The sequence below is a fragment of the Tachypleus tridentatus genome, chromosome 12 (assembly GCF_004210375.1).
Source record: "Tachypleus tridentatus isolate NWPU-2018 chromosome 12, ASM421037v1, whole genome shotgun sequence".
In the NCBI taxonomy this organism is placed as follows: domain Eukaryota; kingdom Metazoa; phylum Arthropoda; class Merostomata; order Xiphosura; family Limulidae; genus Tachypleus; species Tachypleus tridentatus.
Genome location: NC_134836.1, coordinates 68,977,441 through 69,038,388, shown reverse-complemented (window position 1 = coordinate 69,038,388; position 60,948 = coordinate 68,977,441). Strand labels below are relative to the sequence as shown.

At 35.4% G+C, this 60,948-nt stretch overlaps 2 protein-coding genes across 3 annotated transcripts in view; both read right to left on the bottom strand.

Moving 5' to 3' along the window:
• Positions 1-498: 498 nt before the first annotated feature.
• On the bottom strand, positions 499-30,031 carry LOC143233508 (uncharacterized). The gene is made up of 4 exons (XM_076469803.1): positions 29,806-30,031; positions 8,242-8,445; positions 5,018-7,049; positions 499-1,508 (listed from the first exon to the last, which is right to left on the bottom strand). Exons 1-4 carry the CDS (start codon positions 29,852-29,854, stop codon positions 734-736), a joined length of 3,060 nt encoding a protein of 1,019 aa, XP_076325918.1. The 5' UTR covers positions 29,855-30,031; the 3' UTR covers positions 499-733.
• An 18,834-nt stretch (positions 30,032-48,865) lies between these two features.
• LOC143233506 (two pore potassium channel protein sup-9-like) overlaps positions 48,866-60,948 on the bottom strand; it is a 15,193-nt gene continuing 3,110 nt past the window's right edge. For both annotated transcript variants that reach the window (XM_076469799.1, XM_076469800.1), the window contains exon 3: positions 48,866-53,021. In XM_076469799.1, coding sequence (XP_076325914.1) covers positions 52,225-53,021 — 797 coding nt within the window. In that variant the 3' untranslated portion in view covers positions 48,866-52,224. The remainder of the gene's footprint in view (positions 53,022-60,948) is intronic.

Here is a 60,948-nt window from a genome sequence, read left to right as displayed (position 1 = left end):
TATAAACACCTGTATATCTACGTAGACGATGTAAAAACCTGTATTAAATATAAGATATAAACACCTGTATATCTACATATACGATGTAAAAACCTGTATATTTATATAAAAAATTTTTATATAAATAGAAGTGAACGCTTGTGTATTTATGTAGAAGGAGTGAACACCTGTGCATTTATGGAGAAGATGTATGTATTGTATGTATATATATTACCATTATCGCCAGAGCACTATAATCTAAGATTAAAGTGCTTGGAAACCCATGGGGGTGCAAACATTTATAATACACAAACCTAATGTGTGTGTTTTGTTTTTACTTTTACCCACCAAGGTAATCAAAAGTGAAACATAAAATAGGTATGTACCCTTTGGAGAATAGTTCTTTAGTTCGTTGTTTAGCGAAATTCTAGGTCTACAATAGGTGTCAGTTTCGGTTTTGTTTGTTATGATACTTGACCAAGAAGACGAACTAAGTTAAATTAAGTGACAATAAAAAAAGAAAATTTATTGTTTTATTAAATGATTCTGTCAATTCAATAATAACACGTTTATCACAGCAAGAATAGTTGAAAACGAAGATTAAAAACACACAAAAGACAGTTTCATAACGAGAGGTAAAATGTAACGGACAGAGGGCGATGAAGTGTCTAATGTACACACATCATTTGAGAATCTTCTAGTATGCTAATGTAACGGTATAAACTAAACCACTGATGTTTCGATACTGAATAGTTTAGTCCCCTTGTTTGTAACCCGTCTTCCCCACCCACGGGTAGTTCTTTGGACATTTCTGACAGGTTTTCATGTATCGTACGCCATTCTTACTTCCCACGTTACACACTTTTGGATTATGACACGGAGGGGGTCGTTCGTTCCGCTTACACTGCCAAGGTTCGAAACTGTTTAGTTTAGACTTGGGGGTAGGGTTTCTTATCCACTGGATAAGTTGCCAATTGGTGATTAACCAGACGTCGCCTTTGTTCATGATCTCATCTAGAAATTTTATGAACCCCTTTTTGTGATGGGGGGTTGTGAACCAGGCCGAGTGATAGAACAAACCTAGAGGGGCCCGGTTAGAGTTGTAATGGCGGTGAAAGTTCTTTCTGAAAAACTTTGTAATTCCTTCTTCGTCCTGGGCATTAAAACAGGCGTCTGCCATGGAGCAGCGGCCACCTCTTAGATCCACCCACATCACCATACCTACCTCCCAGAGCCCTGGAAAGGACTTTTTGGGGCAAGGAGTAATCATACACTCGTGGTTGATAGCGTAGTCTAGAGTGTAGGGCCAGAGTGGTGGGTTATTATCGAACACAGGCATGGAAGAATCGTAGGTGAAATTGGCTTCGTACAGCATCTCAAACATGTTGTTTCCACCAATCTGCAGAAACGGTGCTCTCATCCCTCGGACGTCCTCCATCTTAACTCCTCCATAAAGGTGGAGGATCTCTCGTTGGCCATGGACCTCCTTAAGCCATCTGTTTTTCGAGAACTTTTCACCAAAACTGTGACTGCATTAAAAAGAATAGCAATTAAAATAGTAAACAAACAATAGTAATCAAACGTAAAGCTTGTTTTAGTGGTACTTTAGGCAGGGCAGACATATTGGACTGATTTTAAACTTCACTGGACTGAAACTGTCTGTTGAAAGAAAAGGGAACAACATTTCAGTTTTTATAATGATGTCTTCTTCACGGTCAGACATGGTCCAGGCATCAACATTTCAATTTTTATAATGAGGCCTTCTTCACGGTCAGACATGGTCCAAGTCTCAACATTTCAGTTTTTATAATGAAGCTTTCTTCACAGTCAGACATGGTCAGACCTCAACATTTCAGTTTCTATGATGAAGCCTTCTTCACGGTCAGACATGGCCCAGGCCTCAACATTTCGGCTTTTGTAATGAGGTCTTCTTCACGGTCAAACATGGTCAAGGCCTCAACATTTCAGTTTCTATACTGAGGCCTTCTTCATGTTTAGATAAAGACCGCGGGAAAGAGCTGTATAGTTGAATTTCAGTAGGCAGTTACAGTCCAGTAATTTTTTTTAAAAATAAAGTTCCAATGTCTGTTAAAAGTTTCAGTTAATAATACAAATATACGAATTGCTGAAAGCTATAATTTTAATTGATTTGGTAGTCCAAAAATTAGTCCTAGAAAATCTGCACGTAAAGTATGTTTATAGCCTAGAAAACTGAAGAAACATCAGTTCCATTCACCAACTATAGAAGTACAATTAGCGGTAGAAACATAGATAACCCACATATGTTGCTTAAAATACGTGTTTTATGTGTGTGTGTGTTTTCATTCAGCAAAGCCACATCGGGCTATCTGCTGAGCCCACCGAGGGGATCCGAACCCTACGTGTTTTATAAGCTTGTTGTTACACATTAAACTTGTGTAATCTATGAGTTAGCGTGGCAGACTGCGCATCAGAAGATCCAAAGTTCGAACAAATATACTTTTCAAAAAAAGAAACGCAAAGGGCAAAATTTGAGACATATTGTTAACAAGTTTATTCCGGGTAGTTCTGTATGACATGTGTGAAACTTTGCACATTCACTGCTGAACATCCAAAGTCTGCAAAGGCGAAATCCACGCTCACTAGGTGAAGTTTAACGTCACTCAACGTCAATAACGAGTATGCCCCCCCGTGAGCATTAATAACTGCTTGGCATCTCCTGCCCATTGAAGCGATGAGATGACGAATCACATCCTGTGGAATGGCTGTCCACTCAGCCTGCAAAGCTGCTGCAAGCTGAGGTAGAGTCTGCGGTTGAGGTTGTTGCCGTCGCAGACATCGGTCCAACTCGTCCCAAAGATGTTCGATGGGGTTTAAATCTGGTGATCTGGAGGGCCAGGGAAGAACGTTGATGTCGTGGTGTCTCAAGAAGACAATGGTGAGTCGGGCTGTTTGAGGACGGGCGTTGTCATGTTGATAAACGTCGTTGACGTTCACCATGATGGGTTGCACATGGGGCCTAAGAATCTCGTAGGTGGTTGCGTACGGTCTGATCGGAAATCCTACGCAGCCCTGGTATGGTTGAGGCAGTAGACGTCGCAGGGGTGGTCCTATCCCGAAGGTGACGTATCCGGATGTTGCAATCTTGTGCGGGCGTGGCCACACGAGGTCTGCCAGATCGTGGACGGTCACAAGTTGATCCATGTTGTTGGTGACGATTCTATAGCCTTGTGATGGTGCTTGGGTGGACATTCACAACTCGCAACATCTGATCGAGATTCGCCTGCTTCCAAGCCACCAATGGCGTTGTTGCGTTGTGCTTCAATCAGTCTTGGCGTAACTGTATTGCGTATCGGTGGCTTAACACTGAGCTATGGAAACCGAGAACCCGTCACTTTTATAGGGATTTTGCACATGTTGCACTTGCAGAACTTGCAGATCTCTCAAACAAATTTATTGGACACGCATGCGTTTTGGCGAAAAATCCGATGTTTTCCTCCGTTTTCAAAGTGCACAACTTTTATTGTCATTTTAGTCTGACAATCAGTGCCTTAACACGTGTAACATCACATACTCTGAGCTTGTAACGTTATTACATATATTTCTCTTTAAAATAACAGAAATATCCCTTTTGCGTTTCTTTTTTTGAAGAGTATATATACCGATGAATATGCATTTACTTTAAGGTACGTGAGCGTTATAAATGTGACAACCAGTCATGTTACTGCATTAAGAAGCACCATGTAGGCGACAGGTACTGACGACTGGTTTCCCTCGCTTAATCAGCAGAATTAGGTTACAAATAGTAAAGTTCTTATTTAAAGCTACCTAAACTGTTGAGCTGTGATTGACTTTAGTTCTCTGTCTGTAGCACCTGAACGGTTGAGCTCTGATTGGCTTTAGTCTTCTGTCTGTTGCATCTAAACAGTTGAGCTCTGATTGAACTTAGTCCTCTGTTTTTACTACCGAAACAGTTGAGCTCTAATTGAACTTAGTCCTCTGTCTTTAGCACCAAAACAGTTGAGCTATGATTGACTCTAGTCCTCTGTCTTTAGCACCTAAACAGTTGAGCTCTGATTGACTCTAGTCTTCTGTCTGTAGCACCTAAACAGTTGAGCTCTGATTGAATTTAGTCTTCTGTCTGTAGCACGTAAATGGTTGAGCTGTGATTGGCTTTAGTCCTTTGTTTATAGCACACAAACAGTTGAGCCCTAACTGACTTTAGTCTTCTGTCTGTAGCACCTAAACAGTTGAGTCATGATTTAATTTAGTCTTCTGTTCAGGTGCTACAGACATAGGATTAAGTTCATTCAGAGCTCAACTGTGATTGACTTTAGTCTTCTGTCTGCAGCACCCAAACAGTGAACTTTGACTGATTTTAGTCTTCTGTCTGTTGCACCTAAACAGTTGAGCTGTGATTGGCTTTAGTCCTTTGTTTGTAGCACCCAAAGAGTTGAGCTCTGATTGAATTTAGTCCTCTGTCTGTAGCACATAAATAGTTGAGCTGTGATTGACTTTAGTCCTCTGTCTGTAACATGTTATTAGGTATAACCGTTTACTTAGTGAAATGCGTGAAATGACTCGGATACTGAAAATATCTGATTATCCTTTGTTCCATCGTACACTACACCTAGGCTTCTAGTGTATTAGTTTTTGGTTCGCTACTTTGTTTATTAGTTATCATGAAACTACAGAAATAATCATTTTCGATCATCGCAGGTATCTAAATTGGGTTTTTAGCGTTATGTACCCTCAGACTTGTCGCAGAGCTACCGCGGATTGTTATTCCGCGACATTTTGTTTTTTCGTACTGATTCAAGGTTTTATTGCTGTATTACGAAAACAATAACTACGTTAGGTTACCTCGTGGGAGGTAAGATACATATGTGTAAGATACGCAGCTAAAATCAGTATCTGAGTACAAACAGTAAAGTAACATAATCTACTAGCAACCTGACTGACACATGTGGTACCTGACTTCAAACATTAAAGTAAAACACCTGATTACTGGTCTGAATGCTACAATTAGTACGTTAATACGTATACTAAAGTAACATACCTGATTGTATGAGACGCCATCTCGTGCCCTTCAGAGTAAAGAGTTTGAACTTGTGAGTAATCTGTCCATTCGTGCGATACATAAAAAGTCCCCAAAATAGGACAGCCATTAGGGTTTTTTCGTCCTGTGAATATTTCTTGGTATAAGTCGTAGTTCAAAGCATTTACGGCGTCATCAAAAGTAAGAAGCACCACTTGTGGAACTTCGCTGACTGGAAGATCTCCTGGAATATTAGTTCCTCCGCAACGGCAGTCTGGAAGACGGCACTTGTTGGGTCTACATGTGTCAGCTGGTTCTAAGGGAACTGGAGTGGAGTACACAGGTGGAGGTCGTACAGCTAGTTTAGAGTAAGAATCCCTCTTTGATGATTGAGAAGCAGCAGGGATTATTTTGTTGGATGTTGCGGTGGTTTCTGTATGAACAGTTCTTGGTTTACCAGATCTCGTGTCATAAGTTGTACTTCTATTTGTTGCACCATAGTTAGAAAGTGAAGAAGGATCGTTGTTAACATTTGAATGGCTAACGTTTCTAGTGACTGGTGGTTTGCTGTTCATAGGTTGGTTATATTTAGGGGTATCTGGTACACTTACTATGATAGGATTAGTACCAAACTGAGCGTCCAAGTTGTCTGAGTCCTGTAAAGACTGCTTTGGGTCGCTATGAAGAGGACGATGGTTCGAAGATGGTTGGCTATATAGTTTATAAGACCTGTTTGGGATTAGTGTTGGTCCTGGAGTCAGCGGTTTGATATCAGGATCTTTAGAATAATCATTATTTTGCAATAAAGAAGACGAGATAGATGATTCTTTTGAATGTTCATTGTTTTTTAATAGGGAAGGTATAATATCTGGATCTTTCGAATGTCCATTATTTTGTGACAGAGAAGACAGGATAGCTGATTGTTTGGAAGGATCGTTGTTTCGAGATAGGGAAGACAAAGTACTTGATTGTTTGGAATGTCCATTGTTTGGTGATAGGGAAGACAAAGTATTTGATTGTTTCGAATATCCATTGTTTGGTGATAGAGAAGACAAAGTATTTGATTGTTTGGAATAACCATTGTTTGGTGATATGGAAGATAAAGTATCTCTTTCTTTGGCAGGATTGTTATTTCGAGGTAGGGAAGACAAGGTCTCTGATTTCTTAGAATGGCCACTGTTTGGTAACTGGTAAGATACAGTATCAAGATCCTTATAGTGACCATTATTTGTAGACACAGTCATATCTGAATTATCATATTGGCTGTTATTTCTTTTCAAAGACAATATGCCATCTTTATTGACAAGAGACCCAGATTTACCATTGTAACTGGTGCGTTCTTTTGGCTCACTTGGAAAAGATCTGTTGTAATTTGATTGAGAAGCTCCACCGGATGCCTCATTACCGTCATCATCTTTACTACCATAGACGGAGATGGCATCTGGACCTTTGGGTTTTCCATTGTTTGTACTGATGTCTACTTCTTTCTTTGGGTTCTCATAATCAGTATTTTTATCCTCTAATGCAAGATGTGACCCTCCATCTGCACTTTGGGAAGCAACTATTTGAGATATTTTTTGTTTGTCTTTGTTGTAATTCTGAGTTTCTGTGTCAACATTTTTATCAGAGATTGGTCTTACAAACACTTTACCACCAGATACAAAGGAAGGTCGATCGCTTCTCAAGTTTACGCTAGGTGTCTCTGTTTTATGTGTACCTTCTTCATATTGGAGCTGGCTACCCTGATTGTGGGAGTTAAGGTAAACTCCATGATTAACCTCTCTCTGGCTGCCTGGGTTAACACGTTCATGTTTCTTCTGATAGGGTGATTTTAATGGTGTCGTCAAGGGAAAGTCGGGTGGCGGGGGAGAAGTGGAACTGATAGACAACCGTAACTCGGATCTTTCATTAACTTCCCCCTTATTCCTAAACTTTGACCTGTAGTTGTAGCTAGATGACCTACCGGGAGATGAACCCTGCTTACGTCTTACACTTGAGAAAAAGTCTCCATTATTAGGGAAATTCTCGTAGTTTTCGTCACTGGTCTGTGAACCTATAAATCAAAATCTGTTTTAATGTTCATCTTTCAAAATGGTCTTTATTAAATACACTGGTTTCAGCTTAGTATGGGGACATTAGGGTTACCTTTATATTAACTACCCTGGTTTCAGCTTAGTATGGGGACATTAGGGTTACCTTTATATTAACTATCCTGGTTTCAGTTTAGTATATGGACGTTAGGGTTGACTTTGTATTAGTTAGTATTTATTACTAATAAGTAAAGAATTTTATAACGCTATTTTTGCTTTAGAGAATATCGTTTGAATTTTAAATTTGTGATACGAAAATAATAACATGCTTGTAGTGACTTTAACAATCATTAAATTATTAATTAGCTTTATTGTGGTTTGGTTATTGTTAAGTACAAGGCTACACAATCAGATATCTGTGTTCTGCCCCATCATGGGTGTCGAAACCCGCTTTTTAGCGTCGTCAGAATATAGACTTACCGCTGATTGAAAGCTGAGCCCCCTGCTAGTACAGCGGTAAGTCTACGGATTTACAACGCTAAAATCAGGGGTTAGATTCCCCCCGGTGTGCTCAGCAGATAGCCCGATGTGACTTTGCTATAATAAAAACACACACACACTTGAACGTTAAATTTATAGCGCTCCCATGGATGAAAGGGCGAGTACGTTTAGTGATAGGACTCCAGCCCGCGAACCCCATAATGCTCTAACCACCAGGCTCATGCTAATGCTAATTGGGAACGGCACAACCATAACATTCCGAAACATTAGCATCATTATTAGTACTTATGAAAAAACGTTTGAACTTGTATTTGGAAGCGCTGTGGTCTAATACAATCGTTAATTGACAAACAACGATCTGTAAACACAATGACGTGATTTTATTTTGGGAAAGAAGACAGTTTAATGTCCTATCAAAACAAAATCACGTCATTGTATTTATAAATGTCGTTTGCCAATTTACTATAAAACATTCTAAAGGACGAGTAACATCCCATCATCAGATGTAACATCTGCTATAATGTGACGGTCAATCCCACTATTCGTTGGTAAACGAGTAGCCCAAGAGTTGGCGGTTGGTGGTGATTACTTAACTGCCTTCCCTCTAGTCTTACACTACTGAATTAGGGATGGCTAGCCCAGATAGCCCTCCAGTAGCTTTGCGCGAAATTAAAAAAAAACAAACAAAAAAAAACAAGAAAACAAACTGCTAACCAACTCCGCAGTTTGTATTTATCGGCCAATCACACGTCTGTAGGCGAGTGTTGAAGTACAGGCCGCCTATACAAGTTTCGTGAAGAGCATCTCCAAACACACACACGTAGTACTTGGTGCAGTCAGTCGGGTCTGGGTAGGAACCAAACTGGTCACTGCACGAGAAAGATGGGTCAGGTGTGCCGGTGTGTCCCACGGCTAAACCTGGAATACATGGAATACTAGTAACTGGTTAGTCATTACATTCAATAATTCATGATATATTACTATGTTACTTATAACTGGTTCATCACTACATTCAATAATCTAAGATATATTACCATGTTACTAGTAACTGATTCATCAATACATGCAATAATTCACGATATACATTACCATATGCTGGTAATAGGTTCATTACTCGATGTACTATTTATTTATTTAACTGAGTATTACATAAAATACGTTAAAGATGGACTAAGAAGTCATCGTGTCAGGCTGCAGACTCATACCTAAGGTCCACACTACAATGCCACTGAATGTATTTTATAGTTTTAGCTGTATGTTTTAAGGGTGAAAGTCATTATTGTTAATGGTTGAAAACAGTTAACACTGACTGCCTGCTTTCCCTCTAGTAAGTAGTTCGAATTTAGGAAGTTAAAGCTAACTGTTTAGCCAAGTATCACTACTCACGTTGAAAGTACCACCTAGCAGCTGTAATTTCAAGACTACAAATTATCAGTTATTACTGTACAAGGTTTAAAATTTAGAAAAAACAGTGATGTTAGTTGTGAGATAAAATATCATGTAACTTTTAATCTTACCTAACACACGATAAGCTTGTAATCAATCAATTACACACATCATGACTTCCTCAGTAATTTGTTCCTTAGTGGAGTTAATGGCTGTTTTTCAGTGATTAAAAAACCAGGATTAACACTATTCTTACATGGAGTTACTTCTTGTTTTTAAGTGATTAAACCTGAATTCACATTATTTTATGTACAGTTAGTCCACGTTTCTTAATGATTAGAGTTGGATCAACACCACATTAAAAGTATATTAATTCATTGTTAGAAAACAAAAGGAAAGATTATTTGATAACCAAAATATATGAAGTCACGGGTCATACAGCCTTATTATATATTTAATAATAAACTTCTAATGATTTATTTTCATCTCTAGGACATACAGAGCGCAGGCTTGTTTGTTTGGAATTAAGCACAAAATTACACCCGGGCTATCTGTGCTTTGCCCACCACGGGTATCGAAACCAGGTTTTTAACATTGCAAGTCTGCAGACTGGTGGTCACAGAGCTTCAGAAGAAATTTTTCTAAGATTTGTTTGTTTGTACGTGAGCACAACGCTACAGATTGGACTACATGTGCTGTGCTCACCATCGGTATCGAGACCGTAATTTTAGTCTTATAAGTACGTACTCGTAGACTTATAGCCAAGCCACTGTTTTTTATTCTAACCAAAAACTAAAAAAATACTTTATGAATAAACTCTTCTTACTGAGCAACACAATAATGGTGAAGTAAAGTTCATAATTAGTTTAAATGTTCATATCCTACAAAATACATTACGTTTCAAAATGGGTTCTTCGTGGGTTTTATACGGAAAAAATCGTAACGATTTGTTGGTCTGTTTGTTTTTTAATTTTCCGCAAAGCTACACGAGGACTATCTGCATTAGCCATCCCTAATTTAGCAGTGTAATACTAGAGGGAAGGCAGCTAGTCATTACCACCCACCGCCAACTCTTGGGCTACTCTTTTACCAACGAATAGTGGGATTGACCGTAACATTATAACGCCCCCACGGCTGAAAGGACGAACATGTTTGGTGCGACGGGAATCCGAACAAATCTTAACGAATTACTTTCAAACATTGGTGAAATTAGATACTTTAATATGTTCTCTGTGTAACATTTTCCCTTCTACACTAGTTATTGAAAATTAAACAATCACTGTTGGAATATTGACAGCATTTTAATAAGCATCGTAAGAATTACGATAAAAGTGCTGTTAATATTCCAGCAGTGATTGTTTAATTTTCACTCTTAATGAATGAAGTGAAGATAGTTTCTGAAATATCGTGATAGGTTTCCTTTTGTCATGACGACAGTGTCATTGCCAGCTAGCCATATGAATAATCAGAAAGTTCTTATGACGACAGCGTTATTATTAGCTAGAGGAATATACCAGTAGTTCTCGTGACGAATATGTAGCTATTGTTAACCATATGATTAATTAAAACAATTCTTTCTCACGGTGGATTTGAAAGGTTAACTCTGCCAAAGTACGTTCTCGTTTAGGGTTAAGACTCCATTCTAGCATCTAAACATACCACAGGGGTATGTTTTCATGTAGACCTTGTTGTCCGGCTCATCTCATGTAATGACTCTTATCAGGACTGACCTAATTAAACTTTGAAAACCCTAGCCACACGTGAATGTCGTGACGATAATTTGTTTTCATTCCATTGTTATTTCTCGGGCAGTATTGTTATCTTAACATTTAGACCAAGTACTGCCGCTTAGCCTCGAACCAGGCAACTATTGTGCCTCTCAACACATTATTTTTACTAGTCGATTACCCGTGGCGCCAAGTGCTCACTTGGGGTGCCAGCAGTTGGTCGAGATGACAGTGCATGGTGGCTATGAGCGATTTGCAGCCTTGTATAGTAATCTCCATTGAATTCTCAAACACTCCGTAAACTGTAAACCTGTAAACGTAAGATCTGCGTGTGACCTTTTCATCTTTGTTTTGTTCTAGTGGGTGCAGCAAATTATTTTCTTCTGTAGATTCGAATGGAAAAAAATAAAGTTTTCCATGATGAGAAACGGAGGCGAAACAGGAAAATAGTGACCTCTATTGCAACTCTACATGCTCACAGGATAAAAATTTCTCAAAGTTGGGGATTGAACTTCGCGAAGTAAAAAAGAGTTTTCAGTGTCATATATGTCGGCAAGAGTTTCATTATTGTTTGATGATATGACCTCTAGTAATCAATGACCTTAAATCAAACGACCCTGTAAGGACAGGTGACCTACTCATTCGTTATTGTCACTTAGGCTTAATACCTAGAGCGCCATTCTACCTTCATTAGCCACAGTTAAGATATTTGTAAGTTTCACATCTTCAGAGTGTTTACCCTAAAACTCCTCGCTTTCTTCTTTCACTGATATATAGCTAGCCATAAGAGTGACAGTCAAACATCACTATTCAAGTTGATGGTGGGAGGTGGTGGTGTTGCCTAGCAACCTTTACACCAAGTTATTACTTCAAAGTTAGGGAAGGCTGGCTCAGATTACCCTCCAGTAGCTTTGTTGTTGCCTAGCAACCTTTCTACCAAGTTATCGCTTCAAAGGTAGGGAGGCTTGGCTCAGATAACAATTGAGCAGCTGTGTGCGAAAATCAACGAACAGCAATATCTGTTTTATTTCTAGTGTTTTAGAGTCTATGAAACTGAAAGTCTTTCTTAGCCTAACTGGTCAACATTAATGTCGGGTACATAATATCATTTTAAAATAAATTATAACTTGATTATTTGTAAGCACATAGCTACACAGCTGGATATCTGTACTCTGAACACCATGTACATCAAAACCCGGTTTATAGCGCAGTGAGTACACAGACATAACACTTGGGAGAGGAGCTAACTTTTGAGAAGGATTTGTACTTGATCATGTAATTAATTCTCATGATTTATTTTACATGATTGATTTTATTCAGTAACACAATATAAATCTCTCCCATTTCAAACATTTTTGTGAAACTAATTTTCTGTTTAACTGATTTATCAAACAAGAAATATGTTTTCACCATGAAGTTACAAAGTTTGTTATTGGAAGATTGTAAAATTTATCCAATATATTGCTTATTCTTCATGAACTACACAAGTGACAGAGCTATGTGTAGTACAAAACGTCTACAAAAGTGATACACCTATATGTAGTACAAAACATATTATACGATAGTGGCACAGCTCTATGTGGTACAAAACATATTCTATCATAGTGACACAGCTATATGTAATACAGAACATATTCTACCGTAGTGACACAGATATATGTAGTACAAAACATATTCTACAATAGTGACACAGGTATATGTAGTACAAAACATATTCTACCGTAGTGACACAGCTATACGTAGTACAAAACATACTATACCATAGTGACACAGATATATGTAGTACAAAACATATTCTACAATAGTGACACAGGTATATGTAGTACAAAACATATTCTACCATAGTGACAGCTGAATGTAGCACAAAACATATTCTACAATAGTGACACAGGTATATGTAGTACAAAACATATTCTACCGTAGTGACACAGCTATACGTAGTACAAAACATACTATACCATAGTGACACAGATATATGTAGTACAAAACATATTCTACAATAGTGACACAGGTATATGTAGTACAAAACATATTCTACCATAGTGACAGCTGAATGTAGCACAAAACATACTCTACCATAGTGACACAGCTATATGTAGTACAAACGATATTCTAAGATAGTGACATAGCTATATGTAGTATGTCGATAATAGAATTATAAACTTTGGTGACAAAGAAATAAAAAAAAATTATTTAGTACTTATTATATAATGAAACACAAACCATACTGCCATATGATAAAGAAAGAAAGAATAAACGCGATATTCATTAATAGAACTGTTTTTTAACAGATGACAAAACTATAATCTTATTAACCAGGTGACAAAACTATAATCTTATTAACCAGGTGACAGAACTACAATCTTATTAACCAGGTGACAGAACTATAAACATATTAACCAGGTGACAGAACTACAATCTTATTAACCAGGTGACAGAACTATAAACATATTAACCAGGTGACAGAACTATAAACATATTAACCAGGTGACAGAACTACAATCTTATTAACCAGGTGACAGAACTATAATCTTATTAACCATGTGACAGAACTATAATCTTATTAACCAGGTGACAGAACTATAAATATATTAACCAGGTGACAGAATTATAATCTTATTAACCAGGTGACAGAACTATAAACATATTAACCAGGTGACAGAACTATAAACATATTAACCAGGTGACAGAACTATAATCGTATTAACCAGGTGACAGAACTATAAACATATTAACCAGGTGACAGAACTACAATCTCATTAACCAGGTGACAGAACTATAAACATATTAACCAGGTGACAGAACTACAATCTTATTAACCAGGTGACAGAACTATAATCTTATTAACCAGGTGACAGAACTATAATCTTATTAACCAGGTGACAGAACTATAAATATATTAACCAGGTGACAGAACTATAATCTTATTAACCAGGTGACAGAACTATAAACATATTAACCAGGTGACAGAACTATAAACATATTAACCAGGTGACAGAACTATAATCGTATTAACCAGGTGACAGAACTATAAACATATTAACCAGGTGACAGAACTACAATCTCATTAACCAGGTGACAGAACTATAAACATATTAACCAGGTGACAGAACTATAAACATATTAACAAGGTGACAGAACTATAATCTTCTTAACTAGATGAACGTTAAATTTACTGATTATTTTGTGTACTTATTTAATAAGTATTATTGTATTACGATTGAGAACATTTTACTGTAAAGTCGTAACTTGTAATAAAATAAAAACTTATTGTGTTATCGTTAACAACGACAGATGCTGTACAACGAAATAGCTCATGTCGATTACTAATTAGCCGATGCGTGTTATTAGGTTTAATATCAGTATAAACAGTCGCCACTAGCAGCTACAATGTCGTTGTGTGAGTGCGGTAATGACTTCGTCTACAACTGTACTCATCATCACGAGACAATGTATAAAGAACGAGGAAAAACGTTATATTTAGACAATAATCGCTGGTTGTTTATTTTACTGTCAGATAGTATGTTCTCATGCATGAAAGAGTTTGCTTTCTTTCACCAGAAAATGAAAGTGTTATAGCCTCTTTTATCATCTTTTTTAACCCCCTTTATCCTTGAGTTTCATTTTTAACGAAGCAATGAGTAGTGATACAGGTAAACCGGGATGGAAGAAAGTAGGCCTAGCATTCATGAACGTCGTCAGGTGCAGCTCGCGTTAAATTCAAGTGGGTCACCATTTAACGTTACGTTTGGCCAAGTCTTTCGTTAACACTTCCGGATACGTTTCGTCGCCACATCTCAAAGTTTCACTTTAAACTTAATTTACAGAATCACTGATTGTTTACACACCGAACTTTTTCTTAATGCATGTTTATTATCCGTTTTTTCTCATTTTATTTAATTCCAAAAGATTCTATTATCTCACGGTGCTGCACCCTAGTGGCCCAGCGAAAATACTGATGGAATATATATAATAGAAGGGCCGATGCTTGTGGTGAGTATTGCTTAACCCATTACGAAACTCCGTACTTGGCAACAAACAACTCATCGACTTTAGGAAAGTCGCACCCAGTGGCACAGCGGAACCTCTGCGAACATACATTGCTACAAATCGGCTTTCAATACCCGTGATGGGCAGAGCAGAGATAGCTCATCGTGTAACTGTGTTTTTAGTTTCAAACAAATAAGTGTCGACAGGAATCTCCTAGATGGTTGGAATATTCCTATGGCTGTAGTAAAACTAAGAGATAAAAACTCGTTGTTTTCACTTGTAAATGGACGGGACTTAGGATTTGGGTAGTTTTATTTTATTATCTTGTTCTCTTACACAAGATGATCATGGTGAGAAAGTAATATATAGAAAATTAAACGTAGACTATATCCATGGTGAGAAGGTAATAGATAGAAAACTAAACGTAGACTATATCCATGGTGAGAAGGTAATAGATAGAAAACTAAACGAAGACTACATCCATGGTGAGAAGGTAATAGAAAACTAAACGTCGAATATATTCATGGTGAGAAGCTAACATATAGAAAACTAAGCGTAGACAACATTTATGACTAGAAGGTAATAGATAAACAGCTAAACGTAGACTATATCCATGGTGAGAAGTAATAGATAAACAACTAAACGTAGACTATATCCATGGTGAGAACGTAATAGATAGAAAACTAAACGTAGACTACATCCATGGTGAGAAGGTAATAGATAGAAAATAAACGTAGACTATATCCATGGTGAGAAGGTAATAGAAAACTAAACGTAGACTATATCCATGGTGAGAAGGTAATAGATAGAAAACTAAACGTCATAATAGAAAACTAAACGTCGAATATATTCATAGGTGAGAAGCTAATAGATAGAAAACTAAGCGTGGACAACATTCATGACTAGAAGGTAATAGATAAACAGCTAAACGTAGACTATATCCATGGTGAGAAGGTAATAGATAGAAAACTAAACGTAGACTACATCCAGGGTAAGAAGGTAATAGGTAGAAAAGTAAACGTAGACTCTATCCATGGTGAGAAGGTAATAGGTAGAAAACTAAACGTAGACTACATCCATGGTGAGAAGGTAATAGAAAACTAAACGTCGAATATATTCATGGTGAGAAGCTAATAGATAGAAAACTAAGCGTGGACAACATTCATGACTAGAAGGTAATAGATAAACAGCTAAACGTAGACTATATCCATGGTGAGAAGGTAATAGACAGAAAACTAAACATAGACTACATCCATGGTGAGAAGGTAATAGAAAACTAAACGTGGAATATATTCATGGTGAGAAGCTAATAGATAGAAAACTAAGCGTGGACAACATTCATGACCAGAAGGTAATAGATAAACAGCTAAACGTAAACTATATCCATGGTGAGAAGGTAATAGGTAAACGTAGACTACATCCATGGTGAAAGGTAACTAAACGTAGACTACATCCATGGTGAGAAGGTAATAGATAGAAAATAACTATATCCATGTGAGACTAGAAAACTATCCATGGTGAGAAGGTAATAGGTAGAAAACTAAACGTAGACTACATCCATGGTGAGAAGGTAATAGAAAACTAAACGTCGAATATATTCATGGTGAGAAGCTAATAGATAGAAAACTAAGCATAGACAACATTCATAACTAGAAGGTAATAGATAAACCGCTAAACGTAGACTATATCCATGGTGAGAAGGTAATAGACAGAAAACTAAACGTAGACTACATCCATGGTGAGAAGGTAATAGAAAACTAAACGTCGAATATATTCATGGTGAGAAGCTAATAGATAGAAAACTAAGCGTGGACAACATTCATGACCAGAAGGTAATAGATAAACAGGTAAACGTAGACTATATCCATGGTGAGAAGGTAATAGGTAGAAAACTAAACGTAGACTACATCCATGGTGAGAAGGCAATAGATAGAAAATAAACGTAGACTCTATCCATGGTGAGAAGGTAATAGGTAGAAAACTAAACGTAGAATACATCCATGGTGAGAAGGTAATAGAAAACTAAACGTCTAATGTATTCATGGTGAGAAGCTAATAGATAGAAAACTAAGCATAGACAACATTCATAACTAGAAGGTAATAGATAAACCGCTAAACGTAGACTATATCCATGGTGAGAAGGTAATAGATAGAAAACTAAACGTAGACTACATCCATGGTGAGAAGGTAATAGAAAACTAAACGTCGAATATATTCATGGTGAGAAGCTAATAGATAGAAAACTAAGCGTGGACAACATTCATGACCAGAAGGTAATAGATAAACAGCTAAACGTAGACTATATCCATGGTGAGAAGTAATAGATAAACAATTAAACGTATACTATATCCATGGTGAGAAGGTAATAGATAGAAAACTAAACGTAGACTACATTCATGGTGAGAAGGTAATAGAAAACTAAACGTCGAATATATTCATGGTGAGAAGCTAATAGATAGAAAACTAAGCGTAGACAACATTCATGACTAGAAGGTAACATATAAACAGCTAAACGTAGACTATATCCATGGTGAGAAGGTAATAGGTAGAAAACTAAACGTAGACTACATCCAGGGTGAGAAGGTAATAGGTAGAAAACTAAACGTAGACTATATCCATGGTGAGAAGTAATAGATAAACAACTAAACGTAGACTATATCCATGGTGAGAAGGTAATAGATAGAAAACTAAACGTAGACTACATCCATGGTGAGAAGGTAATAGAAAACTAAACGTCGAATATATTCATGGTGAGAAGCTAATAGATAGAAAACTAAGCGTGGACAACATTCATGACCAGAAGGTAATAGATAAACAGCTAAACGTAGACTATATCCATGGTGAGAAGGTAATAGATAGAAAACTAAACGTAGACTACATCCATGGTGAGAAGGTAATAGATAGAAAAATAAACGTAGACTACATCCATGGTGAGAAGGTAATAGGTAGAAAACTAAACGTAGACTACATCCATGGTGAGAAGGTAATAGAAAACTAAACGTCTAATCCATGGTGAGAAGGCAATAGATAGAAAATAAACGTAGACTATATTCATGGTGAGAAGCTAATAGATAGAAAACTAAGCATAGACAACATTCATAACTAGAAGGTAATAGATAAACCGCTAAACGTAGACTATATCCATGGTGAGAAGGTAATAGACAGAAAACTAAACGTAGACTACATCCATGGTGAGAAGGTAATAGAAAACTAAACGTCGAATATATTCATGGTGAGAAGCTAATAGATAGAAAACTAAGCGTGGACAACATTCATGACCAGAAGGTAATAGATAATCAGGTAAACGTAGACTATATCCATGGTGAGAAGTAATAGATAAACAATTAAACGTAGACTATATCCATGGTGAGAAGGTAATAGATAGAAAACTAAACGTAGACTACATCCATGGTGAGAAGGTAATAGAAAACTAAACGTCGAATATATTCATGGTGAGAAGCTAATAGATAGAAAACTAAGCGTAGACAACATTCATGACTAGAAGGTAACATATAAACAGCTAAACGTAGACTATATCCATGGTGAGAAGGTAATAGGTAGAAAACTAAACGTAGACTACATCCATGGTGAGAAGGTAATAGGTAGAAAACTAAACGTAGACTATATCCATGGTGAGAAGTAATAGATAAACAACTAAACGTAGACTATATCCATGGTGAGAAGGTAATAGATAGAAAACTAAACGTAGACTACATCCATGGTGAGAAGGTAATAGAAAACTAAACGTCGAATATATCCATGGTGAGAAGCTAATAGATAGAAAACTAAACGTAGACTACATCCATGGTGAGAAGGTAATAGATAGAATATAAACGTAGACTATATCCATGGTGAGAAGGTAATAGATAGAAAATTAATTTTTAAAGTTTGTGTGAATGTGACAAACCGTTACGTCTTAATTTGTGTGAATGTAACAGACCATTACGTGTTAGTGTATAATGTGTGATGTGTGTTGATGGGTAGACTGGACGGTATCATATGTGGTATGTGTTAATGTGTAGTATTAATGGTGTAATATGAAAGTATTTGTAAATGTGTGGACTGGACGGTATAATATGTGGTTTGTGTTGATGTGTAGACTGGACGGTATAATATATGGTGTGTGTTGATGTGTAGACTGGACGGTATAATATATGTTGTGTGTTGATTGTAGAATGAACGGTTTTAATTATATTTTCAAACAATTTTCAGGTCGTCTTAATACACTATTTTTAAAAATATTTTATATAATCAAACAACTTTCAAGTTGTTTGCTACTACAATTATACATATAAAATGTTTTTATTTCCAAAACATTCGACGATATGCTTGATAGAAATCCCAGGACCCCTGGTGTTGAATGCTTGAAACAATTTTGAGTAGCTACTTACAACATTAAGTCATAAACTGGTTTTATGTAGAAATCTAGGATATCGTCCACCTACCCAAGCTCACAAACTTTAATATTTGTGTTTGCCAAGTAAAGTAACTTTTGGTTCCTGGTAGAAGAAAGGTTAGCAATTCAGTGTTGTGCGAAATAGGTAATCACGTATCCCTTGAGGTGGCAGAGAAAACTGGTAAAACCAAAAGTGGGACAAAGGTTGTATATATATATATGAACCAGGAATCAAGTAAAAGTTTCCCAACAAGATATGTTCAGTGTTCAGTGTTTTATTTCCACGGATATCTCGTCAGTTAAACAATAACGATTAATTTGTCTTACATAACTGAAGTAAGAATGAAACTATTAAAACACATCTGTTGACGTTTTCTTCAAAGATTTTGACAGGGTTCGGTTTTATGGGACTGCAGATTGGGTCATCTTTGTAAGATATTAAACAACTATTTTGAATATATAACTTACTACTGTTTGTTTGTTAATTTTATGTCAGAACTATTAACAAGTAGAGAACTTACTTTTTATTTAATCTGAGAGACAACAATAACATTCTAAACCTTCCAATCAACCTCTGAAACATACAAGCATTTGATGAAACTGAGAAAGATGTATATCACAACAATATCAAAGTGTTATATCACAACAATATCAGTGTTATATCACAACAATATCGAAGTGTTATGTCACAACAATATCAGTGTTATATCACAACAATATCGAAGTGTTTCTTCCTCCATTCATGATGAAGAACGTATCAGAAGATCCGAAGCTCACAATAACAGTATATCATTATACTAGTTATACTTCACAATAACAGTATGTCATTATACTAGTTATACTTCACAATAACAGTATATCATTATACTAGTTATACTTCACAATAACAGTATATCATTATACTAGTTATATTTCACAATAACAGTATGTCATTATACTAGTTATATTTCACAATAACAGTATGTCATTATACTAGTTATATTTCACAATAACAGTATGTCATTATACTAGTTATACTTCACAATAACAGTATATCGTTATACTAGTTATACTTCACGATAACAGTATATCGTTATACTAGTTATACTTCACGATAACAGTATATCGTTATACTAGTTATACTTCACGATAACAGTATATCGTTATACTAGTTATACTTCACGATAACAGTATATCATTATACTAGTTATACTTCACGATAACAGTATATCATTATACTAGTTATACTTCACGATAACAGTATATCGGTTTCTTTGGAATTTCGCACAAAGCTACCCGAGGGCTATCTGTGCTAGCCTAATTTAGCAGTGTAAGACTAGAGGGAAGGCAGCTAGTCATCACCACCCACCGCCAACTCTTGGGCTACTCTTTTACCAACGAAAAGTGGGATTGAGCGTCACATTATAACGCCCCCACGGCTGGGAGGGCGAGCATGTTTGGCGCGACTCGGGCGCGAACCCGCGACCCTCAGATTACGAAGCGCACGCCTTAACGCGCTAGACCATGCCAGGCCCAACAATATATCATCATACTAGTTATACTTCACAATAACAGTATATCATTGTACTAGATATACTTCACAATAATAGTATGTCATTGTACTAGATATACTTCATAATAATAGTGTGTCATTATACAAGTTATGCTTCACAATAGTAGTATATTATTGTGTTAGATATACTAGATATAACTGTCAACTTTAAGCGTCCTTTATGTGACGTGATTTTTATGTCTACTGACTGACACCGACAGACAATACACTATATATTTCATGAAAGAGCCACAATGAGTTATCATAAGAGTGACATTGCTATATTTCATGACAGAGAAATGCAGACGTCGTATATGTCAGAGTACCGTTGTAGTTGTTTTTTTTTTTTTGATCAACTAGCAAAACTCAATTAAAAACTGGACTTTTAAAATGTATGACGTGTGGAAGTTTGTAAGAATATCTATGGGTAATGCACTTCAATAGGTTAGGTTTAACCGGTTACTCGAAACACGTCTAAAGATGTGTAAGGGTAGCTACAGGCTTGGTTGATTTGATCTTTGCTCAACGTATATGACCTTGAAGTAATTCTCAAATGTATGAATCAAAAAGTTCCACAGTAGTAACAATACACAGGAATATGGCCACAGAATAACACACCCTGAACTATAATATACAGGAATGTGATCACAGAATAACACACCCTGAACTATAATATACAGGAATGTGACCACAGACTAACACATCTTGAGCTACAACATACAAGAATGTGACTACAGAATAATGCATCTTTAGCTACAATATACAGGAATGTGACCACAGACTAACACATCTTGAGCTACAACATACAGGAACGTGACCACAGAATAACACACCTTGACCTAAAACATACATGAGTATGATCACACATTAACACACCTTAAGCCACAATATACAGGAATGTGATCACAAGATAGCAAACTTTCCTTTAACATGTTAACGTTGTTGGTTACACGCTTCCTGGTTCTGATATGTTAACATGTTAGAAGATGGTAATATATTAATATTGTGGGTTACAAACTTACTGTTAATGATGTGTTCTTCTGGGACAATACTGATACACACATATTGGTTCTGTCCATACGTGTTCAAAATACATCTTTATTTAAATATATTCAGGAATTTTTCTTGTGTTGCCTAAAATTATATTAATGTATTAAACATTTTTGCAGTTAACCGAATGTATGGATATCATAATCACACACTGATCCTCTTGCTAAGTTAAAGGTCACATGCCACAAACTCTACTTCATAAAGACTTGTAACAGGTTTCACGTGTACCTAACCTAAGGAATGGATTAAGTCTGTTTGGAAGGGGGTGGTATATATTCCTACATATTACTAGGACCGGGACAGGGGAAGCTCTACATTTTTATACATGTTACTACGGGTCCGGGTTTTCCATCAACACATGTATTTGTTTCAAATGTTTATTGTTGTGGATAACCTAAGGATTGTGGGATACCACACTCTGACCATCATCTTGCTTCAAAGTGTTGTAATTCGCTGTACTCTTTAGACTTTCCGCTCTAGCAACTTGTATCAGTAAGATGTGTAATGCAATGGAATTTTCAAAGTTTTTACGAGTGTGTGTTGTCTTATAGCAAAGCCACATCAGGCTATCTGCTGAGCCCACGGAAGGGAATCGAACCTCTGATTTTAGCGTTGTAAATCCGTAGAGCTACCGCTGTACTAGCGAGGGGCTCAAAGTTTTCCCGAATATAAAATATGGGTCTGGAAATAAAAAAAAACATCTCATAAACATTTTCTTACAGACAGACAGGCTTATAAAGCTGTGGAAGGAGAGAATCTCTCTCTCTCCTTTACGACTGGTGATAGAAAGTATTGAAGGAAACTAGTCTACCATTTGTAAACGGGAATCATCGTTTTCCCACCCAGTGAGAATTATTGTACTTGATATGTTGATTAAACACCAGTGTCAAATGTAGTTTAAACGTTTTCCACTTTCAACTGCTTTTTCGTAAGAATATGTGAGAGTTTAAACAAACATTTCACTAAAATAAATATATATATTGAATTGATGACCAAAAGTGTTTGGAATAGCGATGTTATACAAGCACTCAATATCGTGACTCTTTAAAATTTGTAGAGGGCGTTGGCTCTTACCAAAAGTATTGCTTATCAGCCATAACATGACAAAAAGTATGGGATATAATGTTTATATTGTAAATGGAGCCTTCTACAAATGTGCATGGTTTTTATAAACTGGTCAGTTTAGGTTGGTTTGGTGTTTCATGGCGCAAAGCAACTAGGCTTTCTGCGCGTTGTGAGATATTGACCTCAATTTCTAAATTACGGTACGTAAATATATCGAGTACGTTTTGTTGATGGGTTTTAGCAATATTGATTGAAGATAGATGCATAGGTCATGAACTGTGACCTGGTTCTTGACCTTCAAATAAGTTAGAACAGTTTCTGTTCGATATCACCGTAACTTTTGTCAAAAATACAAATTAATTATGGACTTGTATGTTGGAAGAAACTGTAGAGTCCTTGATCCATTACAATACTAAATTAGTCATTAAATTACTTAATTTACGTGTTTAAAGGGCTAAACTTGGTTATTTTGTTTATTTGTAGTTAAGCACAACACTATGCCTACCATTTGGGGGCTAAACTTGTTTAAACACGGGAAAGAATATGAGATTACAACGTCTACGTAATGGTCAGCTGATTTTAAAAGTGACTGTTTTTTAAAATAATTTGTTCCAAAACAGTGTTTATACGAATAAAATTAATCATATTAGTGATAGTTTTTTGACAATAAATATCCGCCCCCAGTGGCACAGCGGAATGTCTGCGGATTTAAACTCGAGAAAACGGCTTTCGATACCCATGGTGGGCAGAGCACTGATAGCCCATTGTGTAGCTTTGTGCTTAACTTCAAATAAACAATACGGCGAATTTACAGTTTATTTCTTGAAACTTCGAAAATCTGTTGTTTGTTTACAAAGACAAGAATTTGATATCTCCCGTAATTTCCGTAGGATTTTGTAAGTATACCATCTACTAAATACCAGGTAACTAAGTACTAGTGGAACTTGTTTATAAACATATAGACAGAGGATTAATGTTTATAAAAACAGGTTCATTCGAGTTTATCTTGAATTACGAGCTCTGAGAATTAAACATACTTCGTTTTTATTTTATTAAACAGAAGCGTTTAATGAATTAATAGTAAAAGTATTATTACAAATAAAAATTATCCAGGAAATAATTAGAGTTTATTGTTTCTTGATCACCAATAACTGTCTCAAAGTGTTTTTAGGATTTTCTATTAAATGCTGCTTGAAGTTACCTGAATCACGCTAACAACAATTCAAACTGTCTGGTTGAGAGAGTACGTAACCATAGCTACTATGTAACATCATGCGCTATTTTTCGTTACCTGTCACGTTACTACCTTAAGAAAGAATAATCTGTGTACCAGGTAGTTTGATGCTAAGTAAGTCTATGACAAAGTGCCAAGTGTATCCATATTGAGGCTAAAAGTTGGCCTTGATTTTATGTACACACTCAAAGCGTAAAGGTTTTATCCAGAATTTATACTACTGCTGTCACCTAACGAATAGTTTATATTCGACCTAGATTCTTTCGTTCAGGCCTACACTGTTGTCCTAGTAATTCACGCAGTTCACGGAACCACGCGCCAGTCGAGATGCATCTATCAGTATCTGGATGGTTCAAATGGTTTGCTCCCCTCACGGATCTAATCCTACATTTTTACGAGAAACAGTCTCTATTGTGAAACACCATTTTACTCCAACCCCAGAGGGAAAATATCTGAAGTTCTAAGTGTTGACTGTAAAGATGTTGAGCCTCTAGAATGCATGATATTGAACTAGATTCGAAGTAAATCAAGTAAGAGTGTTCCCTCGTTAGAAGTTTCTACTTATATTATCCAGTGAAATAATATCACAGTCCAGCCCATTTAAACATTAGATTAGTTTATTTGTTGCTTAAAGTTTTACGAACCGCCTTCACTCTACACAATTGTATGCCACATGTGCAAAAGACACTAAATGAACCACACTTAAGAAAAGAATAAACTTATAACAACTGACGGCTGAAGAGAAAACACACCAACTGATTCACTCTAAAAATTGCTATTATTTAGTTCCTAAGATCTCGTATTTATAATCTAACCATTAATTTACTAGAAAATTTGACGTCAAATCTTTAGAACTTTCTAAGCCTTTACTATTATAGTTTTTGATACATATGACATGCAGTTTCTTCTAGCAAAGTACAACTTTAAAAATTATAGGTTATAACTGCGTTTTTTATTCCCCCTGTCGGCTAGAGAAGAATGTTCTTAACATTTATCGGTCGTCAAATAAAATGTATCAATTCCACTGAACGGACAGATCCAGAAAACAATATAAATCATAAATGTGTCAACAAATTTCTCTGATTCCCAAATAAGAACGAGATGTAAAATAAATGTTATACGTGACGGGGCAAATTGGTTTAACACAATATGACACCTTCTGTACCGAAAAATAACGTGAACACCACACAGACACCATATAAACATCAGAATACCACATAAATCTCAGAACACCACACAAACTCCAAGATGCCACACATAAAGACATAAAGACTCCACACAAATATAAAAAAAACAACACAGATACCATAACATCACACAAACAGCAGAACACCACACAGATACCACAACACCACACAAACAGCAGAACAACACAGAGGTATTTAAACTCCACACAAACACCAGAACATCACATAGATATCAAAATTTCAGGCAAATGCCAGAACACCACATAGAAACTAAAACATCAGGGCTAAGATGGTGTGAAGGTTGTATCAAAGTTTGCAAAACATAAGTTGTGAAATTCTTAATTACCCATTTCCACCTCACAACAACAAGCTTTACCCTTTCTTTCGCTGTAAAATAATAGATAACAATAGGTGTTAATTGTATAACACGGCTGGGATATCGCAGGTTACAGAAAAATAACAAAAGGTTACCACGTGTTAATGATATCTCAAAAATTACTTTGCGTGTCGACTGTCGCTGAGCTATCTTACCTGGAAATTTTTGAAGCTCAGGATTAGAAAGGTCAGTTAGTTCTGGATCACTAGCGTCAACTGGTCAAGGATAACAACTTTGTACCTGGTCACTTCAAGATACCTAGAGGAACGTTTCATCTGATAACAGTCCAGTAGTAGTAAGGTCGTCATTTGGATATACTGTACGTGGACTGTTTGTTTTGGTTTTTAAGAAAGACCTGAACCAGGGTCATCTACTCTGGTGTCCATGATTATGGGCTCACAAACACAAAGGAAAGAAGCTAATCGATAATACCCCACCTCCCAAGTCCTGGGCTACTTTTTCTTATCGAGTATTGGTATTTGACCCTCACTTTTATAACGCATTCACGGCCCCAAAATGGGGTTTGGGATATTAGACTTACATGTCAGTCTGTAGTGTTGTAAAGAGCAAATTCAACCATATACAATATAGTGGACAGCACATGTAGTGGACGATATAAAAACAAACGAGTTACTATTATTTTTGTCATCGGTAGATATCCAGTAAGATGTCAAAAGAAACACTTAGCGACACAGATCATATCATTAAAAATGAATAACTAAATATCATGATATTCTAACTACATAGTGATATTCATCTATGAACTTAGATTTATGATATCCGATGTTTGGTTTTGTTACCAAACCAAACTTGTAGTTCAAGACATTCTATAACAAGGTCATTCAAATCATAAAAGGGTAGCCACTTAATGTTAAGTAGATTCGAACGTGTATGATGTACTATTTGTATAAACGTGTCCCCCCCTAAAACTATCTTTATTATGCTGGTAAATCCTTATTTTTGAACATGATATAGTAACTGGTGTGCCCGTCATGATTAATGAAAAGTTTTCTTGTGTGTAATTGTAACAAACACAAAAACGCCCATAAAAACTGCAAAATACAAAATGTTACACCTGCAAGTTTGTGTGTATCTCTGCATGGACCCAACAAACCTTCATGTCAAATTTGATGAAGGCCCATTAACAGTGGACAAAGTAGTGGCTAAAAGCCCCAAAATACAAAATTAAAAATATGTTTATATCTCTCCATTGACCCAATGAACCTCCATACCAAAGTTGGTGAATATCCATCTATATTGGCTGAGGTAGTGGTTCAAAAACATCTAAACAAACAACAAAATGAAAAATTGTATGTAGTAAACATGGACCTAATGAAACCAAATTTGGTGAATATCCATCCATAAGTGTGGTAGTGGTACAAAAACGTCTATAAAAACCGCAAAGTGAAAATTTGTATGTAATTAAGCGTGGACCTAATGAACCTGCATACCAAATTTGATGGATATCCATCCACACCTTGCAATGTAGTTACATGAACGTACACCATACAACATATTCCATACAACGGTTTGATATGGCCAGGTGGATTAAGACGCTCGATTCATAATCTGAGTGTCGCGGGTTCGAATTCCCGTCGCACCAAATATGCTCGCCCTTTCCGCCGTGGGGGCGTTGTAATGTGACGGTCATTCCCACTATTCGTTGGTAGAAGAGTAGCCAAAGAGTTGGCGGTGGGCGGTGATGACTAGCTGCCTTCCCTCTAATCTCATACTGCAAACGTAGGGATAGCTAGCGCAGATAGCTCTCGTGTAACTTTGCGCGAAATTAAAAAACAAACAAACACCATACAACATACAGTAAGTACTATTACATTTATATAGTTTAACTTTATATACTTCCAAACTTAAGATCAGCCGTCCGGTGGGAACATAAATTAAAACCGTGACGTTTCAGCCCATGAAAACAAGCCATCTTCAGTTAAAGCATGATTAACAGTTATTGGTTGTTTCAAAGCACAAAGCTTCACGATGGGCTGTCTGTGTTATACCTCCGTGAATGTCAGAACCTAATTTTTAACGTTATAATCGCTCTAACGTATCGCTGAATGCACGATTAAACAACAAATTCAGAGTGTAACGATTACTTACTCTGGACAACAAAGCACGTGTTGAATTATAAATATTTAACACAGGGACGATAATAATTTACAATAAATATAAAATACAGAAACATGTAGGTGGAATTATTTAGAATATAAATCGTAGGACGTTTGTTAGAAGGTTGTAACGTTTGTTAAATGTAACTTCTACATTTTTCCTCTTTATAACAAGTTCATGATGTTAAATTCACTCATTTTTTAAAGCTTATAATCAGTTGGACCTAACGACGGCTGCGACATCTAGCGCCTAATCCGGATTGGAATTTAAGGGACATGTCCTCTTCTTCTATCCTTTACTCTTGATTTACTATCTCTCGCCGTGATTTACGCTTGAAAATACTATTTTTTATTGTCACACACGAATAAAAGTTGTATGTATCCAAAAAGTCCGGTACCCTATCTGACCCCTCTGAATGTCCATGATCAAATGTAATGAAAGTAGTATTACTTACGTAATTATCATTGTCACTTCGTAAACAGTTCAAATTATAATATACACTGTTTACTTGGTTAGCTTTCTAAAATAATGTTGGACAATAAACAAACAAGAAAAACATTTTTAACATTCTAATAAGTAACCATTCCAGTTTTGCGTTTTATGCTAGCTTTAATTGTAGTAATTAACTAATCGAATGTTACGTTATATGGTAGCTTTAAGCGGCCTGTTAATGTTAAATATTAGTCGTTTATTGAACTGCTCACAGAGCTACCAGAGGACTACCTGCGCTAGGCGTCCTTAATTTAGAAGTGATAGACTAGAGAGAATTTAGCTAGTTAACATCACACTTTCGCCAAGTCACGGACTTTTCAAATCAAAAAGTGGAATTAACCATAACATTCTAACGCCATCGAAATTAAAAGTGAAACAAGAAACATTATGTGTTTAACAGAGGAAGAAAACAATTTGTTTGTGTTCTAAATAATCTCCATTTTTGTGAGGTTTGGCTTGTTTGGTATGTTATTGGGATTATGGCCGAAAATTTCGCTAAATGATAAGTTAGTGAATTTTTATCGTTATTAGTTCAGGTTTAATAAACTTCCATAATCTTGTTAGAACGGCATATTGAACTATATTAATTTCTGGGATAATTTTTGTTCCTATTTATATATATATATTGGTAGCTTAATTTGATCATATAATAAAGACAATGAAACGCAAAGATAAACAAAGTGCTATGTGTATCCTGTCTGCCGTAGGGACTAGAAACCTAGATTTTGGAGTTATAATTCCATAAAGTCACTGCTGATCCCCATCAGACAGGATTTCCTGTTGAGTGCAGAACTGAATAATAAGCTTTTTTAGTTGTGTTCACCGCCGGTAATCGAAATCCGGGCTTTAGCATAAGGTATTAAGCTTAGCTGATTCAGTGGGGATATAATAAAAACAAGAGAATACAATAACAGAACTCGAGAGATTACCAGGTAATATATACACATACACCAATTATTAGACAGAGGGCATGTCCTCTTATAAGTGGCGAATTACTGAACCGATTGCCACAAATCAGACATCTATATACCCTTGGTACCCTGTGAACTGATATAACGGAATGGGCACTTGGATACGTCCTCTCTATGTAACGACTGGGGTCTATATGTCATCTAGTAGATAAAGAAAGATAAATAATATGTATAAGGTACGAAGGAACAGTATTTATGGGTAACAATACCAATATACACAGAGCAAAAACAGCAACAATACAGAAAAACGGGTAAGAAAAGGTATGGTGTAGAGAGTACAGACAATTGAAAGTTAAGCCTAGGACGTATTATTATTTAAGGACCGATAACTAATTTACACGCGGAAACGTTGTTCTCAAGGGGATCTATGTATAAAAAAGTGGCCTAACAGACGTAACAGTCTGCGTGCATCAACAAATCAATGTGAGTAACTTTAACTTTCTCTCGAAATTTTAATTGTATAGAAATCACGCCTAATCCTCTTTTCAAGTCACAGATATTAAAGTAAACGTTATACCATACAAAATAACATGAAAACGAGCGAAAGTTTTCGATGTTGAAACAAATTCGAATTGTGAATGGTTTGTAAGAAAATAAATGATACGAAGTAATTTCGACTTTTTTTGTAATAAACAAATCAATGAATAAAAAATATAGAAAGGTTGATCTGTTTCCAAGATACTTCTTGTTTATGAAATACCAGAGGAAAAATATTTTAAATATCTTACTTTTAAAATTCGTACGTCAAAACTTACCGGTTAAGAAAACTGTCACGTGAAGCAGTACCTTGGTTGACTGTCTCATTTTATCTTAACAAACAGTTAGTTCAAACAAATACAATAGTCAGGATTTCGCCTTGTTTCTACCAGGTGTGGACTGGTGGAGAATTGTCGCCCTGGTTTTCTTCTGTTACATCACAGATCCATCCGAGCAGCTGCTCTGTCGCCTGTTGACAGACTGACAACGAACACCCGACCGATCGGAAGTATCACTGCTGAACTAACATTCTGAAAACAGCGACATCTTAAGGTGAATGAACGAACTACCTATGACTTCGGAAGGAATTTGTCAACTCCGTATTCGGCGCCTCCTAATGTTACTTAGCATATTTATTCAAACACTAATATGAAACGTCCACGAGAGAACTTGCTTCGACTTTGCAATCGAGTAACGAATGTGTTCAAAATATAATCTAAATTATTATTTAACTAACCTTTCAGCTCCCATGATGGTTTTATAGTAAATTTCACGAACTGGGAGTGATAGAAACAATGATTTTCGAATACCCCAACTGGGGACTTCTCCTTTGAAGGGAGAGAAAATAATATTTATATGCAAAAGCAGATAAAGGTAACGCTATAGTCATAATGAACACAATGAATACATCCAAAAAATGAATAACATCCAATCAGACACGAACAAATTTAAACCAATACACACGAATCCAACAAAGACACACGAGACGCAACTGAACAAATTACTACTACAAATGAAAAAAGCCAACACAATTTCACAAACACTTTATTCCTACCTACGTAAAACCGACTCACGCACACCGCAAATATACGGCATTCCCAAACCTCATAAACCAGATTGTCCATTACGACCAATAATGTCCACATATGAATCGTTTAATTACAATCTTGGTAAATACATAGCATGAGCATTATCCAAATATGTAACACCAGCCAGCTCATTCATCAAAGACTCTTTTAATTTCAAGTCTAATCTAAATCAACTTAATCATAAAGCCTTAATGGCCAGTTTCGATGTTATATCCCTCTTTACAGAAGTTCCAACCACTGAAGCCTGCAAGATAGCCTTAGAACTCTATATCCGAGACCCTAACCCAACTATAGACATTCCCAGTAACCAGCTAGCAACCCTCATAGAATTCACCACGATAAAGACGAACTTCATGTTCAACAACCAAAACTATATACAAACAAATGGCCTAAGCATGGGCAACCCAGTATCACCAGTTCTAGCCAATATTTTTATGACACAAGTTGAAACACAAGCAATTAACACAGCATTACATCCACCACTATACTGGTACAGATATGTAGATGACACGATTGCGGGATTCAAATCTACAGAACACATACTTAATTTTTTCAATCACATTAACTCTATACATCCCAACATTAACTTCACATGTGAACAGGAAGAAAGCAATCAAATATCATTTCTTAACCTCAAAATTACAAGAACCGACACACAATTCAAAACATAAATCCACCGAAAAATCACCCATACTGGACTATACATTCCTTGGGACTCAGCACGTGAAACAAAACAAAAACTCAACATACTAAGAAACCAAATAAACACAGCCATAAAACTATGCTCACCAGATAAAATTAACGATGAATTAGACAAAATAAAACAATACTTCATCAACATCAATAAGTTTCCTCCACAAACCGTAGAAAACATTATACGCACACACCTAGACAGAAAGCAAAATCAAGCAACTAAAGTAAATATATCTCACGAATCAAAAAATCACGAAACCATATACTGCTGCATACCATATATTCCCGACATCAGCAGACAAATAACCAACATTTGGCAAAACCTAGCAACAAAATATGATATTCCAGTTAATACCAAATTTATTCAAAGACCAGGCACAAAACTGAGGTCTATACTATGTAAAAACTACACTGACAAACACCACACCAACATTATTTATAAAATACAATGTGATAACTGCCACGACTTCTATATTGAGAAACAAGTAGAAAAATGGAAACCAGATTCAAAGAACGTAAAAAGTCACCTTCACACGTTTTCGAACACTGCAAGTCAAATAAACACAACATAACCATAGAAAACACTCAAATACTAAATAAAGAAACAAACATAAACAAACGCAAAATTAAAGAAGCCTTACTTATACAACAACTTAAACCCAAAATAAACCAATATAAAGGAACGCCTTTATACCTATATTAATATAATAAAATAAATAAAATTATATATTCAAACATCTAATACCGCCCTCTACATTCCGACACTCAGTTACACAACCCCTTTCAAACATGTGGTCAGCTTCCGGTCAGTTACCTCTTTCTTTGTGAACCTGACGATGACCGAAGAAGGTCGAAAATTTGTTCGCTCTTCTATGTAAAATATTTTCTCAACCCAAACGAGCCGTTTTTACATATAAATTTCTCAACAAGTGGGTTTCTCGACATCACTGAAAATAATATTTATTTTATTAGCAGCGTTTTAGGTTATACATATTAATATATTCATTTTAAATACATGTATTTAATATGTATATTAGTAGTGTTTGGTTTATTTATTTTAAATACATATATTTAAAATGTTTTAGTAGTGTTTTGGTTTATACCTTTAAATTCATATATTTAATATGTATATTAGCATTGTTTGGATTCATTGGTTTTAAATACATATATTTAATATGTATATTAGCCGTGTTTGTTTTATTCATTTTAAATACATATATTTATTATGGATATCAGCAGTGTTTAGATTAATTCCTTGAAATACGTATATTTAATATGTATATCAGCAGTATTTGGTTTATTCCTTTAAATACATATATTTAATATGCATATAAGCAGTATTTGGTTTATTCCTTGAAATACGTATATTTAAAATGTGTTTTAGCAGTGTTTTGGTTTATACCTTTAAATTTATATATTTAATATGTATACTCTTCAAAAAAATAAACGCAAAAGGCAAAATATGAGACACATTGTTAACAAGTTTATTCCGGGTAGTTCTGTATGACATGTGTGAAACTTTGCACATTCACTGCTGAACATCCAAAGTCTGCAAAGGCGAAATCCACGCTCACTAGGTGAAGTTTAACGTCACTCAACGTCAATAACGAGTATGCCCCCCCGTGAGCATTAATAACTGCTTGGCATCTCCTGCCCATTGAAGCGATGAGATGACGAATCACATCCTGTGGAATGGCTGTCCACTCAGCCTGCAAAGCTGCTGCAAGTTGAGGTAGAGTCTGCATTTGAGGTTGTTGCCGTCGCAGACATCGGTCCAACTCGTCCCAAAGATGTTCGATGGGGTTTAAATCTGGTGATCTGGAGGGCCAGGGAAGAACGTTGATGTCGTGGTGTCTCAAGAAGACAATGGTGAGTCGGGCTGTTTGAGGACGGGCGTTGTCATGTTGATAAACGTCGTTGACGTTCACCATGATGGGTTGCACATGGGGCCTAAGAATCTCGTAGGCGGTTGCGTACGGTCTGATCGGAAATCCTACGCAGCCCTGGTATGGTTGAGGCAGTAGACGTCGCAGTGGTGGTCCTATCCCGAAGGTGACGTAACCGGATGTTGCAATCTTGTGCGGGCGTGGTCACACGAGGTCTGCCAGATCGTGGACGGTCACAAGTTGATCCATGTTGTTGGTGACGATTCTATAGCCTTGTGATGGTGCTTGGGTGGACATTCACAGCTCTGGCAGCATCTGATCGAGATTCGCCTGCTTCCAAGCCACCAATGGCGTTGTTACGTTGTGCTTCAGTCAGTCTTGGTGTAACTGTATTGCGTATCGGTGGCTTAACACTGAGCTATGGAAACCGAGAACCCGTCACTTTTATAGGGATTTTGCACATGTTGCACTTGCAGAACATACAGATGTCTCACACAAATTTATTGGACAAACATGCGTTTTGGCGAAAAATCCGATGTTTTCCTCCGTTTTCAAAGTGCACAACTTTTATTGTCATTTTGGTCTGACAATCAGTGCCTTAACACGTGTAACATCACATACTCTGAGCTTGTAACGTTATTACATATATTTCTCTTTAAAATAACAGAAATATCTCTTTTGCGTTTCTTTTTTTGAAGAGTATATATTAGCAGTGTCTGGTTTATTCATTTTAAATACTTATAGTTAATATATGTATTGGCAGTGTTTTGGTTGATTCCTTTAAATACATATATTTAATATATACATCAGCCGTGTTTGGTTTATTCCTTTAAATACGTATATTTAAAATGTTTTTTAGCAGTGTTTTGGTTTATACCGTTAAATTCATATATTTAATATGTATATTAGCAGTGTCTTATTTATTCATTTTAAATACTTATGGTTAATATATGTATTGGCAGTGTTTTGGTTGATTCCTTTAAATACATATATTTAATATGTATATCAGCCGTGTTTGGTTTATTCATTTAAATACGTATATTTAATATGTATATTAGCAGTGTTTGGTTTATTCCTTTAAATACTTATATTTAATATGTATATTAGCAGTGTTTGGATTAATTTTTTATTATTTGTTTTTTTTTTTTGTCAATTCATCTTTTTGTTTTGGTTTTACTTCGTATATTAGATTTCAGTTTTTATTTAAGCTTCCCTTTTTCACACATAAATGTAGTTTTGGTTTTGGTTTTGATATATTATGCCACATGTAGTTGAAAGTCGAGGAAATGGGCAATAATGATTTCTTTAAATTGTATCGCTTTTTATCTAGTTTTCGACCAGAGAACTATTAAATCTTGCCCTCGCATGTAATTAACTTATAGGTTCAAGTTCTCGAACGGCATGTGGTGATAATGGTCATTTTTGTTAATTTTTCGTAAAACATACAAATTAAGTGTGTTTCTTGTTGGATTATTAGTAATTCTGTAGCCTGCTTTTAGTTCAGATGCAGTAGACTTTGTAATTGTTGTTTCATCAAGAGGACGTTCTACGTACGTGTTACAAAACAGTTTTGGTTCGTGTATTTAATATAATCTGTATCATACTCACTGGTTTTATTCTGGCAGAACGTGCCGTTATATTTTCAATGAAAGTTGAGCAAAAACAAGAGATATTACAAAACAATAATTTATTCTAACAAGATCGAAATATAGTTTTATTTGTGCAATTTACATTTCAAATTGTGCTCATATCATCAAATGTGACAGCACCACCTAGAGGTGAGATCGAGTGTCTAATTGGGATGGTCATAGGGAGGAATGGGGTATAACAGGTAAAAGTTGTAGAGGCTCGAATCTTTGTCTCCGGATATAAATGAACTGAGAGTATGTAGGTACTTAAAATATTTGTCACAAGACATTAGTATTAGACTATTATATTTTTGGAAAACTACGTTCTTAAAAGTCAATTAATTATAATGATGTTTTTACCAGTTGGAAAGATACGTTCACGCCGTAACAACGCATACATACTGTCCAAAATAACACCAACCAGTGTTAAACGTATACTTCATTCATTGTTTTTGTCGAAACTCACTAACACTTCAAAACATTATACAGGGTGGCCCGTAAGTCCCTACCCATCCATATGTTATTATGTTATATTCAATTACACATGTATTATAAAGTTGTTTCTTTTTTGGGGAAATGTGGTCGATGTAAGCCAATTTACACTTGAAAATGTCTCACAGAACATGGCGTTGCATAACATTATGCAGCGAGAATGAGGGACAGCACACAGATACACTGGATACATAAGATATATGGATGGGTAGGGACTCACGGGCCACCCTGTACAGAACCGAGATGCGTTTCGACACTAAATAATCTGACGTTATATGAACGGTTTCAGTTTGATAAATAACCAAAACGTTTTGCTTTTTAAACATTAATTATTCGTTTATTAGCCCTAAAATAATCTTGAGGAAGTGTACATTGTATGTATTCGTAACCATTTTGTTGTAGATAGCTCTAAACTGGTAACCGAGTATCAGAACTACGGATTATTTCTTGAATTTATACAAGGAAAGTGCAGTGAAGGAAGTCAACCGTAAACCTTAAGAATCTGTTACGTCCACAAGGACACTTAGAAAGTTTGTATAAAACTCATCATTAGTTCTGCTAGTTTGATTACAGAGTAAGTTGTTGTCCATGTGCAACAAACACGTTTCTGTCATGTACCTCCTATAACACTTAAGTTTATTATATACATTTAATACTTTATTATTTTCTGTAAAAAAACTTGCAATAGTTGATTAAGACGTGCAGGTCATATGTATCACATCATATATGTTTTAGTGTCAAATGGAACAATACAAATAGAATGTGTTTAGTAATGAACAACAATACATGTTCTGGACACTAAATTTCATAACAAACTTTGTTCATGTCATGCTATGCCAGTATTAACCAAACATCTGTTTCTTTCTGTGTTTTATAAGCTTATTTTAAACGTTAGCCTTCCTCTGCAGTATTAAAAGTGCCAGTATTAACCTCACATCTGTTTCTTTCTGTTTTATAAGCTTATTTTAAACGTTAGCCTTCCTCTGCAGTATTAAAAGTGCCAGTATTAACCTCACATCTGTTTCTTTCTGTGTTTTATAAGCTGATTTTAAACGTTAGCTTTCCTCTGCAGTATTAAAAGTGCCAGTATTAACCTCACATCTCTTTCTTTCTGTTTTATAAGCTTATTTTAAACGTTAGCCTTCCTCTGCAGTATTAAAAGTGCCAGTATTAACCTCACATCTGTTTCTTTCTGTGTTTTATAAGCTGATTTTAAACGTTAGCCTTCCTCTGCAGTATTAAAAGTGCCAGTATTAACCTCACATCTCTTTCTTTCTGTGTTTTATAAGCTTCTTTTAGACGTTAGTCTTCCTCTTCAGTATTAAAAGTGCCAGGATTAACCTCACATCTGTTTCTTTTTTGTGAACAATCTAATGTGATTAGTTTGTCTACCGATATTTTGGTCAAAATGTTAATTACATTATTTTCATTCTAAGGTTTATTAGATAGTTTATACATGGTCAGTGCAGCTTGTCAGTTTGTACCTTCACGCGTCCTGAACCATAGGTCAAGTGATTTCTAACACGAAGAAAAGTGACATCCAAAATATATATGTAAAAACGGCTGGCATGGACAGAGAGAGCACTATGTTGAGGAGCGAACAACGTTTCGACATTCTTCGGTCATCGTCACAAAGAACCTAACGATGACCGAAAAAAGTCGAAACGTTGTTCGCTCCTCAACATAGTGCTTTCTCTGCCCACACCAGCCGTTTTTACATACATATTTTTTCTCTTCAAGTGGATTTTCTCTTCATCACGGAAAAGTGAAGCCCCTTCAGGTGCATGTGAGACGTCAGCACTCTAAACACTGAAAAAGATCTCCCTGCCACTCAGCACTTCAACCAGTACGATCATTCCATTAACGATGTCACTCTCACTGACATTGAAACAGGATTCAAAACTAAATCAGACAGAGAAATAAAAGAAGCATAATGGATTGCCAAGCTAAACACTGTTCAAACTTTCTTAATTAAACTAGATCCAGGAATCAGTGATCTCCGGCCATCTCTGTTAGAAAAAAACAACTTTTTTTCATGTAATGTGAAATTTGAATTTCCTAAAACTTACTATTTGTTTAAGGTAGTTTTTATATCTGTTTTTATAAATCGATTAGTATAACATATTTTTAATTAGTCTCCAGGTGTCATCTTTATTTTACTTAAACACTTTAAATATACATATATTTAGCAATTTCTAAATTAATATATCACTAACGTCTTTTCAGACACACTCTCGCCATCGGCTAAATTGCATTGGAAATGAGACGCTCACAACAGTGTAGAAAGAAATCAAGAATTCCCGGAAAACCGGATGACCCCCATGATGTCACTAAACACCCTCTACATTTGTTCAATCTCGCTACCACTCCCAGTTTGCTTCTGAAGAAGAAAGGTGCACCTTTCGAAAGCGCTCGGATTTCTATTTCATTTTTATCAAGACTTCTTCAACCTACGTGTTTTTAGAACATCGTGAGTTGGAACTCTTGAAAACTATAGGTAGAACACGTCACGTAATAATTTGTATATGTATATTATTGTAATCAGTACGACATGGGATTACTTGTATGTGATGATTATGTATTACACACAAAGACTTATTTTATAATTACGTGAGGCTAAACGAATAAGCACCGTCTGCCAAATGTCACGTTCCATGCTGCCCTCGCTTTTCCACTTGTGGATGTTCTAGTGTGTCTTGAAATCTGGACATATGCCACATACTCTTTGAATACTGTCTTAGTACGCCAAATTTTGGCTCTCTTGGTTCACCATGTCGTAGTTACTGACCACCCCCACGTTCAAGCAAAGTTACACACCGATGTATACATGTATTACCTAACATATTTTAAAAGTCAGAAATCATCTAAATCCGTGAAGAATATGATATGTTTGAGAATTTTTTATATACTGCACATGTAATAGAAATGATCTATGTACATGTACGTTTTGTTTAGGAGACGTTCGCTGTTTCAAATTTTTGGTAAACCGAAGCAATTTATAGCATTATTAGAACGTGAAATGAACTCGTTGGCAATCAACGTATGGTGTAATGAATGAATTATTAATAACCAATTCATGTTTTGGTAACCGGAAAATTGGACACCAATTAATTTTAGAAGGGGTGTTAAAACTTCGCAACATATTACATCTACACAGTTGATATAATAGAGTACATTAAACTGGTGATGTAGTAGAACTGTTATCTGTGCAGTTCATATAATAGAGTACATTAAACTGGTGATGTACTAGAACTATATCTATACAGTTGATAAAATAGAGTACATTAAACTGGTGCTGTAGCAGAACTACATCTATACAGTTCATATAATAGAGTATATTAAACTGGTGCAGTTGCAGAACTACATCTATACAGTTCATATAATAGAGTACATTAAACTGGTGATGTAGTAGAACTGTATCTGTGCAGTTCATATAATAGAGTACATTAAACTGCTGCTGTAGCAGAACTACATCTATACAGTTTATATAATAGAGTACATTAAACTGGTGCTTTAGTAGAACTATATACAGTTGATATAATAGAGTACATTAAACTGGTGCTATAGTAGAACTATACACAGTTTATATAATGCAGTACATTAAACTGGTGCTGTAGTACGACTATACTGTTGATATAATAGAGTACATTAAACTGGTGCTATAGTAGATCTGTATCTATACAGTTGATATAATAGAGTACAGTAAACTGGTGCTGTAGTAGATCTGTATCTATACAGTTGATATAATACAGTACATTACACTGGTGCTGTAGTAGATCTGTATCTATACAGTTGATATAATACAGTACATTAAACTGGTGCTGTAGTAGATCTGTATCTATACAGTTGATATAATAGAGTACATTAAACTGGTGCTATAGTAGAACTATATCTACACAGTTTATATAATAGAGTACATTAAACTGGTGCTGTAGTACGACTATACAGTTGATATAATATTGATATAATAGAGTACGTTAAACTGGTGATGTAGTAGATCTGTATCTATACAGTTGATATGATAGAGTACATTAAACTGGTGCTGTAGTACGACTATACAGTTGATATAATAGAGTACATTAAACTGGTGCTGTAGTACGACTATACAGTTGATATAATAGAGTACATTAAACTGGTGCTGTAGTACGACTATACAGTTGATATAATATTGATATAATAGAGTACGTTAAACTGGTGATGTAGTAGATCTGTATCTATACAGTTGATATGATAGAGTACATTAAACTGGTGCTGTAGTACGACTATACAGTTGATATAATAGAGTACATTAAACTGGTGCTGTAGTACGACTATACAGTTGATATAATAGAGTACATTAAACTGGTGATGTAGTACGACTATACTGTTGATATAATAAAGTACATTAAACTGGTGATGTAGTACGACTATACTGTTGATATAATAGAGTACATTAAACTGGTGATGTAGTACGACTATACAGTTGATATAATAGAGTACATTAAACTGGTGCTGTAGTACGACTATACAGTTGATATAATAGAGTACATTAAACTGGTGATGTAGTACGACTATACTGTTGATATAATAGAGTACATTAAACTGGTGCTGTAGTACGACTATACTGTTGATATAATAAAGTACATTAAACTGGTGATGTAGTACGACTATACAGTTGATATAATAGAGTACATTAAACTGGTGATGTAGTACGACTATACAGTTGATATAATAGGGTACATTAAACTGGTGCTGTAGTACGACTATACAGTTGATATGATAGAGTACATTAAACTGGTGATGTAGTACGACTATACAGTTGATATAATAGAGTACATTAAACTGGTGATGTAGTACGACTATACAGTTGATATAATAGAGTACATTAAACTGGTGATGTAGTACGACTATACAGTTGATATAATAGAGTACATTAAACTGGTGATGTAGTACGACCATACAGTTGATATAATAGAGTACATTAAACTGGTGATGTAGTACGACCATACAGTTGATATAATAGAGTACATTAAACTGGTGCTGTAGTACGACCATACAGTTGATATGATAGAGTACATTAAACTGGTGATGTAGTACGACTATACTGTTGATATAATAAAGTACATTAAACTGGTGATGTAGTACGACCATACTGTTGATATAATAGAGTACATTAAACTGGTGATGTAGTACGACTATACTGTTGATATAATAGAGTACATTAAACTGGTGATGTAGTACGACTATACTGTTGATATAATAGAGTACATTAAACTGGTGATGTAGTACGACTATACTGTTGATATAATAGAGTACATTAAACTGGTGCTGTAGTACGACTATACAGTTGATATAATAGAGTACATTAAACTGGTGATGTAGTACGACCATACTGTTGATATAATAGAGTACATTAAACTGGTGCTGTAGTACGACTATACTGTTGATATAATAAAGTACATTAAACTGGTGATGCAGTACGACCATACAGTTGATATAATAGAGTACATTAAACTGGTGATGTAGTACGACCATACAGTTGATATAATAGGGTACATTAAACTGGTGCTGTAGTACGACCATACAGCTGATATGATAGAGTACATTAAACTGGTGATGTAGTACGACTATACAGTTGATATAATAGAGTACATTAAACTGGTGATGTAGTACGACTATACAGTTGATATAATAGAGTACATTAAACTGGTGCTGTAGTACGACTATACAGTTGATATAATAGAGTACATTAAACTGGTGATGTAGTACGACCATACCGTTGATATAATAGAGTACATTAAACTGGTGCTGTAGTACGACCATACTGTTGATATAATAGAGTACATTAAACTGGTGATGTAGTACGACCATACAGTTGATATAATAGAGTACATTAAACTGGTGATGTAGTACGACTATACAGTTGATATAATAGAGTACATTAAACTGGTGCTGTAGTACGACCATACAGTTGATATAATAGAGTACATTAAACTGGTGCTGTAGTACGACCATACAGTTGATATAATAGAGTACATTAAACTGGTGATGTAGTACGACTATACAGTTGATATAATAGAGTACATTAAACTGGTGATGTAGTACGACTATACTGTTGATATAATAGAGTACGTTAAACTGGTGCTGTAGTACGACTATACTGTTGATATAATAGAGTACGTTAAACTGGTGCTGTAGTACGACTATACTGTTGATATAATAGAGTAGTTAAACTGGTGATGTAGCAGAACAAGATCAAACAAGTACTGAACATATGCAAACGTAATTTCTTAGCAAATGATGAACAGATATAAATACAATTCCTGGTAAGTATTGAACATGTACCAATATAATTATTAGCAAGTACTGAATATGTGTAAACATAATTATCAGCTAGCATTGAACATGTGTAAAAATAATTATTAACAGGTATTCAACATGTTTAAATGTAATTATTAGCATGTATTGAACATGTCTACACGTAATTATTAGGAAGTACTGAACATGTACAATGGCCAGGTGGGTTAAGGCATTCGACTCCTAATTTGAGGGTCGCGGGTTCGAATCCCCGTCACACGAAACATGCTCGCTCTTTCAGCCGTCGGGGCGTTATAATGTTATGGTCAATCCCACTATTCGTTGGTAAAAGAGTAGCCCAAGAGTTGGCGATGGATTGTGACAACTACCTGTTTTTCCTTTTGTCTTACAATGCTAAATTAGGGACTTCTACCGTAGATAGCCCTCGAGTAACTTTGCGCGAAATTCGAAACAAGCCAAGCTAAACTTTGTCCAGGATATAATTAAAGTGGCATGTGATACATATTCATCATATAATAACAGATTTTAGGCAGCGAGTCTTTTTTTTTATATAACAACCAACTACAGTCAATTTCCTCACCCAAACTGTTGAAATCAATTATCTAAGGCTGTATCACACGCTATATCAATTATCATATCTGTCCCACATGTTGTCGTAAAATTGTTTTATCAAATCAATAAGCAAGAGTACGAATGCATTTGAAAGTTCTATATTGTTTGAAAGAATATTGTATTGCATTGTTAGCCTTTAACACACTGCTAGAAAATAAAAATACTACGTTATATAATTAACTTTGAAAATATTGATGTAAAATAGAATATTATCTTGTATTGTTAACATTTCAAATAGTGTCGAAAATACAATATTGTGTTACATTGTTAGCCTTTAAAACACTGCTAGAAAATAAAGTATCGTGCTGTATTGTTAACTTTTAAGAATATATTTTTCACCTTCAAAACGTTGTACTGCACAGTTTGTTTGTCTTGACACAAATGATGTGTGGTGCTCGAACGCACGTGTAATTGCGATTTCCTATACTTCATTATAATAATTCTATTTAGAGATAAGTTTTGTTTTGTTTTTCTTTTGACCGTCATTCTGTGTAAGCCAACAAAGTTTACAGCAAATGACAAGCCCAGTCAGTAACTGTATAGGACGAGCACTCTTAATGACGGGAGATTCGAATTCGCGACCCTGAGATTGCGAGCCAAGTTGCATAATTTTGAAAAAAAAAAAAAAAGCCACCTACAAATTATACACCATATAAGTCAGGAACTCGCTAATCAACATTGGAAGGGTAATTTGTATAAATGTTTCTCAGTATATTCCTTCTAGTGAAAGTGCGACATATTATGAAACTTTAGAGAGAAATTCGCACCAAATGTATTGGTGAATGTTACATGGACATTGCCCAGATAGGGGCCTCAGTAAGTGCGAGTTACTCCGGCACTCACGTAATATTTGTCCATACATTAAACTGTTGAGATAAAGTAAAGGAAGGAGGAAGCGCACCTGACCTGGGTATTCAAATACCCAAACGACGAGAGAGAGAGTGAATTGTTTTAACCATCAGACCATGCCAGGGCCCGCAAACTCTTAATATTCAAAAAACAAAACATGAAATCTAAAATTATCGTTTGTTAAAAATAGGCTTGTCACAGAGCTTGATTGTTATCTAGATATCTCGTGTTCATGAATTTGAGATTTCGGTTTCTATACGAATTACAAGATAACATGTTTGCAGTATGAAGCCAGCTGAATCTTTTCATTTCCGGCCTGGCATGGCCAGGTGGTTAAGGCAGTTGACTCGTAATCGGAAAGGCGCGGGTTCGAATCCCTATTGCACCAAACATGTTCGCCCTTTCAGTCGTGGGGGCGTTATAATGTGACGTGTCAATCCCACTATTAATTGGTAAGAGGGGAGGCAGCTAGTCAATACACTGCTAAATTAAGAACGGGTAGCGCAAGTATCCCGCAAAATTGAAAAAGCAAAAATTTTTCAATTCAATTGAATACTTCTATTGCCATCTGTGAAATAAATTATAAACTAAAATTCTGAATAAAACTAAACATTTTCAAAAACACAATACACTGCGAGATAGAAACGTCGCTTAGGAAAACTGAAATAACTAAACAATAAGGGAATAAAATTGACAAATTATTGCTGAAAAACATGCAAATGGGTTTTGACCGCCTTGTGTCTTCTCTGTGCGTTGAACTAATACATCAGCTAGTGTTTATGATTGTTTGTTTGTTTTCAGAATTTCGCACAAAGCTACTCGAGGGCTATCTGCGCTAGCCGTCCCTAAGTTAACAGTGTAAGACTAGAGGGAAGGCAACTAGTCATCACCACCCACCGCCAAATCTTGGGCTACTCTTTTACCAACGAATAGTGGGATTGACCGTCACATTATAACGCCCCCACGGCTGAAAGGGCGAGCATGTTTGGTGTGACCGGGATTCGAACCCGCGATCCTCAGATTACGAGTCGAACGCCTTAACACGCTTGGCCATGCCGGACTTGTGTTTATGATTAAAGCAACGTTAATTGCATGTTTCCCCATTCCTTTTCATTTGTCTATTGCAGCTTAAAAAACAGAACCATGTAAAATTAAGGTTTTTACATAGAGGTGTTTCGGTAACACCAGAACTCTTCAGTTGGGCTACGATGAGACACGAAAAGTTTTTTTAGCGTTATTTACCAATACAGTAACTGTTTCAAACCCAAGTTTAAAGTTTCAGTTATTTATGTTTGTACAAAGTGAGCGGAAACCATTTACATTTATACTGGGATAATCGTACCTATCTCAGACAACTTCTAAACATTATAATTCTCTCTCTACCGTAGCACTGAATATTTCAATAATTGTGGTTAAATTTAGAGGCTGGCACGAGATATTTTTTTTCAGTTAAGAATGCAGTTACTAACTAATTACTGATTTTCACACACCACGAGGCACGCTGACAAAAAGTGAGGAGTTTGTTCAATTAAGTTGACATGCTGCTACAGTTATTAAAATAAAATAAATCAGGATGAGTAAGAAGGTTCAGATTTTGATACCTTTAATGTTAAAGATTTTTTTATACAACTTTCAGTTGCAAATACACGAACAAAAATTTAAATTATGAAATTCAGTACTCCTATAGATATCTGGTAATTAATTAGGGGCACGTCATACACAAACATTGAAGCTATTAAACATCTTTTACAGCTGGCTTGGAAATGAAAAGTTAGCAAAGATATTTTCTAAAAATATACGTAATAAACACTTTGCAAATTTCGTTTTTTTCTTTTTACGCTTTGTAGTATTTGTTATTTATTAACGAGTTACCCAAATATACAATTGTGAACTACTTATTAACTTATTGCTAACTTCTGTCAGACATCATTCTCTTGTTTACAAGAGCTCTGTTTCTTGATCTACTGGGTAGAGAGCGTTATAATAAGACATTACAATATAGCATATAATATTGCCTCTTCCAGGACTGTGTAATCCTTTGAACAATCGTAAATGTCAATTATTTATGATAAAAATAGTACATAACTCTGTACATGTGAAGATCAAAGTAAGTTCTGAAGGTGTTGCTATATTGGCCTCCTTTATAAAGCTGAATGTTGGAGTCTCGCACTATATCAGCCCTTATTGAGCTACAATCACATGCCAGCTATCTTCAGTTTAGAAGAAATTCATAACTACTTCTGAACATTGAACCACAGGTATGTTGCTGTAAGAATATTCACATTTAAGAAGCTTATCAAAGCTAACCAATTGAAATTAATATTGGATTATCTACACAGTGGGGCAACAGGTGGTATCTTGAACCACGGACTGTATCTCATAAAACACTCATCTTTATATAGTTCAACTCTTTATCAGTTATTTAAACGTTTCAGTTTGGTTGTTCGTTTCATTAGTTCACATATAGGTAACAAATTAGCCAGTACGTGTTATAACATTGTATGCTTCGCTGAACTTTCTTAATGTTTATATACAGCTGTTCTTGAGTGTATGAAACGTTCCCAGTGTGTTGAAAAATGTAATATGTATTGTGTCTGCTTAGTCAAAAATTTCTAGAAAGATGTAAAATTAAATTAACTAACAACGAAAAACAGAAAAAAGAAATATATATATATATAACAAAAATGTACTTTATTTGTTAATAGGCCTAAGAAAGTATCAACATATCAAAACAGCTTGGCATCTTCGGCCCGCGTTCTTGCACTTTTGGTCAATGGGACGTTATTATGTGATGGTCAGTCGTCAGTATAAAAGTAACCTATTGTTAATGGTGGACTCTAACGCCCGATTGCCTTTCCTCAGGTCGACAGTTGAAAATTAGGGACGACGGTAGTCAACGTTAATAGCTTTGTCAGAAACAAAACAAAGAATTAAACTGGTCGCATCTCTCTAGAGGATTTCCAACTGTGTTTAGCATTGCTTTAAACATACACAGAATATTTTATTTTTTGTCCATTAACAAACATGGAGCTTACAAGTAATAAGTTTGTTTCCTAATTCAAAATGGCTTTTGTTTTTAAATGCAATAATTTGGTTTATTATTTTCAGTCCCCCACGTTACATAGCGGTATGTCAGCCGACTTACACCACTAGAAATCGAGGTTGGTGAGTAGAGCACAGATAGTCCGTTGTATAATAGTAACTTCTCTTTTCACAGTGTTTAGTTATTAAATGAAGATTTTGGCGTCACTTTTCACAGGTGCTTAGTCACTAGATAAAGGTTTAGCTCTACTTTTCTCAGCAGTCCTCTAAGTTTATTAAATTTAAAGATATACTCAGTGTACTTCATTTCTATTTTATTCAAAAATTGTGTAAATATAAGTTTCATTTCATCACTCTTGTGGTTATCGTTATCCATTGAATGTAGTAACCAGCGCCATCTATTGATATAATAATAAAAATTAATTATGAACAATTAAACTACCTGAAATAAATAACTAATTTAAAAAAAAAAAAAAAACGTGCTGGTTTTAGAAGTGTAAGACACTTCTAACAAGATTTGGCATCCTCGCTTTTCCAGTGCTCATGATCTTTACAATTTCTCAAAGAAAGTGTTTAGGGGGGGGGGCATTCGGTCAGGTATTCCACTCTGAAATTGGCTTTAGTCTTCTTCGTGAATGTTTGGTAACTCTCATAGACTGTTTTGTAACTCTTACAGAATGTTTGGTAACTCTTATAGACTGTTTTGTAACTCTTATAGAATGTTTGGTAACTCTTATAGACTGTTTGGTAACTTACAGAATGTTTGGTAACTCTTATAGACTGTTTTGTAACTCTTATAGACTGTTTGGTAACTCTTACAGAATGTTTGGTAACTCTTACAGAATGTTTGGTAACTCTTATAGACTGTTTTGTAACTCTTATAGACTGTTTGGTAACTCTTATAGAATGTTTGGTAACTCTTATAGACTGTTTGGTAACTCTTACAGAATGTTTGATAACTCTTACAGAATGTTTGGTAACTCTTATAGACTGTTTTGTAACTCTTATAGACTGTTTGGTAACTCTTATAGACTGTTTGGTAACTCTTACAGAATGTTTGGTAACTCTTATAGACTGTTTTGTAACTCTTATAGACTGTTTGGTAACTCTTACAGAATGTTTCGTAACTCTTATAGAATGTTTGGTAACTCTTATAGACTGTTTGGTAACTCTTACAGAATGTTTGGTAACTCTTATAGGCTGTTTTGTAACTCTTATAGGCTGTTTTGTAACTCTTATAGACTGTTTGGTAACTCTTACAGAATGTATGGTAACTCTTATAGACTGTTTGGTAACTCTTATAGACTGTTTGGTAACTCTTACAGACTGTTTGGTAACTCTTACAGAATGTTTGGTAACTCTTATAGGCTGTTTTGTAACTCTTACAGAATGTTTGGTAACTCTTATAGGCTGTTTTGTAACTCTTATAGACTGTTTTGTAACTCTTATAGACTGTTTTGTAACTCTTATAGACTGTTTTGTAACTCTTACAGAATGTTTGGTAACTCTTACAGAAAGTTAAGACGCTGTCCAATACTTTAATCTGGTGGTAGGATTGTTGAATGGAGTGAAGTAAAAGGGTTTAGTGCTACCCTGCAGATCAGAGATGAGTGTGAACTGTTATTAGCAACAGAGACAAAATCTGACAGAAAATGGAACCACAACTCTCACTCTTTAAGAATTAATGAAGACACGTGAGATAGGGCAAAAGCTTTTTTTTAAACAAAGTGATTTGACACATCAATCTTTCTATTACTTCCTTCTGTTCGTGAAGTGTTATGAACAGTTACAATATACATAAAACTTAAACAGCATCTGACAACAGTTATTACTGTAGAACAATGTTTTAAACTTGGTTCTCAAAGTAACACTGCAATGTTTTATTTAATCTAGTAGAAAACTGAAATGTTAAAACGTTCACTTGACCACAGATTGATAATTTAGTTGATCCTTCTGAATATCTTGTTTTAAAAATAATTTAGGTTCAATAGACATTACAGAGACTGAGACTGAGACAACACCCACCACCACCACAGTGGCAGATCTGGTGAATTTATATTTTTATAATCAAGTTAAATAAAAAAGCGAAAGGTAATAATTTATATGAATAAATAATTTCAAATAATAACTAGTTATCCACTTCAATATAGTCTTCACTTAAAGTGGAAATAACAACAAATTGTTTTTGCTTGGTAGTTTTATAAAAAAAGCCATTGTGGGCTGGCTACCTGCTGTGTTTTCCGCGATAAATCGATCGCCAAATTTTAGAGTTATAAATTTGTTAACTCACGACTGTTCAGTTGGTGGACACATATCATCAGAAGAGACTTTATCTGTTCTTGAGTTTCGCGAAAACTTACATGAGGGCTATCTGCGCCAGCCGTCCATAATTTAGCAGTGAAACACTAGAGGAAGGCAGCTAGTCATCACCACCCACCGTCAACTCTTTTAACAACGAATAGTGTGATTGACCGTCACAGTACAACGCCCCCACGGCTAAAAGGGAGAGTATGTTTGGTGTGATTGGGATACGAAATCGCTCTGATCACCTGACCATGCCGGGCCTGTCTTTGTCTGAGGAGTTCGTATAACATATTAGTTTTCCATTCAGAATTGTCTTGCCTGTGTGTTCCTTAATCAAATGTTTTAAAGCAACGACAGTGATACACGATGGTATAATATTGTTATAATCACGTTACGACTGTTTTCGATTTCAACTTTAGTTTTTCACGAGCAAATTATGAACATTACACTAAATACAATTGCTATAGGTTTTCTCTACTTATTTACTAGTAGCGCGTTAAAAATCGCACGGTTATCACTTTATGAACACGCCTTCAGACATTTCCGCACAGTTTGTCTTCAACACAACTTTACTTAACAATAATTTAACTTCGTTTCGTTACATATTCAGCTATAAACACCTTACACTCACTTCTCTCTTTAGTACAGGGTTTATTCGTAGTTTCTGTGGGTTTCTTTTAACTCATAAAATCATATAATACATTGAACACTCGTAACTGTTTTATACAATGTTATAAGTACCATAACAAAACAATATCCTTTACCTCACATGAAGTTTTATTAAATACCTATGCGTACGTGAGTTTCTCATTTTTTATCATCATTAGACAACGATTTATCACTCTAACACACAGAGTCTGTAAGAAAGCGTGGTTTATTAATTGGTAAAGTGAAAATGATAGAATAAGGAAAATACAAGCAAAGGGCATAAAAACTGTTAGTGGTATATAAAGTTGTAAATCTACAAGTTAATAATAAATATAAATGGAATACATTGTTCCAAGCCTACACTGTAACGATAACTGTTAGTGGTTTGAAATAATAAGTAGTAAACCTACACTGTAATAATAACTGCTAGTGGTATGGAATGTTGTAAACCTACACTGTAACTATAACTGTTAGTGGTATGGAATGTTGTAAACCTACACTGTAACAATAACTGTTAGTGGTATGGAATGATGTTTTGTGAATTTTCACTGTAACAATGTTATTGAGGTCATTCAACGTTATCTTTAAGGTCAAATCCTTGTAAAAAAATTTTAACGTACATCGTACACCCAATGGCAAAAGTGTATTTATTTGTTTGTTTGTTTTTTAATTTCGCGCAATGGTACACGAGGGCTAAGTGCGCTAGTTGTCTCTAATTTAGCAGTGTAAGATGAGAGAGAAGGCAGTTAATTATTACCAACCACCGCCAGCTCTTGTGTAACATAATAACGTCTTCATGGCTGAAAGGGCTTTCATGTTTTGTGTGATAGGAATTCGAACCCGAGACCCTTAGATTACGATTTGAACGCTCTAACAATCTAGCCATACTGGATCATCAAAAGTATTAACAATAAGAGGAAGTCTTTTAATCTCAGTATGACTGGAATCTCTCTTCAACAACAACGCTTATAAATATAAGGCAAATATCTTAACATTTCAACTGAATGGTGACAAACAGTCAATAACTTCGTTCGATCTTGTGGTCAGTTATGATAAACCCCAATATACTACTTCTTGTTTCTCCTTTACGACGTTAATGTGTAAATTTTCCTGTAGTATGTAGCCGCTGAAACACATTTCTTTACATTTGATGTAAAAGATTACATTTTGTTAATCTATGAACTATTTGGCTTACAATCTGGAGTTATGGTGAACTTCTCCTTACAGTAGGATCATGTTAGGCTGTTCGTCAGCGAAATACCATAACTTGGTCACTACGGTTAATTATATGGCTCGAGCTTTTATTTCGATACGTTATAACCTTCTTGTCCTATGAAAGATAAAATGGTCTCCCTATGCGAAATTGTGACGTTGCTAACAAACTTGCTGTGGTCAGATTTTAATTTTATGTGATACATTCATGTCATGGATGCATTTATTCACACAATTGTTATGTTGTTTATAAATAACAATTTCTTTTAGTTTAAACATTCTGTTTATCATTGTTTATACTCCTACCATTGATATTTTAGGTGTATTAATAACAATTCCGAAGGACAGGACATCAATAATATTGTCATAGATCAGGCCTACAGTACATACAACCTTATGTCATATCACTACCAACTATTCTCCTATAACCCTCTATTTGAGGCCTGGTATGGCATGGTGTTTAGGTCACTCGACTTGCAATCCGTGAGTCGTGGTCTCGAATCATTTCACCGAACATGTTCACTCTTTCAGCCGTGCGGGCGTTGTAAAGTTGAGGTCAATCTCACTGTTCGTTGGTGAAAGGAAGCCAAACTGTTGGTAATGGGTGGTAATGACTTTTTCCCATTTCCTCTGGGATGTTACTGATACATTAAGGACGGCTATTGCAGATAGCCCTAGAGTAACTCAGCCCGAAGTTCAAATGAAACCAAAACTATTTCAAAAATTTTGACTGCCAATAGACTTTCGATATAACTACAGGAAAGTTGGAATTGGTTTGTATTCAGGGGGTGGATTAGTGTTTTTCAATACAGAACACCTCAACGACCTTTACTCCTGAATCTGATAATATTTATTGGATGATTTTACAAATTTACCAGAATGTTTTTGTTTTTTTTATATATTTGAGACAAATAATATGAAATCGAAGTTGTGTTTCCATAATAATATACTTTAACATATTTATTGATAAGAACTTCCGAATGAAAGTAAAGAAGAGTGCATACAACATCATATCTGCTGTATTCAGTGCTGAATAGGCCTTTCGTACAATACCATGGCTCTTAAGGCTAGCTGGGATTCAACAAACATAAGGTTGGTCTAGACGCTATTTACATAAGCAACTTGCTTGACAAGAACTTGTTAAGTTGTGAACTGGATTGAGTTGTTAAACTGTAAGTTTTCATCAGTTTCAATTTATTGCACAGCACGTGAAAATTTGGAAATATTTAGGATTAAGTCATTTAATTTATTCAAACATAGTAAATCAAATATTAATGTTAATGATTTAATTTTCGTATCGTTGTTCTACTGGATATTAAAACTGTATCTCAATCAACAATTATGAAAAGTAGTCAGTAATACTTGGCATGAAACAATTATTAGGGCTATTATATATTGTATAACCCTAGGTGTTTATTAGCCCCACGGAATGAATGAAGAACATAACGTTAAAAAATATAATAGGCCTAACAGGGTGTATTTTGGCATGTATATTTAGTTACAATCATGGTTCATCAGCTTCAAATAACAACTCTCACACCATAACAATCATTGTTCTAGCAAATGACCTATGTAAATAGGCTTTGAAGGAAGTGTATTTATTTTGTGTCAGCTAGTGTTATGATCTGTGTATTAAACAAAAGACATAATTGGCAATTAACACAGTGTGATTTAAATACTACTATATACTGTTATTGTTGTTGAACAAACCTAAACGACTGACTGCAAGCATAACTAATTACAATTATTCTTTGTTAGCTTAGAAAAGGAGTTCATTTGTTATAAAAACTATGGCTTCAGAAAGTTAACTTCATTTAATCTTTGGTGAATTGTCAATAAAGATGTTTATCACTAAAAACATTATTGTGGCGGTCGAAGATCTTATTAGACTTTTCGTTTGTGTGGCTTTGGTGAAACTGTAATAACAACTTGGTCATTCATCTCCGTTATATTGAGGCCCGTTTATTATCTTCCATTTCAAGTGGGTAAAATAGACTAACACCTACACCGTCATCCGCGGATCGTGAATCATTACACGGAAATAAATATACGTTGTTCTTGTTACTGGATGGTGGCAAGGGATGTTTGTGCTTTGAGATCCTCTTCCTTGAGTAACACGTACAGGAGCAAACGGAAGAAATGTCTTCAAACTCGGATGCGTCAGGCCCATGGCACGAAATGACACTTCCATTAGCGGTAATGATGTCACCTTCCAGTCGTACTGCCTCTTGTGCCGCCGTCTGAGCTTCAACCTCGTCTCTACGTTCGTCCTCAGTGTTCATGGTGAGGAACCGTAACACGAGGAGGTTCATTCCAGCTGAAACTACAGACAAGCCGAACAGAATAAACACTAAACTAAAGGCCACGTACTCGGGTTTGTTCTGGAGTGCACTCTCTTTTTGTAGAGCTACGTAGTCACCAAAACCTATCGTCGTTAAGGTGATAAAACAATAGTAGAAGGCATCGAAATAATTCCAGTATTCGTAGCGGGAAAATACCGCAGCCCCCGTGGTCATCAGTAACGTGGACAGAATGGACACAAGACAAATGAGGTTGGTTTCTGTAACCTCTGTATTCTTCATCTTGAGGCATCGTTTTGCAGTCTTAAGTAAGTAGGCCACGAAGGTGTTGAGCCGTTCGCCAATACTCTGGAACATCACTAGGCCTAACGGGATTCCTGCTAAGGCGTAGAACATACAGAATGTCTTCCCTCCCCACGTAGCTGGAGTGGAGTGACCATAACCTTTAGACAGAAAGTAAATATATATAATTGGTCATTAAATCATACAGTTTTAGCAGCCACTAATCAACATAAATGTAATATTTGACAAATAACATTTCAGTTTTTATCACTGTATTGGGGATAGTCACAATGTATACTGACGAACGACCTTCATTACTGAGACAAACAAGTCTAGGTTTGTGCACTTACAGAGATGCCAACTATTTCAAATGACTGAGCGTAATGATTGTAGACAGAGCCCATTGACAGTTTTAGTCTTTTTAGATTTGCCAGTAACAAGACAATCTGGTGAACGAGGTCTCTTTTTTTCCACCTAGTGAACAATCGCATTGGTGTTTCTATGCCGCTTAGAAAACGAGAAATACCCATCTACGCGAGCGCTGATTAGCTGACAAACACTGGTGACGTAACTATGGATTCCCCCACGTACCCAGTATGGAGAAGCACCGCACTCAAAGTATTGGTAGACGTCGGAGAACAACTATGTTTTATTATTTCAAGCACAAACAAGATTATCGCAAGTAGCCATTTGAACTATGTCTTTTATTTATTATCAAAATTTATTTGTATCTCAGTAGAAATTTTTTTAACCCCTTTCAAGCCGTGGGGGAACAATTTATTACTTTATTGTATAGACCTATATAATATATAATAATTTGGGAGTTACAACAAGTCGTAATATTTATCTGTATGAGCGCATGGTCGTAATGTATACACCAAAATCGTAATGATTACATAATGGTTGGCATTTCTGCACTTATTACAGTAATGTAAATGTAGCAAACTTGCCCAGAGGCTTGACATTACAACAGGTAAACGTAAAACTATACATCTAAGTTCAATACATGATTCGTGTGAACACCTACGACATTCACTGAGTTTGTTTTGTTTTGAATTTCGCGCAAAACTGTTGTCTCCTCCAGTTGTCCATAACTTAGCAGCTATAGACGAGAAAGAGAGCAGCTAGTCATCACCACTAACTGCCAAGTTTTGGACGACTCTTTTTACTAACGAATAGCGCGATTGATCGTAACCTTATAACGCCTTCATGACTAAATGGTATTTAGCTGGGGAGAAAATCGTACTTCACTTATTACAAGCCCTACTTCCCAGGTATTTCATACATCAGAAAAAAAAAGTAGATATTAATGAAAAAACCATGGAATATCGTTCATACCATAAAATTTATTGATTTTGTTAAAACTACATCAAAGTTATAATCAAGTTTTCAAACTGTCAATCACAAGGTTACATTAAACATATATGTGACGATTTAAGTCTCTTATACATATAGTATTTAAATTCCTTTAAAGTGCTTTTTCTTTGCCCAGTAAGTTGAGAAGGCCTAGTGTAAAAACAGCCTAACAAAAAGTTACCTTATTACGGTGTGAAAGTCTCTTCCGAGCCGATGAAGAACGACTTTTCATAAGACGTTAGTGTTAGACTTGGCATATTTTTGGCACTACATTATTTACTTCCACTGTTAGAGATTTTCAGTAATTAGAAGAGTATATGATAAAGGCCTTTTATATTTTTTACACCGCATCTCTTATCTATAATTCATTATAATCATGCTTTGCCAGCTTGGAAAAGGCTTTCACATTAAAGCAATTCTTATTCTGACAAATATATGGAAGTAGTATGCTGTGTTTATTGTATCCCAGTAAGCCTGAGAGGCTTTGATTAAGTGAAACTTGTCATCGGTAATATATGTAACAAACACAATGTTGTTAAAATACTATTATTATACGTTCTTCTAATTCTTCGAAATCCCTAAAGGAATAGATAAAGAATGTATCGTTTAACATAAAGTAGGTCTACTGTTAATGTCTTATAATACAAGTTAATTTATTATAAAACAACGGACCCTCTTGCTAAACAAAAACTTCAAACAGGCGAGTGCAAAATGATTTAACTAGGCCTACCTGATTTTGTTTCATGTAAAACATTTATTTTTGCCATTATACTGCGGCATAATAGGTCAGATATAAAATGATAAATTAAGTTTTTCAAAAGCTTGAACAAACATGGCTGTAACTGTGGCGGAAAAAGCTAACTATATATTTTCTTCTAGCAACATATCATCAAGCTAAGCTTTTGATTTAGGTACATAGTCTTCACTGCTAATAATAAAAAATACGTTAGGTGTGGGTAACGTGCGAGATCCTGTCATCATTAATAATTATCAATTAAATTTCAACAGATATGCCGTTGGAGATACAAAGAAGCGAGAAACGAAATATGGAGCCCAGTTTAGAAACTGGAGAAACAAAAATAAAACTTTCAAATATACTTTAAGAAGCGTTTAATTAAACGGTATGTTGCACCGAAACAGACGAAAACATCTTGTCATACATGAAGTATAAAATATGTGATAATTTCTACTGCTTTTCCTATAGTTTGACTATTGTCATACAAAAGACAAGTCTCAGAAGCAAATCTTTTCCATAGGCAATTTTATAAATGCGATAAATTGTGTTACAAGGTAAAGTTTCACACTAAACTCAATAAGCGATATTCAGGTTATATTAATTTCCTCTACATTTGATCGGTTTTATATTCAAACTTTGTCCGGGTCATCTTATGTTAAGCCTAACTTTGTATATCATCTTGGATGAAGTATAGATTTATTTGAACAATCTTATGTAAAGTGTAAACCCATATCAACCCAAGTAAAATTACACTGTGAAACAACCCTTCGCTAACTGGATTCTATAAAAAAACAAAACAAATTAGAAGTTATCATGGAAAACAGGGTATTACAACTGAGTTATATGGGGTAAATTCTGTCCGGGGTGAAACTACGTTTGGAATATCTTAGCCAAAGCTACAGCTAAAATTCGATTATTTGAGCTAATAAAACTAAGACTGAATTATTTTGAGTTAAAACGTTTAGCTGAATCTCCTTGTTTAAATTGGCGGACTATCTTAATTAGAACTAATGGATTATCTTTGTTAACTTTTGGAAATTTTATTAGCTAAAACAAGAGGCGATTTCTCGTGAATAAATGTTAAAGAAGTCAAAGATACGTGATATTTTGTCACATACCACAAGGTGGGTCCTCGACATCACAAAATATAGACAAACCAAAGATACGCGTTCTTATGCACGATATCACAATAACGGTCCTTGATATCATAAAAATATAAGTAAGCCAAAAATGTGTGGTTATATGATATCACTACTTAGGTTTTGGGCCTTCAGAGCTGTCTATCAGCCAACAAAATAGTCTGTTTTAAATCTAATAGTTTTATCACATTCTTGTGAAGTTTATTCAAATAATTTTCCAAACAATTCGAGATAAACAGATGAGTAACAGAGATACAGATGATATCTAAAAATAAAAACTAGTGCTCTAATCAAAATCAAAATTCATAAATATTATCTATTCGAAATAGAAATATACACGAAGTATTCTAAAACAAGCAACTGAGTAGAGATTTGGCATAATGGTAAACATGCCTAACTGTGAATATGAATTTTCGAGATTCGAGTCCCGGTGCTTTAAAATCGCAGTCCGTATTTGTGGTTATGAATAAGTTTTAAATGTTTATAAATGTGATGGTCAAAATGATATTTGGTTATACATTTATAAGTGTGACGGTCAAATCACATTTACAAATTTATGAATGTGGCAACCAAAAACAACATTTCGTTATACCTTTATATGTGTAATGGTGATAATCGCACTTTGTTATAGGTTTGAAATAAAAACCTACATAGTATTCTCTACACGAAAAGAAAACCTACACAGTATACTTTACTTCAACTAAAAATTATAGTGAATATTCTACAGAGTATATTCCGCTTAAACAAAACTCTACAGTCCTCCACTGGGGCAGCGGTAAGCCTACAGATTAACGACGCTAAAATCTGGGGTTCGATTCCCCTTGGTGGACACAGCAGATAAACTGATGTGGCTTTACTATACGAAAACACGCAAAACTCTACAACATATATTCTACTGAGACAAAACTATACAGAATATATTATGCTGAAACAAAACTCTACAGAGTATATTCCACTGAAACAAAACTCTATACAGAGTATATTCCACTGAAACAAAACTCTATACAGAGTATATTCCACTGAAACAAAACTCTACAGAGTATATTCCACTGAAACAAAACTCTACAGAGTATATTCCACTGAAACAAAACTCTATACAGAGTATATTCTATTGAAACAAAACTCTATACAGAGTATATTCTATTGAAACAAAACTCTATACAGTACATTATATTCGGGCATGAAATAGTAATGAACTCTAGGTTTACTACATTAATTATATCTATTCTATTATTTTAGTATAAATCACGAAACAGATAAAAATAAAATTTGATAAGTGTGAGTGTATGTGTGTGTAAGAAAAAAACCAATGATGCTGTATGTGTAGGCCACGATTAACGTGAAAACATTAGTTCAGTAATATGTGACTCATACACTAACATTGAAGTAGAGTGCATGCTTGAAAGCCTGAAGCCAAGCGAATGACGACAGACTGTATGATCAATAGGTTGGGGAACTGTATGATTCAATGTAACTGCACTTAGCAGATAGAAAGTTCTAACGTGCAGATGCACATTATCATTCTGCCATTCTATAACCACAGCCCAAAATTTGTAAGACATAAGCCACGGACAATAAGGGGAATAAATCTCAAACATATAGTCGGCTAACGGCTAATTAAAGTAACATTAGGTTTAACCAACATTTTCGCTTCTCAGTAGAGCTAACAGAAGAAAGGTGATTTGGCCCGATGTATTATTAATATTGGTAAATACACATATAGTAAGAATTCTAGGAACGTTACACTACTTACATGTTAGGTGGATATTCAACTAAACTTCTTTTCAGAACAGAAGTAATTTTTGTTTGAATACCTAGGTGCACTTTAATAAATGAAAATAAACCAATACAGAAAGAAACATAGATTTAATTACGAAACTAAAATCAATCATTCTACTAGTTTTATTAAAAAGCTCTAAGAGTTGAGCACGTTATATCAAAACTACTTCAATATACAAATCCAGTACTCCGACAGACACAGCCCATTACGGTTGAACAGATTGCATAAGAACTATATTTTTACATTGTTTCATGTATCATAAGTAATGTGGTTCAACCAAAAGTTAATCGCTTTTGGGAAGTGTACGTAACTACCCTTTCTAGACATGGTGTAACTAGAATATTATTGTTATACACACTTCTTTTTCTTGAAACATCCTCAGGGAATGAACAAGGATGTAGTATTATAAACTTTAATAGGTCTAATACTTATACCTTAGGATCAGTATAACTAATCATAATAAAACTTTGCCAGCTCAGAAAAGGCGTTCATCATAACCAAGTAAAAGACAGCTAAAAATATCTTTAAATTACTCTTTACATTTTGTAATACTAGCTGAAGTAATACTGAAGTTGTAAAACTAGCATACTTTTAAACTACAATGTTTAATTAAGTTTTTCTCTTTTCGGTTTTGTCGAGATAGTTTTAGGTACAGTTAAACTGAAATTATAGATCTACAAAGCATATCTTAAAACCATTATTTGATACCTGCTGTTAACCTGCTTTCAATACGTATTTCAACAACAGGAAGAATTACTTGTCCCACGGTGGGTTTGGCTTGGCTTGGTTTGAATTTCGCGCAAAGCTGCACGAGGGCTATCTGCGCTAGCCGTCACTAATTTAGAAGTGTAAGACTAAAGGGAAGGCAACTCTTCAGCTACTCTTTTACCAACGAATAGTGGGATTGACCATAACATTATACCGCTCACATGGCTGAAAGGACGAGCAAGGTTGGTGCGACTGGGATTCGATCCCGCAACTCTCAGATTACGTCGAGTGACTTAAACATCTGGCCATGCCAGACCCTCACGGTGGGACAATGGTTAAGTTTATGGACTTACAACACTAAACTCTAGTGGTTCGATTCCTTGCGGACAAAACAGATAACTTCATGTGGCTGTGCTTTAAAACTAATAAACACTTAATCGTCCTGCAAGTTACACAAAAATATATTCTATGTTAATAACACTAGTATTTTGTTTATTTGTTGTTAAACATGAAATTGCACATTGAGCTCTCGCTCTTACGCCCATTACGGTGTTGAAACTTGGTTTTTTGCTTTCAGACTAATAATTACCTGCGCCTTCGATAACTGTAGAACATCCAAAGGTTAGTTTATTAAAGGTAACTAAAACGACGTGCCCATAAGTTCCAGTATAAATATCACATTTGGATTTGAGATCAGGGTCGATCCCAGAGTATAGGGGGGCCCAGTTGCAAGAAATAACGGTCGTACCCCTTGCTACAATATATATATGCATGAGAGAGAGAAAAGTTAGAGATAAAAATATAATCGTGCATGTTGAGGGAGGTAATTGACAAGGGAAATGAACTAACCAGGGCTCTATGTCAACAGAGTTAATGACAAGGAAATGAACCAAACAGGGCCCTATGTCAACAGAGTTAATGACAAGGGAAATGAACTAACCAGGGCTCTATGTCAACAGAGTTAATGACAAGGGAAATGAACCAAACAGGGCCCTATGTCAACAGAGTTAATGACAAGGGAAATGAACTAAACAGGGCCCTATGTCAACAGAGTTAGTGACAAGTGAAATGAACTAACCAGGGCTCTATGTCAACAGAGTTAATGACAATGGAAATGAACTAAACAGGGCTCTATGTCAACAGAGTTAATGACAAGGTAAATGAACTAAACAGGGCTCTATGTCAACAGAGTTAATGACAAGGTAAATGAACTAAACAGGGCTATATGTCAACAGAGTTAATGACAAGGTAAATGAACTAAACAGGGCCCTATGTCAACAGAGTTAATGACAAGGGAAATGAACTAAACAGGGCTCTATGTCAACATGCGGCGACCTGTTTTACCTGTTTCATGCGCTTTCTTCCATTTAACATGTGGCTTGTTTTATTTATGTACAGATGATCTCAGATCTTACAGATGACACACAGTAAACTACTGTCTAGAAGATTCGCATCAATGTGTTGAATAGTTTGATCCATATACTAATGTTCATTTGTGAACACAGTAGCAGGTGATACGGGTTGTCCATTGTTCTATTACAGGGTTGGTTTTCTTCCCACTGATCGAACGTCGACAATACCAGCCGCAAGTAGCTTAACCAAATAAAGTTATGCCATATTAAAATCAATAAGAAAAGAGGATAATTGATGTTCAAAGAGATCCAATTCAGAGAATTTAATCTTGTCACAGACTATCGGCTCCATATCGATAATTGATTCTATGTCGCATCAAGTGACAAGCACATATCCAACCATCAACGTGACATTTCGAACACGACATTTAAAACTGTCTATGGTCACATCGCAACCTCTTTGTGGCGTGATGGATTTAAGCCGAAATAATATTTTGCGTTAGGAAGCTTACGTGAGGAAATATTTAACAAGATAAAGGAAGGTTGCTATCTGTAATAATTAATTCTGTCTTTACTTTTGTCGTTGTTGTTTTTAATACAATCAAAATAGAAAGTATTACATATATATGAGTGTTATTTTATTTATAGATCTCCTCTACTGTTAATAAAGTAATGATCGTATATTTCAAAACATCTATCTGACCAATGCTCAAAGTTACAACATTTAGTGACAACAACAACACATTCTCATATTTCAAAGTTTCATTTTGGTCATACCTTACAATCACAAGGTTAAATAATAATATATATTAGTTTAATTTCTATTTTATAGTTCCAACAAGTGACTTGGCCTAAATTAACGATGTAGAAACTGTTTAACAAAAACAAGATTCACGTAATTGCTTACTCTAAATCCACTATATCCCTTGTAATTACCAAAGCATCTCTGTGAAGTTGTATTCACTGTATAATATATTGTCATACGGAATAAACACTTTTGCAGGGATAAAGAACCGC

What these genes read in the sequence shown, in the direction of transcription:
- LOC143233508 (XM_076469803.1), bottom strand. Translation starts at nt 29,854, where the DNA reads ATGAGACAGTCAACCAAGGTACTGCTTCACGTGACAGTTTTCTTAACC. An exon ending in CGTGACAGTTTTCTTAACCG is followed by an intron (nt 8,446 to 29,805) that starts GTAAGTTTTGAC and finishes CATGTATTCCAG; the next exon opens with GTTTAGCCGTGGGACACACC. An exon ending in AAATACAAACTGCGGAGTTG is followed by an intron (nt 7,050 to 8,241) that starts GTTAGCAGTTTG and finishes TTTGATTTATAG; the next exon opens with GTTCACAGACCAGTGACGAA.